Source organism: Impatiens glandulifera, chromosome 9 (genome assembly GCF_907164915.1).
Source record: "Impatiens glandulifera chromosome 9, dImpGla2.1, whole genome shotgun sequence".
Lineage (NCBI taxonomy): Eukaryota > Viridiplantae > Streptophyta > Magnoliopsida > Ericales > Balsaminaceae > Impatiens > Impatiens glandulifera.
This window is the reverse complement of record NC_061870.1, coordinates 2719920-2792008: the sequence shown is the minus strand read 5'-3', so window position 1 is coordinate 2792008 and position 72089 is coordinate 2719920. Positions and strand designations below refer to the sequence as shown.

Genomic DNA, 72089 nt, shown 5'->3' with positions numbered 1-72089 from the left:
GTTTTTGAAAGCAGCAAAGGCTAGAAAAATCCTAATGGCTTCAATCCTAGCTACAGGGGCAAATGACTCTTCAAAATCAATGCCTTCTTCCTGTAACCTTGAGCCACTAATTTGGCTTTGTTCCTTGTGACCAAACCGTCCTCATTGAGTTTATTTCTAAATACCCATCTTGTTCCTATGACCGATTGATCTCTCGGTCTAGGAACTAGGTACCAGACTTTACTACTCTCGAACTGGTTTAGCTCTTCTTGCATTCCCAAGATCCAATCCGGATCTGACAATGCTTCATCTATTCTTTTCGGCTCAATCTGGGATATAAACGCGGAATTAAAGTATTCCTCCAGAAGTTGACGCCTAGTTCGAACAGGTTCTGAAGGGTCACCTATAATTTGCTCAGGAGGATGTTTACTGTTTCTTCTGAGATTCAGTTCAGGGATGTCTACCAAATTACCGTTTTCTTGATCAAGACTAGACATGTCGGTAGGCTGAGCAGGATTTTCATACCGACCAACTTCCTCGGATTGAACCGAAGTGTCAGCTTCCTGTTGTGGAACAGCTTGATCTGGCTGGGTTTCAATACTACCCATTTGGTCATGGACAAACCGCCTGAAGACCGGAGTCTCATCTTCACTATCAGAATGGATATTATTATTTTCCAATCTGTTGTGTAGATCAAAGCATGATGCAGTGTTACTTTCAACCGACTCATCGAAAACAACGTGAATTGTTTCCTCCATGGTTGAGGTTCTATTATTATACACTCTATATGCCTTACTCACTGCTGAATAACCTAGCATGATCCCGGTATCGGTTTTTGCATCAAAAGCAGTGAGTTGGGTTTTACCATTTATATGTATATAACACTTACAACCGAAAATCTTGAGGTGCTTAATTTTGGGAACCCTGTTAAAATAAACCTCATACGGTGTTTTGTTGTGAAACTTGTTAATTAAAGACCGATTTTGTGTATAACATGCAGTGTTGATAGCTTCAGCCCAAAATTTCTGAGCAATGCCGGAATCGGCTATCATGGACCTTGCGGCTTCTTTGAGAGTCTGGTTTCTTCTCTCGGCCAGGCCATTTTGTTGAGGAGTCCTAGCACTAGACAACTCGTGTCTAATACCGGATTCATCAAGATATGCGGTCAAGGTACTATTGGTAAATTCGGTACCTCGATCACTTCGAATGCTATTAATGCGAGTTGATTTTTCATTTTGCAAGCGTTTAAGAAGTGTAATTAGGTTTGATGTGGTTTCTCGTTTAGATGGTAGAAATATTACCCATGTAAATCTAGAATAATCATCAATAACTACCATGGTGTAAAGCATGCCTCCTAGGCTAACAACCTGAATAGGTCCAAATAAGTCCATATGAAGAAGATCTAAGCATCGACTAGATTGGATATTTCCTTTAATCTTAAAGTTTGACCTAGTTTGTTTACCCATTTGACATGCTGAGCAGACCTTATCCTGATTAAATACTATATCAGGGATGCCTTCAACTAGCTTTTTACCGCGAATATAGTTTAAGGTTTTCATGTTCAGATGGTTTAATCTCTTATGCCATAATCAGGTTTGATCAGTCTTAGCTATCATGCATATAGGGTATTCTACTTTAGTTTTCCAGTCTACCTTGTAGATATTACCTATCCTATTTCCGGTTAGCAGTACAATACCTTGAGAGTTCTTAACTAAGCATGCATGTTTAAGAAATTCTACAGTATATCCAGCATCACACATCTGACTAATGCTAAGCAGGTTAAAACGTAGGTTTTCAACTAAGAGTACATTATCAATAGTTAGGTTACCATGGACAATCTTACCCTTGCCCACAGTTCTACCTTTTGAGTTGTCACCGAAGGTGATTAGATCACCGGTTACTGTTCTGATATCGGTTAGCAAATTGCTATTTCCGATCATGTGCCTGGAGCAACCGCTGTCCAAGAACCATTCAGAGTTTCCTAGCCGTTTCTTTGGATCCTGCAAAATATACATATTTACAACTGTTTGGTACCCACATTTACTTGGGTCCACATGCGATTAGTCCCTTGGGTATCCAAACCTTGACAAACCGGACGGTCTTCTTTGCTAGGGTTTTGACCGTCTTTTTGGCACTTGGTCTTGTGTATCTCGGTTTTTCTATAAAAGTCTTAAATGGTGGTGATCTTCGGTTCGGTGATCTTTGGTTTGACCTATGCGGTTCAGGAAAGGCTTTCATATGTTTGAGGATTTCGGCTTTTCTTTTCACAGGGTCAAGCCATTTCTCAGATTCTGTTGGACCAACATAGTCGTATTTTAGCTTTTCTTCCCTATAGTATGCGGTCAACTCTTCTTCAGCGGTCCAGGAGCTTTTAAGGAATCTTATAAGGGGAAGGTTACCTCTTGTAAGCCTTACTTTCTCTACGTATTTTCGGTCTTTGGAGCTATCCTCTGTGTATCCTAGGCCAAATTTGCAACGAGGATGTCTGTAATGACTACACATTTTCTTTACTATATCACTAGATCTCTTATATGCAGCCATCTTATATTGAAGTCGGGCATTTTCCTCCTCGGTTAGTTCTCTAGTCGGTTCACTAGATTGTTCGGTCTTAGGATCTAACTCGGTTTCTAAAGTAGGAGTGTCTTCAGGTTTTACAACCGGAGGTTCGGTTATAATGGGTACCTCTGGTTCTGTCGGAATGGGTATTATAGGATCGGTTCTAATGTTTATGTTCTTAGGCAACATGGCTAGTAGGTTCCTATATTCTTCTACCATGTCATTTAATGCATTGTATAGTTCATCTTTAGTAAATTCGTCGCAAGGAGAGTCAAATACCTGTTCCTCATTTGCCATGAGGCATGTAAGTTCATCATCACTGTCACTGTGAGCCCATAGACTTCCTCCATCATCGGCTATCAGTGCTTTCGGTACTTCACTTCCTTCACCGATTTGTTGATAATTGTTCCGGTTATCTTGGTTATCCGGTTTCCGAGTATCCCTCTTTGGTTTCCTGCATTCCCACTTAAAGTGACCCAAACAATTACAATTATAAAATCTTACATTGGATTTATCGCCGTAGTTGTAGTTTGTTGGTTGGCTCCTTTTCATGAACCTTCCAAACTTCTGTGCGAGCATAGCCATGGCATCCTCAGTAAACTGTTCGGCGGTTCTGATCGGTGCTGGAGCAGAAGCAGCCGGTTCTATGGGTGTGATCAATGCTCTGGTTGAGGTTGAGGCCGAGACCTCCTCTTCAGTTCTAGATCTCATTTCAAACTCATATGCCTTAAGATCTTCGAATACATCATGCAGCTTCATCTTGTTTAGGCAGTTTGATTCCCTCATTACCATTGTCTTTATGTCCCACGCACTTGGAAGAGATCTCAATGCTTTCATGATAACCTCTTTGTTGTCATACCTCTTTCCAAGTGTTGCTAGCTCATCTAACACACCAGTGAACCGGTCACTGTATTCCTTCATCGTTTCTCCTAGTTTCATCTTCATGCTTTCAAACTTCTGGGTGGCTACCATTATCTTGTTTTCCTTCGTTCTTTCATTTCCTTCAAATATCTGGATAACGGTGTCCCATGTCTCCTTTCCTGATTTGCAATATCTAATCTTGCAATATGTGTTTCTGTCCACGCTGTTGGAGATCCGGTTTCTTGCATGGTTGTCCAGGTTGTTTCTCCTTCTATCTTCAGCCGTCCATTCCTTTATGTCCTTATTAATAATTATCGGTCCTTCGGCCAGAATGGACTCCATCTCATCGTCCAAGGTGATTAAGTGTAGATACATCCGTGCCTTCCAGTTGGCAAAGTCATCACCTTCTAGCATTGAAGGCCTATCCTGAAACATGCTTGCTTGAGTGTTGAAACTAACTGCTCTGACACCAATTGTTAGGATCTAGGTAGCCGCTGGAGGACCGGGGGTTGGACCGGTTAGCAGTTCTCACTCGAAGGGTGGTGGTTAATCCGGTTAGAGATTAACACCGGGGTTTCAATACTACACAACCTGTCACAAACCCTTGAACTAGGTTCAAGCGCGGAAGAGATTTGCTTTCAGGTTGAAGCGGCACACTTGTATGATAGGCAGAATCGGTTTTATATGATGGAGGTTTGAGATTTGATGGGTCGGCTTCGGTAATCTGGAGATTCGGCTTGGATAGAGTTTAAGTTGGTTATAGCGGTACGGATCGGTTAGATAATGAAACCGGCAGACAGTAAATAACAAGACAGATTTTATGGATGTTCGGAGATAAAGCTCCTACGTCACCCCTTCCTCTCGAAACCGCGAGAAGGATATTCATTAAGGAATACAAGTACAATCCGATCGACACTTATTTCCTGCTCGATTACACTCTTACAATTTACACCGAAATTGTAAAACACACACTTTAACTTTAGCACTTAGGCTTTCTAGAACAGCACAGTCTTATCACTTGTAGAATAAATGCTCTTAGAATTTCTCACTTGTCTCACTGTATGTTGCTTGTCCCACTGTGTCGCGCATTTGTTCTTCTTCAACTGCCCCTTTTATAGGTGAAATATGCCAACGGTCATATTTCACTTCCTTGAATCTGATTGGCTGAGCAGAGGTGCAGAGGTTCAGTGATTCAGTGATTCAGAGCCTGCGGTCATCTTTTCAGACCTGGCGGTCAACCTTAGACCTGGCGGTCTGTCTCAGACCTGGCGGTCTGTTCTTCCGGTGTGTAAGACAAACCTGCTAGGTTTGTCTTTTACTCAATGTAGGCACTGTCTGGTAGACAGTTGTCTGTACTTGGAAGATCTCCTTTCTAACTTATCTTGAAGTGGAAAGATCATGTAGGACTGTTTTCTGCAGCCTGCAGACTTTCCTCAGACTTATATGAATATGGAAGTGTTCAGTCTGTTCCTTTGGTATCATTCTAGGTTTCGCGGAAAAGATTGACAGGAAAAGTACCAGCGGAACATGTCAGTTCCTAGGTGACCGGCTTGTCTCATGGCATAGCAAGAAACAGACATCGGTGGCCACATCCACTGCAGAAGCTGAATATCTGGCGGCCGGAAGCTGCTGTTCACAATTACTTTGGATCCAACAACAGCTGAAGGACTTCGTTGTAACAGCCGAAGAGTCTCCGATTTTCTGTGACAACACGAGTGCCATAGCAATAACTTACAATCCGGTTCTCCACTCTAGGACCAAGAATATTGACATAAGGCACCACTTCATTAGGGAACATGTCACGCTGAAGCATATCCGGCTGGAATACGTATCGACTGATCAACAAGTAGCCGATACCTTCACGAAGCCTCTACAGGAAGCTAAGTTCTCTCAATTCAGACTTACTCTCGGTTTAACCGATATTAGTCAGATCCTTCCTAAGGATGCTTAAAGGGAAACCGATTCAGACAGACAAAACCGGTAATTCTTCCTAAACTGCTGAACTTCGAATTTTCAGGGTACTTGTGGAAGAACCGCCCAGTTTATCAGATAGAATAAACCGACCGGTTACTTGGTGCATGCACCAAATAACCGCATCGGGATGAACAACTAATGACTGACCGGTTTGGAAGCAGGCTATCTTAGATTATTTGAATTTCAAACAGAAGTGGAATAATTATCAGTGTTTAAAGATATCTGTTCTGAAACATTACCCTTTCAAAGTAAACTGGTCGCACCTAAAAAGACGTGAAGATTTGATGATATCTTTCACAGTCCAGGTCTATGACCAACATCCTAGACTGCAAACCTGCCTATTTCATGCAATATCTTATATCCTGCAGTTAATAGATATCACCTCATTTAATACCTGGACAATAGGATAGCCCCCCAACTAGTATTTAAGTGAAGCAAACATTCACCAAAACACTCACAAGACAAAAGATCATCCTCTCACTAAGGCAAAAATGTCTCAGTTTCCCAACATTCTTCAGGTTAATTTTCAATCCTGCTCGAGCACAGAGCACTATGAGGTGTATAAGATGATCAAATCCCTAGAAGATACCGGTCTTCGGTACTTCCTGGACGACAAACACACCATCTATCCTGAATCAATACTAGAGTTTTTCTATCACGCCAGGGTATTCAGGGGGACCCCCCACTTTGAAACTCACATCCAATCTAAAGTAGGAGGTATCGTCTTTGATTTCACCGAAAGAGACTTTGCGCGGTGCTTTAGCCTACCAAAGCAAGGGTTGACAGATCTCGATGTTCCGGCCAACATAAAGGCCGAGATCTCCCTCACCCTCGCACGGTCTGACGAACCGGTTGAAGATCACGGTACAAAATCACACTTGAGAGCTGAATATCAGCTTCTCAACGATGTGATCGGTAGGAGTATTTTCGGGAGAGATGTCACCAATACCTACTGTACCTCAACCTTCAACATGATGGCGGCTATAGTCACCGGTACACCGGTGAACTAGTCCTGGGTGCTGTTTGACGTCCTCATCTGGATGGTTGGCATCCGATCAATCGGCTTCATCCCCCAACTAAGCTGCCTCCTTGTGGAGCTAGGTGTTCCGACCTGTCCCGGAGAAGGTCTGAACCAAGCCCAAGTGCTGACCAAAGAGATAACCGACTCTTTCTATGAGCGGTTTGAGAGGGCCTGGAGGAGAAGGAACCGTCGTAACAACCCTACCGGTGTCGTCAACTCCCACGCACATTAAGCCACTTCTTCCTGCACCCGGTCATTTTGCTGCACGTACCGTGTGTATCCTTATCCAACATCATCATGATCACTTTGGCTTTTCTTATGTCTTTCCTCGGTTTTATTTATGATTCCTTCGGTTTCTTTTGATCTTCATTATGTTAGCACATTAATGAAAAAGGAATTTTTATTTAATGAGGTAACTCCCAACTAACACAAGTAATCAATACCCAACTAACTTGGTTACCTTTCCACAAACATTTACCTCGAGAACCGCAAATAGTCAAAAAGCACACTCTTCCCAATGACCTTGGAAATATAAAGATTCTCTTCTCTAAAGAGACAAAAATGTCACTCAATGCAAACATTTTCCCTCCAAAACCGGTTCTATAAAAGGAGAGCTTTCCTCATGAAATCAACACACCTCAAATCATAAACTCTCTCTCTCTCTCTAATATCAAAGTTTAGAAACATGCCGAGCAGAACCCTAGGAAACTTTTTGAGCGTCGATTTCAACTCATGTATGGAAGAATGAGACGGAAATCATGCAAAGAAAACCATGTTTGAATCCTTTATTGATACCGGCCTTCGAACCTTCCTCGAAGAATCCGGTCCCATACTGATTGAGGATGTCAATGCATTCTTCAGAAGTGCCTGCATCAGGGGCGATTACATCGTCTCTACGGTAAGAGACCACACCTTCTGGCTTGATGAAGCCGAATTTGCCTCCCTACTCAATCTGCCCACGGAAGGGTTCTCTGATTTCCCAACTCTGGAGGGAATTGATGCATTCTATTATGCACTACTCTTCTCTGGAAACCTTGATCCAGTGGAAAACTATGGGTTAAAAACCCGCCTCGGTCGTAATGCTCAACTCCTTCTTGAGATTGTGACTCGGTCAATTCTTTGTCAGTCCCCAAATCAGCGGTACTCAAAGAATACCTACAACATGATGACCCACATCTTCAGCAAAACGACCATCAATTGGTCAGCGGTCATCTTTCAAAACCTGAAGAACATGGTGCTGACCAAGAAAGGTCTCGGCTATGCACCTCACATAAGTAAGCTGATTCTCAGGTACCGGCCAGAATTTGGACCGGGTACACCGGCATCCCCCTCAAACATCCTTGATGCGGATGCGGTGGAAGAGAAGTTCTCCAAGATGGTTTTTACTTCTTAAATGCCTATTTTTGCATCGAACTATCTTTCAGTTCTCTTTCTGTATTGTCTCTTGAATAAAATTTTATTTCAGTTTAAATGACCGGGTCTTCTTAATACCCTAAATATCTATCTAAGTAACCGGTTAACATCTTCAAATTATAACCGCGCCCTTATCCAGTCACATAGAAAACCCGCTTAAACTCAAAAGATTGCAAAACTCTACTAACCGGTTAAATTTAGAAACCGGCGCATCAATCGGTCTCAAAAGAGGGTTGCGTCATCAATGGCGAAAGCAAAACTTTTGGAGGGAAATTTCCCGCCCAAAACTCCCGCCCCCTGGTTTACCGCCCACGGATTGGCGCCTTTTCACTCCCGCCCATGGTTTGCCGCCTTTTCAACTTGGAGGGAAAACTCCCGCCCAATGTTGATGGGACGGTTGGGCTTCCAAACCGCACCTATAAAAGGGACTCTCGGCCATTCTTTTTCATTCTCACGCGAAACCAAGCTGCAGAAAACAGTCCTACAGGATCTTTCCACTTCAGGATAAGTTAGAAAGGGGATCTTCCAAGTACAGATAACTGTCTACCAGACAGTGCCTACATTGAGTAAAAGACAAACCTAGCAGGTTTGTCTTACACACCGGAAGAACAGACCGCCAGGTCTGAGACAGACCGCCAGGTCTAAGGTTGACCGCCAGGTCTGAAAAGATGACCGCATGCTCTGAATCACTGAATCACTGAACCTCTGCACCTCTGCTCAGCCAATCAGATTCAAGGAAGTGAAATATGACCGTTGGCATATTTCACCTATAAAAGGGGCAGTTGAAGAAGAATAAATGCGCGACACAGTGGGACAAGCAACATACAGTGAGACAAGTGAGAAATTCTAAGAGCATTTATTCTACAAGTGATAAGACTGTGCTGTTCTAGAAAGCCTAAGTGCTAAAGTTAAAGTGTGTGTTTTACAATTTCGGTATAAATTGTAAGAGTGTTATCGAGCAGGAAATAAGTCTCGATCGGATTGTACTTGTATTTCTTAGTGAATATCCTTCTCGCGGTTTCGAGAGGAAGGGGTGACGTAGGAGCTTTATCTCCGATCATCCATAAAATCTGTCTTGTTATTTACTGTCTGCCGGTTTCATTATCTAACCGATCCGTACCGCTATAACCAACTTAAACTCTATCCAAGCCGAATCTCAGATTACTGAAGCCGACCCATCAAATCTCAAACCTCCATCATATAAAACCGATTCTGCCTATCATACAAGTGTGCCGCTTCAACCTGAAAGCAAATCTCTTCCGCGCTTGAACCTAGTTCAAGAGTTTGTGACAGGTTGTGTAGTATTGAAACTCCGGTGTTAATCTCTAACCGGATTAACCACCACCCTTCGAGTGAGAACCGCTAACCGGTCCAACCCCCGGTCCTCCAGCGGCTACCTAGATCCTAACAATAATAATTTCCTCGTGCATTCTTTAAACCTAATTTCTTAGGCTTCGCTTACCTCATTTATATTATTTAACTCTAATTTATCACCAGGCAGCAGCACAACTCATAAATATTCTAAACCTAATCCATTTTTATTTTCTAACCTAATCAAATAATCTCTCTAACCTCCTTATCTCTATTCTTAAGATAATCTCAATTTGTTATCTCCTTCTTTCATCTTCATTCTCATATAAAAGAGTTTTCAGGTTTCAACTACATCTCTTCTCAATTCTCATACGAAAGAGTCTCTAGGCTTCAACTAAATATTTGAGTTTGATTTATTTAATCTCGTTATGTCTTAGTTTTTTCATTGTCAAAACTATTAAATCTTGATATATCTTAATAAGGTTTAACACATATTTTGAATTCAAGATCTATCTTTATCGTTCAACATCATAATTCAAATTTTGTTTTAAATTAGAATAATTCGAATTAAAGATTTAACAATAAAAGTAAAAAGAAAATTAAATTTGGTTCGAATTATTCGAAATTCGAATCGAATATCAAATTCAAATTCGGTTCGATTTTCGAATTAAGTAAAAAAAATTAATAATTCGAAGAAACCGAACTGAGAAATTCGAATAATTCAAAAACCGAACCGATGAACACCCTAACCATAATACTTGTGTTAATTTTATGCCAAGAAATAATTTAGTTGATCAATATTTTTGAGTGAAAAACTGTGTTTAAGTGATTAATAGTGTCTGAATATAGGTGGTAGGTTTTCAATAAAAATAAAATTTGGTAGACATTTTCATAAATGAATGTTCTTGTATACTATCATATTTAACAGCTCCAAGGATATAAAAATGAGTTATATGTTCCAATGAATTATCCTTTTTAATTCATTGATTTTTTTTTTAACAATTTCCTAGTTATTACATGAAAAATAACATGTCATATTAAATATCTATGCCATCGGTTTAATAATTTATTATTATTATTTTATTCAATCTTTATCCTAAGAGTTTCAACAAATTAATTATTAAGAGGAAAAATATCTTAAAATAAAATAAAAACAAGATGTAAACGACACAATCTTTGTCGTCTACACGTCTTCAAATCAAACAACCCGGACGCGTCACCTACGCACAGCGCCCGGCCCTGGGGTAAGGCAACCTATTCAGTTGCACAGGGCCCCATTTATAGGCCCCCAATTTTTAATATTTAACAATATTATATTATTATTTATTTTTTATTTTTTTTTCTCCTTTAATATTAAATATATATATTATGCAATCTATATATATATAACTTTTTTATCTCCTTTTTAATCTCTTATTTCTTTATTATAATATATTAATCATTTATATCTTAATTTATATTATTAAAATTTAAAAATATATATTTTTACTATTTTAGGGCCCTAAAATTTAAATTTGTATAGGGCCTCAAATTCTCATACTCTCTCAGGACCGGCCCAGTCTAAACATCCACGTCCAGCACATATAGATCACGCATTCATGCACGCTAACGCAGTGATTCATGTTTCCCAATGGCCAGCTCCGTGATCAGCGTCGACCCCTCCATCCAACGCTCTTGAGCTCGTCGCGCCAACCATCCAATGCTCCTAGTATTTTTGTTGAATCAAATTATGGTATATTGTTTGTTTACCATTTATTATATTAATATTTTTAATATATATTTTTAATATATTTTTTGATATATTTTTTATATATATAATTTTTATTTTTAAATATGTTTTTAATAAAAATGTATAATTATTATATTTATTTTAATTTGGTGGGACTACAAAATTTGAATTTGTATTGGGTCTCTCGGACCACTCCTGGACAACCATTGATCCATTAGAGTTTCTCTTAGTCCACATGTCTCCCACTAAGCTCAGTCTCTCCTACTTTAGTAATCCAACTTTACATTTTTAGATATTTATTTCCAAGTAAATGTGACTAAACGGAACATTCAAGATTTAAATTAGATAATTAAGACCAAATTTTCCAATGGAAGGACAAAGATAGATTTTGATAGAATCGGCGTAATCAATAGAGACGAGGTATGGCAATTGATAACGATTTCGGAAAAACAATTTGATAGAAATGCTGTTAAGGATTTAAATCACTTTCTATTCTACTCAACCTCTTGCAAACTCTTAAACGATTCAAGTGTGGAAATGTTTGCTTGAGTTTGAAGCTAAGAACCAAGAATGAAAAGATGACAGAAAGAAACAACACAGTAGTTTGTTTATGGAAGTTCGAAGTAAACTCTCCTACGTCACCCCTTTTTCAACCATCGGAAGGATTCACTAAGATTTCAACGAATCAAATACAATCACACGACTAGCTCACTGTTGAATAGAACACACTATGATCAACTTACAATATGAAGAATATCACTCAGCTAATACAATGCTTTGATTCTAACTCTCTCTTGATTAACAAAAAGCAAGAAAGCAGCTGACAGTTAAGATAGAATAATTTGAGTATCGATAGATCGATAATTCTTCTGTTGTCCTTGAGGATCTTTAAATAAAAGCAGGTACCAACGGTCGAATCTTCATAATGACACGTGGAGAGCTTCCATTGGAACGCCTCCATAGTACACAACAGACTCTAAGTACAAAGATCGTGGCCGTACCAATCTGGTAGTGCGCCAAATATTCTTCATGTATATTCCTGCAAAAACAAGTAGTGGGAAGAATATTTGCTTACGTGGCATTAATCAATTGGTTACAGCTGGCTGTCGTACTGATTTTCATAGGAAAGTGGAACATGAATAGTGTACAACTAGAGAACGTGGGTAGGCGGGTGCTAGCTTCAAGCAACTGCTTAAGCATGGCATTAGACGTATTTCACTTAGACGACCTTGTCTAATAAAATTAGACGTCCCCGTCTAATAACAAGATCCATTAAACCACCTGGTCTAATGGGATTAGACTTCACGTCTAATTATAGTTCACTTCAGACTAATCTGAAGGAGTTAGACTGCACGTCTAACTTTCACTAGTTAGACTGCACGTCTAACTTTCTCTTTCCATTAGACCTCACGTCTAATTAAATTTCACTTCAGACTAATCTGAAGGAGTTAGACTGCACGTCTAACTTTCACTAGTTAGACTGCACGTCTAGCTCAACTAGTTAAACTGCACGTCTAACTCCACTAGTTAGATTGCACGTCTAACTCCATGTGTTAGACTACATATCTAACTCAACTAGTTAGATTGCACGTCTATCTCCGTGTGTTAGACTACACGTCTAACTCAACTAGTTAGACTACACGTCTAACTTTCACTAGTTAGACTGCATGCCTAACTCCGTGTGTTAGACTGCACGTCTAACTCAACTAGTTAGACTGCACGTCTAACTCCGCTAGTTAGACTACACGTCTAACTCCGCTAGTTAGACTGTACGTTTAACTCCATGTGTTAGACTGCACGTCTAATTGTACATCTAATGCCAAATCGGTCTAATGAACCTCATTAAGACCAAGTCTAATATAATCATGTTTTTGATACACCTGCACCAAAAGCAATTAGACGCATAGATTGAGTTTAATATACATTCATCATCAAAATTCCAATAGTCAAACTACTTTAACACTTGGTCAAAATAATTTGACCCAACAATTTCCCCCTTTTTGATGATGATATTAAAACCGTTGCATAGATAACAAATTATGCATTCATCATATAGATAGGAAGTAAAACTTGTTTATCCATCTTACATAAACACTTTTCAAAAACCAATATTCAAAAACATAGTTAAAGGAACACAGTTCATAAGTTAACAGAGCAAGAGAAAGGAGATTATTGTTCTTCCCTTTTCACTTGAAGATCGATCGGGAAACGAGTTCCTTCATATCTCATCCCTTCACCTATCACCTCTTCTTCCTCTTACAGCCTCGCCCTGAGTGATAAGATTCGACTCTTTCTCAGCAGCTTTAGCATTCTCTTCAGCTTGAAATTTGCTTGTGATAGAATCAACGTACTCTAGTCTTTCAACATCTGTTCTTCTCATACTGCCTTGAATTTCAACCAGATGATTTTGAATCAAGTCCATTGCTTCCATAACCTCTCTTTGATTATCAAGATTGATCTGTCTTTCAAGGCTCATCATTTCAGATTGTCGACTGAAGAGTTTCTTTTCAAAATTTCCAAAATTCGTATTGGTGACTTCAACCTCGTAAGTGTTTTTCTTCAATGTTAGCTCCAACTCATTTTGGGTTTTAACCAGATCGGCAAAGTTCTTCTTGTCTTCCTTCTGGGCTTTCATAATTTTCGTCATATTGGATTGCATAACTGTCATATTCTTCTGAAGCGTTGTTAACAAGGTTGACATAAACTTCATGAGCTTTGTTCCGTCAGCTGAAGATACTTCATTAGATGAATTATCTTGCGAATCTGCTGCCATGGTCTGAATTGGACTGAAGTTGGTATGAACTTGTATGGACTGCTCAGGTTCATCCTCCTCTAATCCACCATCAGATTTATTTTGATCTTCTTCTTCCAACTCTTTCTCTGTTCTGTTAATCCTTTCGAAGAAGTTCCCTGAATTGTGAAGAGGATTAAGAATGTTCTCAAAAACATTTGCAGCATTGATATTGGGAAATAGTAGAGGCTTGAAAGTTTGAGCATTCTGATCTTGTTCCCCCTCAGATGAGGAACTACTCTCAGCTTCTTTTTCTTTTCAGGGTTCTCCCTCTGATCTGACAATCTCAGGTTGACTGACTTCAGCCTCTTTTTCTTGAGATCCCTTTGTTCTGACAGCAGGGGATTTTACCACTTCTTCTTCTTGAGTTACAAGAGCTTGAACCGGCTCTTCAACGTCATCTCTTTCTTACGATATAAGATCTTGAATGGACTCTTGATCAGCATTATTTTCAACAGCTTGAGCAGGCTCTTGAATCACTTCTTCTTCTTCTCTAGAAGGGTTCGACTGAATAGGTTCTTCGGCTTACTCAATAAAAGGTTGAGCTTTTAAACGATTCTCTTCTGCATACAAACTTCCAAGTTCGATCAAATGAGCAACAACTTGCACATCTGCATCATCAGATAAGTATATTTGTTCATCTTCATCTGAGGAACTTCCGAATGGGCTATCTCTTGAGCAACTTGCTCCATCAACGTACCGAGTAACCACTGAGCTATAGTTCTTCATAATCCCGTCCAACCTCTTCAAAGCCTTTGCTTCTGCTTCAGCACCTTTCTCAATGGGATTGAAGTTGGCTTTTTTTGCCTCGAGAATAGGAAAGAGAGCTCTTCCTCTCAAGTTTGCTTCCACCAGATCTGTTCTCTTAAGGGCTTTATACACCTCTGAAGTCTTAGCCCAATTCAAGACCTTTTTCTCATTTTTGACTAGCTCCCTCCATTGACTGATTATCCCTTTACCTTTGATGACTCTGGTGTACTTGATGGACATTCTGTTCAGTACCCAGGTATCAAAAATCTTTATCTTCTCAGCAGCAGTAGCTTTGGCCTGATCCATCATGAGGTCAACAATACACGTTGCCTCCGAAACTTCTTCATCAACATTTGAAACAATATCCTTTCCTTTTCCTATCACTTCTTTGGGCTTTGGAAAGGGTCGTGGTTCTCCAAAGACAATTCCAGCAGATTGTCTTGCATAACGCATGATTTCATGAGCGGTCAATGGTTTTACGAAAAGTCCTGGTGCGGGTTCTGCTGGAACAATCTTTCCACCCACCAAAGACTCCGTTGGAACAAGGTTTGGAACGTGAGGAAGTTCTAATAGCATAGACTTAACCTTTTCAGGTTCACCACCAGCAACAGAGGAAGGAACAGCGCTTTGCTCTGGTTCAGTACGTTCCGTAGCACCCGAGACTACAAGATCAGGTTGATGTTCAAAATTTCAGTGGTTGGATCAACTAGCTCAATAGTTGGCCCAACAGCAGGTTCCTTTTCAAGAATAAAAACAGATTTTTCTTGTTCCATCTCAGGAACCTTAAATTTGAGCACATCGGCCAGGGATTGGGAAGAAGTTACTTTCGATGACGCCTTCATCGATTTAGACGCACGGGGGGAACCTTTGACTTTTCTCCTTTCGAAATAGATGATCTTGATGATCTCCATAACTGACTGGCAGCCGGAGACAGGGGAGACATGGGAATTGTGGCAAGTTCGACTAGACCTTGCCTGACTCTGGAATCAACCATTCCAGAATCCTTCTTCGATGAGCTCTTAAGGCTGGTAGAGCTAGCCTCAGACTCGTTCCCAGTCTTGGTTTGTTTGGCTCCTGTAGACAGGACAGAAGCCGCTGGATGTTTTTATCGGGTAACAGACCTTCCTGCTGTCTGTTGACTCGAGGCTCCGGAAATAGACTCTTTGTTGTTATTCATTCTGACAAGGATGTTTGCGACTATAAAGACAGTGTACACCCTGGTCGGATTAATTGATTCAGAATCCTCCATCGGGACCCTCAAATGCTCCAATAGACGGCTTGATAGGACCGACTTTATCGATAGAGACGGGGGTCTGACTATGAATGAAGGCTTATGAAAAATGGTTTGAAAGAAATCCTGTTAGGGATTTAATTCGCTTTCTATTCTACGCAAACACTTCCAAACACTTGAAACAGATTCAAGGCGGAATTATTTACTTGGGTTTGAAGCACAAGATGAAAATATGAAAAGATGACAGAAATGAAAGAACACAGCAGTTTGTTTATGGATGTTCGGAGAACCTCTCCTACGTCACCCCTTCTTCCAACCACCGGAAGGATTCACTATAATATGATTCAAATCAAATACAGTTTATACACACTTAGTTCACTATTGAATAGAACACTTTCTGTTCAATTACAAGATGAAGAATATCACTCAGCTAAAGGTGTTTTTGATTCTAGCTCTCTCTTGATTCACACACAGTACAATCAGAAAGCAGCTTCACAATATAAATATTTAAAGACTTGAATTCTCTAAAGATCGGCAAATTCGTAAGGTTAGCAGTTTTCTTAAGGCTGTTCGTGAGGCGGATTGTCCGTTGTCCTTGAGATTTGTTAAATACTGAGCAGGAGCTAACGGTCGAATCTTTTAGAATGATACGTGGCACTCTTCCATTGGAAAGCCTCCATTGTACACAGCAGGTTTTGAGCACAATGATCGTGGTCGTACACCACTAGTAGTGCGTCGAATATTCCATCAGGGATGTACCTGCAAAACAAGTAATGTGAGGAAAATTCTCTTACGTGGCATTCGTTGGTTGGTTGCATATAGCTGTTGTACTGATCTTCACTAGAAGGTGGAGCAGGAGTAGGGTACATCTATAGCACGTGGGTAGGCGAATGCTAGCTTCAAGCATACTGCTTAAGCTGAGCATTAGACGTATTTTAGTTAGACTGATTGTGAAAATCAGTCTAATGAAATCAAACATCCCTTTTTTAATAACAGAGTCTATTAGACTGCCTGGTTTAATAGAATTAGACTTACGTCTATTTACTCTAACCATTAGACTGCACGTCTAACTCCACTGAGTTAGACTGCACGTCTAACTCCACTGAGTTAGACTGCACGTCTAACTCCACTGAGTTAGACTACACGTCTAATTCCGATTCTACCTCAGACTAATCTGAAGGAGTTAGACTCACGTCTAACTTTCACTTAATTAGACTACACGTCTAATTATCCAATAACCATTAGACTGCACGTCTAACTCCACTGAGTTAGACTGCACGTCTAATTTCGGTTCTACCTTAGACTTATCTGAAGGAATTAGACTCACATCTAACTTTCACTTAATTAGACTACACATCTAACTATCCAATAACTATTAGACTGCACGTCTAACTCCATTGAGTTAGACTGCACGTCTAATTCCGGTTCTACCTCAGACTTATCTGAAGGAGTTAGACTCACGTCTAACTTTCACTTAATTAGACTACACGTCTAATTGCAAATATATTAGACTTCACGTCTAATTACAAATATATTAGACTGCACGTCTAACTCCGCTGAGTTAGATTGCACGTCTAATTCCGTGTACATTAGACTTGCGTCTAATTGCAACTATATTAGACTGCACGTCTAACTCTGCTGAGTTAGACTACACGTCTAATTCTATACATTTATTAGATTGCACGTCTAACTCCGTTGAGTTAGACTGTACGTCTAATTCTATGCATTCATTAGACTACACGTCTAACTCCGTTGAGTTAGACTGTACATCTAATTCTATGCATCTAACGCCAAAATCGGTCTAATGACCCTCATTAGAGCCAAGTCTTATGAAATATGATTTCAATACACCTGCATCAAAACTCATAAGTCATTTCATCATCAAAATCTCAATGGTTAAATTATTTCAACACTTAGTCAAAATAATTTGACCCAACACGGCTTATTTGGGCAACAAAGTTAATGCTCTCCTTGTTCTCCTGGTTAATTGAAAAGTAGAGATTCTGGAACAGCGTTAAGGCCTAGTTGACATGAATCCCCTTTGAGATGGCAGACATATAGTCAAACCGATCTTGACTGTAGAGATTGAATGAACCCGCCTTCCCTTGAAGTGCTTTCGCCACCACATCATTCAGTAAAATGAACTGTGGTTTGAGAGCCTTCTTACTTCCATTGAGTCGAATCGCCAAGCCGTCAGCAGAAAAGACCGACTTCATTTCCTCCGTCACCGCCGCTGATAGATGTCAATTGAACGTATGCCCTTCTGATGGAAGTTCAAAGAACTTCGCATATACCGTCTCGTTGAATGAGATTTTTATTCCATTTACAGTTTCCACAATAGAATCATCCACCATTGTTGCAGACTTGAATAACTCCCTCACTTCCTTCTCGTGGAAGATGAAAGGCCCTCCCAGATACTTTCCTAGACCGGAATACTCGAGGGATCTGAACATTTCGACCACCTCTTGTTGATCGAACGTGTAAACGGAAGGAAAATCCACCTGCAAAGTACAGTGACCGAGCGTGATTCTTTTGTTTCCCATTTTTCAGAAGAATACGAGCAGACACACAAAGAACAAGAGTTTTTGAGAGAGAAAAACAACGAAATCTAGGGTTCTTAGAGATCTTGAGTGAAAGAAACTTTAAATCTCATGCAAAGCTATCCTTATATAGACTATCAAAAGTCATATAGGATAACCGTCGTTTTACCTAGGGGTATGGCCCATCAATTAATTTTTGACGTCCTTTCCAAAGAGTCATCATTATATTGAGGGTATATTAGTCAATCTTTCTTAACATTGAAAGACATGTGTCTTCATGTTATTTGGAGATGACTGTTTTTATTTTTGAGCAGGAAAAAGTAGATATCTTCTCACGTGGGACAATTGTCCTTGATCGGTCTAATACACACGTAGTTAGACTTTATCTTACGTCACCCATCTATGACAACTAAACTTCTATTAGACGCATGGGTCTATTAGACGCAAGCGTCTAATCACGTGTCATAAATATGCGCCTAATGTTTATAAGACGTGTACGTCTAATTACGCATGAAAAACACGTATTAGACGTGTGTTTGATTAGACGTGAGCATTCACTTGCTCTTGACGTAAAAACGTCTAACGTCTATTAGACGTGTACGTCTAACCGCGCAGGTTTTAACCAAAACATGTAGACTTAGATGCATAGATTGTGAGCAAAAATACGTTTAAGTACATGCCTTTTCCTTTAGACGACCTCGTCTAATAGACTAATTAAGGTCTTTCGTCTGAGAGTATCTTTATTTTCAAAACAATTTCTCCCTCTAATTTTGTGCATATACAAAATTAATAAACAAATGTTTTTGAGATTCTTCGGACCAACCGAATTTTAATACAAAAACGCAAGAAAACAATTAGTCATCTGAAATGGCAGGTGCCATTGTTGATCTTCTGAGATGTATAATCAAAAGAGTATTCTCCTTGCTTCCTTCCTGTAGCCCTCCTACATCACCTACATATGAAACTATTTACAAACTCTGGTACCCATCTTCAATTGGGTCCTCGATCAATTAGTCCCTTAGGAATCCATATCTGAGATATTCTAATGGATTTCCCATTTTGTGTTGTGATTAATACGTATGATTTTGACTTAGCAGACGACTTCCTACTAGCCACTGATCCCTTAACTTTTGAAGAATACTTTCTTTTAAAACTCCTTGACTTTGAGTCAGGTTTTAGGTTGCCAGACCTGTTAGTTGCTTCTAACTTATTTTTTAGCCAGCTAACAGTCGGCGAAACATAAATTATTTCATTCTTGAAAGCTACTTCTTCATGAATGGAATCAAATTCAATATCAGTCAAACTTCCTTTAACAAAGCTTATTGGCTTAAGCTTGTCATTAGATGAGTTTGACTTTTTGCATGATAGGTTTGAGTCATTGCCATTAAATTCTAGACCAAATCTAGATCCAGCAGGTTTTAACATGCTGATTTAATATTTGATAGCTTCTCCAGACATTGTCCATGCACTGATAACATAGTTTAACCTCTTGTTTTCATTAGAAATAGTTTGAATCTGTTCTTTGAGCAACTCATTCTCATATGAGATCTCTGCGACTTTCTTTTCAAAAACGTTTGATTCAAAAGTTTGAGGTAAAACTGGTTGAGATACTTCATGTGATGATTTTGTTTCATTTAGGGATTCTACTAGCTTTCTATACTCTATGACCATGTCATTTAGTGCAGCTACCAGTTGTTCCCTTGAAAATTTTTCAGAAGAGAAGTCAAATACCTCAGTTTCTTGAGCCTCTTCTTTATCTTCTCTTGCCATGAAGCAAGCCACTTCTTCGTCATCACTATCACTGGATGAGAAGTAAGAGTCATAGATGCTTTGTTTGTTCTTCCTATCTCCTTCCATAAGAGCCTTCAGCTCCTTTTCATCATCCTTCTTATCTTCACGCTTAGGCTTCCGGCATTCCGATTGGTAATGACCTGCAATACCACAATTATAACATTTAACATTAGCCTTTGATTTCTTATTATCATTTGAATTTGAAGAGCTTGAATTAGGGTTGCTCTTCTTCATGAAGTCGTCAAACTTCTTCACGAAGAGAGACATGACATCGCTGCTCAGTTGCTGCGCCGCCATCTTCACATCAGTAGCAGCAGGTGGCTCTTCAGCATTCACCAGCGCTTTGGCAATGATAATGGACGTGGATTGATCTTCTTCAATCCTACAGTTCAGCTCGAACTCATAGGCCTTAAGATCAGCAAATAGGTCAAAGAGAGAGATCTTGTTGAGATCTTTGAATTCACTCATAGTCATCGTCTTTATGTCTCATTCCCTTGGAAGAGCACACGTGACCTTAATAGCAAGCTCCATGTTGATATAAGTCTTGCCAAGGATAGATAAGGAAGAGATAATCTGACTGAATCTGGTGTCGAACTCGTTCATTGTTTCACCAGGACGCATCTTGAAACTGTCAAACTGTTGAGTGACAACCATGATCTTGTTTTCCTTGGTTTGCTCGTTGCCCTCACACAGTTGGGTGAGTATGTCCCAGACCTCTTTAGCAGTATCGCACTCGATAATATAGTTGAACATGCTGTCATCGAGAGATTTGTACAGAACATCAAAAGACATGTTGTTGAGGTTGTTCTTCCTCTTTTCGTTACTGGTCCATTCGGATTTCTCCTTGTCAATCTTGATAGGACCATCTATGATGACACTCCACATGTCGTCATGGAGAGAAGAGAGATGAGCACGGACTCTCTTCTTCCATACGATATAGTTTTCCCTAGAGAAAGTGGGAATAACGGTAGCACTGGAATCTTTGGTTATGGTAGACATTCTTGGAAAGGCTTGAGAACAGAAACAGAGCTCTAATACCAATTGATAGGATTAGCGTAATCAATAAAGACGGGGTCTAACGATTGATAACGACTTCGGAAAAACGATTTGATAGAAATCCTGTTAGGGATTTAAATCACTTTCTATTCTGCGCAACCTCTTGCAAACTCTTGAACGATTCAAGTGCGGAAATGTATGCTTGAGTTTTAAGCTTCACTAGGTAGTGTTCGTTTCACTCATTTGAGCGTTGTAAATATCTAGGTGAAGCTTGTTTCACCGGGTAACGCTTGTTTTATTTTTTATTCTTTTGCAGACTTACATGAAAAAATAAATGTTTTTACATGAACGTATAAATGTTTTTACATAAATGTGTTAGTGGTTTTAATGAACATATTTATATATTTAATATATAATTATATAAAATATAAAATAATTTAAATAATGTTTTTTAAATATCTTACAAATAAATTTTAAAATATTTTGTTTTATAAATTCATTTAAATATATTGCAAAAAAAAATTGAATATTTTGTTTTACAAATTCATTTAAATATATTTACAAAATAATTTAAATATCTTTCAAAAAATAACTAAAAATATGTTGTTATGTGTATATATTTAATATATAATTATATAAAATTTTAAATAATTTATCAAAGTATATTTCAATACATTACAAACAAATTTATGCATATTGAATATATAAATATATACATTATGAAATAATTTGTACAAATTCATTTGAATATATCACAATCATAAAATATAATTATAATCAATAATAAAAATTAAATTAAATATCTCAAATCACATAATTTATGATTATTATTTTAAACAGATCTTGAAATAAAATTATATTAATTCATAATTATTATTTTATATATATCAGAAATAAAATTATATGAATTATTATTTAATCATTTAAATACATCATAAATAAATTTATAAACATAATTTATAAATCGGAGTCAAATGAAGTTCGTTTCACTCAATAGTGAATATATGTCAATCAGTTTTACATGGACAACCTCATTTAAAATAGTGTAGACCATCTTTTCAATGGGTCATGTAAAATGGAGTGAAGCGAAAGAAGCTTCACTCCTTTCCGCTTCTTATGAACCCGGAAAAAAAATACAGGTTCTGGGTTCTCTCCCTTCCTTTTAACCAAATTTTAATTTATTAATATAATAATGCTGTTGAGTTTTGATTAGTCCGGAACAGAGGAACACTCCATTCTGTAGCAGAAAATCTGATCTGCTTTTCATTGAACATGTTTTTAACATTTTGTAGTTGAAATATAAAAAAATTGTTATCGATTTTCTTGTTCATATAATAATTTAAATATTATGAAAGAAACAGACTCCAATATTAAGAATAAACTAAGATTTTGTCTTTAATAAAATACTTTTTTTTTCTGACGATAATGAGAGAATTTAGTTTTCTCTTTACGAAAAATCGAATCGGATTCAAAGGTACAAACATGTGAGTGATTTACAGAACCCCTTTTACTTGAAGACAAGAGTCACATTGATAGAACTCTTCTCGCGTTTAGATAGAGATAATGGAACGTTGATGATTTTTTAATACTTACCGGAAATAAAAACATTCCGGAAAAGAAAACCCTCTTTAAATTTTTAAAATTTTGTTTTTTTGTTTCTTTAAAATTTTTAAATTTTGTTTTTTTTTTGAGAAAGATAAAACTTTTTATATATATATTTTTTCTCTCTCTAGCATACTTCCAATTGCCTTGTATCTTGGAGGGAGTCCATGCCTAAATCTCTTATTTTCAAAACTAGAAATGTAGGTGATTGACTAAAAAGTAATTAAGAAATGTGTTTGAATTAAATAAAAGTAATAATTTTTGAACTTTCACGAGTTTACCCAAAAGAGAAGGAAGAGGAGAAGTCTGACGGATGAAAGCGGCACCTAATCGGCTGTTAACACACACACACTCTCTCTCTCTATTCTTCTGATTTTCCAACTTTAGCCTGTCACTGTCCTAGATCCATTCCACACATAAAGTAGACACATATATATATTTTGATTCGTCCACCCACCCACCTGCACTCTGCCGAAACTCCGATCAGATCTCTATCCCTTTGGTTAGATCTACAATGGCCACTATGGAGAGTTTGATTGGTTTGGTCAACAGAATCCAGCGAGCTTGCACTGTTTTGGGCGATCATGGAGGAGAGGGAATGTCTCTTTGGGAAGCTCTCCCTACTGTTGCCGTCGTTGGAGGACAGGTCCCTAACTCTCTCTTTTTTACTTCTTCATTCTGCCCTATTTCTATATCCAGATTTTATGATTCATCTTCTTCACATCACTTTTATTCCATCATTATCAGAGTTCTGGAAAATCTTCTGTTCTGGAAAGTGTCGTTGGAAGAGATTTTCTTCCTCGTGGATCTGGTATAATATTCTTGCTACTTCAGATTTATCTCCTCATTTCATCTATTCTTTTGATTGATTTTCTAAATTAATCGCGAGAAAGAAAAAGATTTAAGATTCTTTAGTTCAGATTTATCTCCTCATTAGTTGATGACATTGTTTTTAATTTCTATCAACTCTCAGGCATTGTTACTAGAAGACCATTGGTATTGCAACTCCATAAGACAGAAGGTGGAGTTGAATATGCAGAGTTTCTCCATGCACCAAAGAGGCGATATACCGATTTTGGTAAGTTGAAGTCATCTTCTGGTCAATGCCATGATTCTTTTACATCATCACAAAGATATTTGCTTATGATGTTCTATCCTAAGTTATTTTATTTTACTTCCAGATTACAATCCCTCATTAACAGCCTTTATTTTCGTTCCATTCTTGCAGCTGCTGTGCGCAAGGAGATTGCGGATGAAACAGACCGCATTACCGGCAAGAGCAAACAAATTTCTAATAAACCAATCCAACTAAGCATTTACTCTCCCAATGGTATGTGCTTTCCATTTTTATCATGTTTTGTCTTGGATTCGTATAGTAACATAAGTATACAAGTGTGATGGGCTAATTTATTCAATGTAATGTCGGAGGATCAATATGTTGCACCATCTTCAACTCACAGGATTATTTTGTCTGAATTTCGTTTTACAGTTGTGAACTTAACACTTATAGATCTTCCCGGGCTGACCAAGGTTGCTGTTGGTGCGTCCTTACCATTTCCTGTTTTGTAAATTATTTTTTGTTTCATTTTGCTCTTTCTAACTGTCTTCTGTTTCTCAATCACTTATTTAGAAGGACAGCAAGAAAGTATTGTCCAGGATATTGAGAACATGGTTCGAACTTATGTTGAAAAGGTTAGAGAGCTACATCTTTCTGAACAGAAAGAACTTTGTTGGTTAATGTTCTTTAAATTGTCTAGTTACACGATTTGTATCCTTGTTTCATTTTGAACTACTTTGTTTGAATCAAATTGATAAGAAAAGTTTCAAAAGTCAATAGTGGTGACAAGTGCCACTTAATATTTTTTAATATTAATATTTAGAGGAAGTTTGCTCATATTAGGACAAGAGTTCACTTTGACAGAGATGCGAAACACTTGTCTCCATTCTTAGGGAAACATGCCATGCCTATTCTTATCTTTTGAAGAACTGTATAAAATTAGGCAATCCTTAGAAGTCTCCAAACATAATTCTATAGAAGAATCAAATGATAAATCCAAACTAGAAATGTGTCAACCCCCTTCCAAACAATCTTGACATGGGTTTGACACAGTTTCAAGTAAAACTAGGAAAATAATTTCAGCATATTGATGACTCCATCCGTCATCTGTGCGATAAAAGACAGAACTGCATCCTAAACACGCAACCAAGCAGTTCCGTCACATTGCTCCGTCCAGGTCCAAACAACAGACATTGGAAAAAATCCCCTTTGAAGTGAAAACTCCATCCAAGAGCAAATAATCTCCACCCTCACATCCAATTACAAACTGCCTAGCCAAACCAGTAGCCCGTCTAGTGTGTCAAAAATGATATCATCCAATCTCAGTCAAAATGTAGTGAACTCGTGGAAAAAGTATCCTCCCCAATGCGGGAGCTGAGAAGGGCTTGCAAGAGTATTATATTCATCTTTGACAATTATATTGTGGTACGATTTATTTAAAGATTTTTATTTTTCAGCCCAATTGCATTATCCTGGCCATTTCTCCTGCTAATCAAGATATTGCCACTTCTGATGCTATAAAACTTGCAAGAGAAGTTGATCCTACAGGTATGGATGCAATAGAAAACATATATTGTCTATGGATTTATATCCATTAGGCGAACATTGGCCGAAAAGAAGATAAATTGATCAGTCTTATTGTAGGGGAAAGAACATTTGGAGTGCTCACAAAACTTGATCTGATGGATAAAGGAACCAATGCCGTAGATGTAAGAAATAATTTATTTATGTAATATTATTTGGCTACAATGGGATAATTAATTATTGATTTTCATCTTCTCTTCCAACACTGAAGGTCCTCGAAGGAAGATCTTACAGACTTCAGCATCCTTGGGTCGGAATTGTTAACCGTTCACAAGCCGATATAAATAAGAATGTTGATATGATTGATGCACGAAGAAAGGAGAAAGAGTATTTTGAAACTAGCCCGGAATATGGACATTTGGCAAACAAAATGGGTTCAGAATATTTGGCAAAACTTCTATCCCAGGTGCCCCTCCCATTATTATAATTTAACCATATTAGCTTCATAGTTTCCTTTTACCCTATTATAAGTTTACTTTCCATATTTTCTTGTGTGGCAGCATCTGGAAGCTGTTATCAGACAGCGTATACCAAGTATTATCTCTTTAATAAATAAGACAATTGATGAGCTTAATGCAGAATTGGATCGTATTGGCAGGCCAGTTGGTGCAGATGGAGGGGTAATTTTTTTTAAACTCGTCACATTTACACTCTTGCTATGGGGAAAACAGAGTTCTTTTTAATCATTTACGTAGTGACTAATTTGTGCACGCAGGCCCAGCTGTATACTATTTTGGAAATGTGCCGTGCATTTGATCGAGTGTTTAAGGAACACCTGGACGGAGGGTATGTTATCGTTATCAATAATATTCTCTTTTTTTTTATTTGTATTTGTTCATTAAGTAAGGGTATTTTAGTATTTTGATGAGGGAGTTATTTAAACTTCATCAAACAAGGCCCAAGTGATCTGATTGATAATAATGAAGTAACATGGATCATAATGGGGGACCGGAATTCCAACATTTAAAGATTCATCTTATTTGCACCTGTTTTTGCCAACAAGTAAGAAATTAGGAATGAAGATGAGAAGATCTAGATTGGATATTAACAAAGAGAGTGATCGGGAGAGACTCAGATAATAAAGGGAGACTTAAGATTGATAGGGAGGAGACACTATTCATTTCATAAAATAATGAATGAGCAGTGGTAGCCTCATCTCAAACTTATACATAACTTTAATGGAATATAATAAAATAGGCAGCTGGTCCTGAAGATGTTATGCATCTGTTACAAGAGATATAATTCCATACACGCAAGCATGGAGTAATTCTATGCATTTCGTGAATCACTAGTTAAATTTAATCAACAGATGTCTACATGTAAATTAATTATATATATAAATAATAATAATATATAAAATATATATATTTTTAAATATACTCTTAAGATTTTAAGTACACTCTTGATTTTACGAATTTATAAATTCTGAATGATTTTAAATATACTCTCGATTTTAACTGTTTTACATGAGAGGATCTGATTGGAATAAATGTCAAATAGAATTTAGTATTTTGAAAAATATTCTACGGCCTTGTTTGATGAAGTGTATCCATATAATCCCTTATCCCAACATAAAAAATTTAATCAATGAAATTATTTACTAAAACACCCTTATTTTATTTTTATTATATTTTAGATATTAAATAATAACTTTTTCTTTGAACAATACTATTTCTTGTAAAAATATCAGTTTATTTCAAGAAAACTCTACGTGAAACAAGCTTTAGTTTTGTCTACTCACCAAAATACTGGATGATCTCTAGCAATTTTCCACTGGATTTTGAGCTATTAAAAATTAATAGTGCTTATTTTCTAATTTGTGTTTGCACTTTCTAAGATACCATGTTTTCCTTAGTCGACCAGGTGGGGATCGGATCTACGGTGTATTTGACAATCAATTACCAGCAGCAATGAAAAAACTCCCATTGGATCGTCATCTTTCTATGAATAACGTCAGGAAAGTTATTATGGAAGCAGATGGATATCAACCACATCTGATTGCCCCAGAACAAGGTTACAGGAGGCTTATTGATGGATCACTTGGATACTTCAAAGGCCCAGCTGAAGCTTCGGTTGATGCTGTAATTTTCTAGTCACTCTGTATTCTAATCCTTTCTATCTGCCCTTGCATATCAATTTTCGTGTCATTTCTTTCCAGGTGCACTTTGTTCTAAAAGAGCTTGTGAGGAAGTCCATAGCGGAAACACAAGTAAGAATATGTTATAGTCAAGTCATTTGTTACATATGAATTGATTTTTAAATTAGTATTAGACGGACACAATCAAACTGCTGTAGCAGTTAATATCTTTTCACTTTGTCAATAAATAAGTGTTGTTGAATGCTGAATTGGGAATACTAAATTTTAAAATTCGAAAGAGTTAAATCTCTAAAAATAAATGTTGGAATAAACTATATGAAAATATGTAAGTTGTAAGACTTGGTATGTAAATATTTGATAAAATGTTAACAAATGTAGAGAAACGACTTAAATATTATTTAACCCTAACTTGATTAATTTTGAGATATTAAAGTTGTCTTTTAAGATCCCTTACTATGTTAATGAGTTAAGTAATTTATAACTTACCAAATTAATTCAGATTTTCCACTTTTATTGGTTTAGTTTGAGTTCAATCTAGACAGAAGTTATTTTAGATAACACCTATTAAATAGTTTTAATTCAAATAAGCACTTCAACATTTAGAGTGAGCCTGTATTTGATATTATAACTTCACTTAATGTCTTATTTGGTTAAGTTGTATTATCAAACACAACTTAGATTATCAAACATTGACTAAGAGAAAGGTCAACCAGAAATCTGATTAAGTAATAAATAATAAGAATAAGAGTTGATCAACTAAATAATACCTTGATTCTACTGTTTATTGTAGAAGAACTAGAGTATTAGATAAGAAAGAATAAGAGCCACAATAATAGACGATCCTACAATTGCAGATGAGACAGGGTTAGAATAATAGAGATGATGATAGATGAATCTTAAGAAATAAGATAGAGAACCTTCAATATATTCAAGTTAATTATCAATAATCGAATCCCAAGCTAAATAAGGGTAATGAATCCGAGGAGCCTGTCCATAAACGATCTCGTATGGAGAAGTCAATGCTGTCGAGTGAAAATCGGTGTTATACCACCACTCGGCGGGAGCCAACTCGCCCATGATTTGGGTTTTTGACCCGTCATGCAATGCAAATAATTTTCAAGGCTTTTGTTGACCACCTCAATCTGAACATCTGTTTGTGGATGATACGCAGTAGACATAGCTTGTTGTATCCCTTGTAATCGACACAGTTCTTTCCAAAACGTCTTATCACAATCGCTTATTATAGTTAGTGGCATACCTTGAAACTTGAAAATATTATCCAAGAATAACTGAGCTACTAAGTTAGCTGAAAAAGGATGCCCTAAGCTCACAAAATGAGTCATTTTTGACAGTCTGTCCACAACACCCAAAATAACATAATGTCTTTGTGACTTCAATAATCCATCAATGAAATCAATCAAAATATTTCTCCAAATTGTCTTGGGAATGTTCAATGGTTGGAGAAGGCCTTTAGTTAGGTCTTTGATGTTTACATTTCTGTTGTTGTTGACATCTAAACAAGTTCTGACAAATTCTCCAACATCTTTTTCCATACCCCTGCAATAATATGCTTTTCTGAGTTTCTGATACGTCACCATCACCCTTGAGTGACCTCCCACTGCTGAGCATGGTAAACATAATATATTTCCGTAGCTCTTTGTCATAACCCACTGCAAGTCTTCTATCTTTTCTCATTTTTCCATTAGCCCATGAATACCCTTGATCACTGTTAGAGTCCTTTTGAAGCTTACCCATGATTTATTTCAGATTTACATCAAAAGCTTAATCAAAATCAATGAAAATTCTGATGTAACCAAGCAAGTGCCCTCTGTATCTAGTCGTGAAAGTGCATCAGCAACCACATTTTCTATACCCTTCTTATTCTGAAGTGAGAACTCAAAGTCCACTAACTTGAATAGCTACTTCTATTATATCAAATGCTTAAGAGCTTCACGATCTAATTTAATAACAAAAGGCTTGAATTGTAGATAACTCTTCCACTTCTTGATAGCATGTAAAACAACCAACATCTCTCGTCCATAAGTGGACAAAGCCTGAAGTTTATGACCCAATCCTTTATTTAAAAAACACAATCGGGTGACCCTTTTGAATTAAAACTGCACCAATTCCAGTATGACTTGCATCTGTCTCCACAAAAAACCCTTCCGCGAAATTGGGCAATGCTAATACCGAAGGTTTCATCATAGAATCTGTAAGCTTGTCAAATGCGATAGTGGACTCTTCATTCCAAATAAACTTTTACTTCTTCAATAAATTTCGAAAATAGCAAGGCAATGGATCTATAATTCCGAATGAATCTGAGATAATATCCCCAAAAGACCCCGAAATTGTTTGAGATTAGTAGGCCTCGACCATGCTTTGATTACATCTATTTTCGATATATCAACTACTACCCCTCTTTTAGATATTACGTAGAACTCATAGAACAAAAGAACTAAAGCTGAATGCTTTGATATTTTATTATGCATAAGAAATAAGACTTAAATAGCCAAATAGTTAAGACAAAGTTTTCTAAAGACAGTCTTCTAAAAGACGTGCTATAGTGCTAACTAAATATACGGAAATATAAACTAAATAATAGATTAACTAATTGACTTCTACAATCTAGGAGATTATTAAAATACTAATGACTAATTCAAACTCTAAATGCTAAAGACTAATTCAAACTTTAAATGCTAAAGACTAATTCAAACTCTAACAATGCCTCCCCTAAAACTGAATGTGACAACACTTAGTTTATTCTTCTTTCACACACTCCAAGCTTCTCCCTTGGACCCTCCAAACTTAATGGTTTTGTTAATATGTCTGCAACCTGCTCGTTTGTTCCACAATGAACAAGCTTAACAACACCATCCTTAGTTAGATCTCTCAAGAAATAAAACCTGACATCGATATGCTTGCTCAGAACCCTGAAGATTGGGATTCTTTGACAATTTAATGGCTGAACTGTTATCATGTATAATTGTCGTGCTCCTTGATTGTTTTAACCCAAGCTCCTCATCCATACACATTGACAAGCTCAATAAGCTGCTGCAACAAACTCATCTGTTGTTGATAACATTACCACAGACTGCTTTTTCGATGCCCAAGCTACAGCTCCACCACTTAAAAAAAACACATAATCACTTGTGCTCTTTCTATCATCAATATCACCAGCGTAATCACTGTCTGTGTAGACAATTAAATTCCCGACAACACCTCTTTTGTAAAACACACCAAATCCCAAAGTACCTTTTAAGTATCGCAGAACTCTTTTCGCTACTTGCATATGTTGTTCAGTTGGATTATTATTATTTACCACACCAAATCTAGATTGTAGAAGTCAATTAGTTAATATATTATTTACTTTATATTTCCGTATATTTAGTTAGCACTAGCGCACGTCTTTTAGAAGACTTTGTCTTAACTATTGGCTATTTAAGTCTTATTTCTTATGCATAATAAAATATCGAAGCATTCAACTTTAGTTCTTTTGTTCTCTGAGTTCTACAAATTCTAGTATCAGAGCTAAAATCAAAAGAAAAGAGAAACACGGGTGAGTGAAATGAGAGAATCAAGCAATTTTTCTAACACCAAACATTCTGAAATTTGACGGAGATTATGATCATTGGAGTCTTCTCATGGAGAATCTCTTAAAATCAAAGGAATACATCGTGGTAGTGAGAGATGGAGTCACTGAGCCAGCAGATGAGGAAACTTTGGCAGAAGCACAGAAGAAGGCTCTTAACGAGGCGAGATGGAAGGATTTAAAAGCGAAGAACTATCTCTTTATTGCGATTGATAAATCCATTCTCTAAACAATCACGCTAAAGGAGACTTCCAAACAATTGTGGGACTCAATGAAAACCAAATACCAAGGAAACACATGAGTGAAGCGTGCTCACTTACAAACGTTGAGAAGAACCTTTGAGCTACTGGAGATGAAGACCGGAGAATACATCAACAATTATTTTTCAAGGGTAATGGTGGTGGTCAATGATATGAGAAATTGCGGGGATGATATGCAGGACGTCAAAATCGTGGAGAAGATTTTGCGCACCTTAACCGAAAACTTCAATTACATTGTGTGTTCAATTGAGGAGTATGTTTTTGAGAATGTTTTTGAGAATGTTTGACCTAATCTAATGACATCGACACACTCACTGTCGATGCTATGTAGAGTTCGTTACTGGTGCATGAATCAAAGATGAAGAAACCAAATGTCGTTGGAGAAGAGCAAGCACTGAAGGTTTCTCGTGAAGGAGGAAGAGGATGAGGTAGAGGAAGAATGAGTCGAGGAAGACCGATACAAATTTTCTTAAATAGGATTTGAAAATTCTTTTCTTCAGCCTTTGAAGCGTGGAAGGGGCATCTGTTAGTCCAAAAAGCATTACTACAAACTCGTTATGACCATCCTCTTCTTCCATACAAACTTGTCTTTGATGATATCTTCGTAAAAATCTGACTATCATGCAATTCATCTATCAATTATACTACTAAAGGAAAATGAAATTTGTCTTTGATGGTTTCTTCGTAGTCTCAAATTGTAAATACAAAGTTTCCACGTTTGATCATTCTTTTGAACGAGTACCACTGGCAAAGAAAAATGATTATAACTCTTCTTTGTAGCTCCACTTTCCAGCATTTGATCGATTTTCTTCTCCATTTCGTTCTTCTGTAAAGTGGGATAAAGCTGTAAGCTCACAATCCCAGCTCCTTCTTCAAGTAAATTCTATGATCACAATCTCTCTTTGGAAGTAAATAAGAAGGTTTCTAACTATCTGATTCGTCTTCTTCTTCAGTTCCAAGCTGATTCTCTCTATCACCAAACAAAGCTAATCGGAATTGAATTCCTGATACCTTGCAACTGACTCATAAATTTTGCTTGCTGCTTCACTTCCGATTATAATCCTAGAATATCACAGGCGTGAAGACAACTGCTTTAATACCAGTGATATAATATTAGTTAGAACAAGAGCAAAACCTAGCTCGTTCAGCCAATTAATACCTTGCTTCTTCCTAGAATAACTAGAGTATGAATAGTAGCGGCAATAGTAGATGATCCTACAATTGCAGATAAGATAGGGTTAGAATTGTAGTGGTGATGATATAATTATAACTTATAAGATATGAGATAGAGAGATACCTTCAATAGATTCATATTAATTCTCAATAATGGCATAATTTAATTTCTTTTCCTGCTCTTATTATCCTTTTATTAGGCCCTCAACCGGCTTATGTACCGTAAGCCAAATAATATAAAAGGACTAAATGACTTAATGGTTCCGCATCTAATTTATTCTTCTACTTCTACTGACATGTCTATAATGCTCTATCAGCTTATTCTAGGGTTAGTTAGTTAGTTAACCAAACCTTTATGTTTCCCTCACTAAAATCTTTTACTCTTAAATCTTTGGATGAAAATAAGTATCATAATCGTTACTAGTCCTGTGGTCTAACACTTAATTAGTATTAACTAAGAAATGAAAGGGACACTAAAAGCTAAGATGAATTGTTTTTGGACTAGATAAATGGAAATTATAGATATTTACACTTATAATTCTTCGAGATGCCCTTGGGAAACACAAACCTTTAGAGTTTCGAAACATAATTAACTTATATATACTTTTTCGTATAAATATTATTTTCTAAATTGTTCAGATTATTTCTAGACATGATCCAAATTATAGTGTAAATTTTTGGGTTCATTTTGTATGACATTATTTTTTAGATTGTGAATTTGTGATATAGATTATAAATTTATAATGTGACTTTTGCTGTAATTTGGTATATAGAATTTTTATTTTTGTAAATGATGGTCCATAAAATTTATATTATTGTTCTGGTAATTTTTAACAAACATAGAAGTCAATTTTTGGATGAAAATTCGTACCAGTACAAAATACCAAAATAGCCCACGAATGAAGGACTCAAAAGTCTTGTTTTTGAAATGTTTACATTGTGATATCAAGTCCGTCTGTTTTTTTCTCTTGCACTGAAAATCATTTGGCAATAATTATAATTATTATTCAGGAGTTGAAACGATTCCCATCACTTCAGTCCGACATAGCATCTGCATCAAACGAATCTTTGGAAAAATTTCGTGATGAAAGCCGTAAAACAATCCTACGGCTGGTAGAGATGGAGTCCACTTATCTAACAGTAGAATTCTTCAGGAAAATTCAACTTGAACCCGAAAAAACTCCAAATGGTCCAAACCCTTCCGGCCCAAATCAAAATCAAAATCAAAATCCTGACCGCTTTACGGACAACCATTTGAGAAGGATTGGTATGTCATTTATGTTATCTTTTTATATATATATATGATCCATTATACTTTTAATAATATACATATATATATAATTTTCTTTTTCCCTATCTTCAGGATCAAATGTTACAGCTTATGTAAATATGGTTTGCGAATCATTAAAGAATAGTATCCCCAAGGCCATTGTTACATGTCAAGTTCTACAGGCCAAGAGAAACCTGCTCAATCGATTTTACGCCCAAATTGGGCGTCGGGAGGTATAACCATCCATCACCGAAAATAATAGTCCCATTTGAAAACACTTGGCTGTTTCTGAATATAATATTTTTAAATGTGACCTGATCTAAACAAAAAAAAGTGTTACAAAATGGAATAGTTAAACGTAGAAACATTGTAGTTTTAATAATAATAACAAGTTGGGGTTGATGCAGAAGGAGCAGCTTAGTAAGATGTTGGATGAGGATCCAGCATTAATGGAGAGAAGACAACAAATAGGGAAGAGGCTTGAACTGTACAAGTCTGCTAGAGACGAGATAGATTCAGTTGCTTGGAAATAATAATATGTCTGGAGAAGAAGAAAGGTGACATTCAAATCCCAACAACACTTAGCACAAATTTCTTTTTTCATTTTTTTAACACAACAATCCCACATCATTATCGCCCATTTGGGCTAGATATTTAAGGGGGAAAGTAAGCAAGATATTATACAAAGCTGAAATCTATTTGCATATTCATTTGTTGAAATCTATTTTCAGGTTCATGTGTGTTGTATTCTCAAATACTTTCTTTACTGTATCTTTTTTGTACTGCTTTTGACATGATCTTTGACTTTTGGTTAAAGAATTTTTCATTTGAATGATTGAGATGCACGATTGGAAATGTGTATTTGCTTTCTCTCCTATCACAAGCTTTATAGACAAAGTTTGTCGTGTTGGTTTAGGCCTAAAATTAAGAATCCATTTCAGATTATCCAATTCTGCAAGAGCTTCTTTTGATCTCTGGGTATTTGAGGGTTTTACTAGTGTTTTTTCAAAAATTATGGTTTGATAAATAGGAAAGGTGAGCTCATTTGGATTTTTAGTTGGTTTAATTATTAAAAATATATTTTTTATTTAAAATTTAAATTTAATAAAAATAAAATAGAATATATTGATCATTTAGTAGATAGTTAGAATATATTGATCATTTAAACAAAAATGGATAACATATATGAAAATTTAAAGAAAAAAAAAACGCATCATATTGAAAATTTGATCAAATAATCCTAAAAAATAGGGTCATTCTCAAAACTAACCTTTGTAATATTAATTTGTAAATAAAATTTTTAATTTTTTTTGTGACTATTTTACCCTTATTATATATTTTTCTCCGTTAACTTCTTTTCTCCTCATTTCTCAGTTTTCTTTCTTTCTTCTATGAGTGTTCATCGGTTCGGTTTTCGGGTTATTCGAGTTTTCGATTCGGATTCTTCGAATTTTTAATTTTTTTAAGCAAATTCGAAAACCGAACCAATTTGAATAAATTCGAATTCGGTTTATTTAAATTTGGTGAATTCGAATTCGGTTCGAATTTGGTAGGATATTCGGTTTAGACCAAATATACATCAACTACCCATAAGATAATTTTTTTTAAAAGAGTTAACAAAATAAATAAGTTGTTAAAGAGATCTTATCTACTTAAATTATAAAAAATATAAATCATGCAAACTTAGCTTAGTGACTAATACCAATATATATTCGACAATTGAACGAAAAAAGTAAAACAGTGTTGACGACGATAATATGTGGTGGTTGAGAGGTGTGAACAACTAGAGAAGAAGAAAATGAATGAGAGATTATGGATTTAATGTAGGGATCTAGTAGGAGGCCCATGATAATTTATTATATAATATGTAATAAGTTATATAATATATAATAAAAATGAATTTGGTTTTCGGTTTGGTTTTTGAATTGAAACCTAAACTCGAAAACCAAACCGAAAACCGTATTTGAATTTGAATCGGTTTAAAATTCGATTCGAAAACCGAAAATGTAATTCGAATTCGGTGAATTCAAATTCGGTCGGATATTCGGTTCAGACCAAATATTGAACACCCCTACTCTCTTCCTCTCGCGACCGTTTCTCTCCCTCCCGACCCACTCCCCGACTCCCCCAACATTTACCATAGGATGCGCAACGCCGAATGCTTACCCCTCGAGTCCGACTACCCGACGATCACCAAGCCGAACGTTTCCCCCTCGAGCCCGACTCTCCGACGATTACCAAGCCCCGGACGCTTCCCCGCGAGTCGGTCTCTCCGACGTTCGCCCATCGCATTCAGGTTAGTTCGACTACTCCTCCCTCTCTTGCATGTTGAGTATGAAAGGTTTTAGGGTTTTAGGTTTTATGTTTTAGGCTTTAGGTTTTAGTGAGTTCTATAGTTTTGGTTTGAAATGCTGTAAGATCTGAGAAATGTATATTTTTTGCATATTCTGAATGGTCTGTGAACATTTTCCTATGGGTACGCAAAATGCAATTTGTGTGGTACGCAAATGCAAAAGTTATCTCCTTTGATCAAATGCGTGGTACGCAATTCATTTTGTGTGGGCACGAATTTGCGTGTATGCAAATGCAAAAGTTATCTCTATCTTCTTTGATTAAATGCGTGGTACGCAAATGCAATTTGCGTGGTACGCAAATGCAACTTGCGTGGTACGCAAATGCAACTTGCGTGGTACGCAAATGCAACTTGCCTGGTTTGCGTCTAACATTGTGTATATGACATTAATCAACTCAACTGTTTATTTGCAAATGGCACCAATCAAAACCATTATTAATAATTTTATTGGCTGTGTTTCATGGAAATCCACCGGAACCAGCTTAGCAAGGATAAAGGAGAGGTTTACTGACCATGATCTTTTAGATAGGGCTTTGCAGAATCAATTCCAGTATCTATTCAAAGCCCCAACATTATTTTTCCAGGAACCATACTCCATCAGATGCTCATCAGGAAAATCAGCTCAAATTCGAAGGAGATAAGGTTCTTGGTCAATGGTGAGGAAATATGTTGGGGCATGAAGGATTATGCCTTGGTGACAGGCCTCAACTTTGGCAGATTTTCTTTGGTGGAAAACATGGAGGTAGAAGAATGTCCACCCCTTGTCCGCAAACATTTTAAGGGTAAAATGGATGTTAGAGTGAAAGAGGTTGAAGCCATTTTCGTTGAATGCTCTGATAAGGAGGATTCATGGAAGATGAGGCTCATATTCCTCATTTACCAGTATCTGTTCGCAGCTGATAATAGGAAGAAGGTAAGTTTCAAAATCTTTCGCATGGTGGAGGACATGAAGATGTTCCTCCAATTTCCATGGGGAAAGGTGTCCTTCAGAGAAACCCTGAAGGGTATTGACAAATATATGAAACACCTCCGGGGGGTTATATCTCGCCAAGAAGAAAACCTGGAAGAAGAAAAGCGTTTGTGATGTCGCTTATACTTTACATGAGTTCACACTAGCCTTCCAAGTATGGACATATGAGCTTATCAATACATTTGTCCCCAAATTTGCGGAAAGGACACGACAAGATCCTACAAGCCCAAGGATATTGCTCTATACATCCTACGAAAGTTATTCCCTACAGGAGGTATTCACTGCCCTCCAAAAGTGCAATGTTCTCAACAAAATTGATGAGTCTGAGGAGAAGAGGAAATACTTTGGGGAGTACTTTGAAGATATGCGAGACAACATTTATGATGAATTCTTTGAATTGGATGGGAAGAAGAGAAAGAATGAAGAAGATGAAACTATTAGTCCCCAGCTCCCCAAACCGCCGCCAAGAAGAGGAGACTTATTAGCCCCCAACTCCCCAACCCTGAATTTATCGATGAAACTAGCCAAGACAGCTCTCAATAAGTTCCTTCTACGATGACTCCTCAAACTAATCAAGACAATTCTACATCTAGTGCACCCAATCGAGTGTCTCAAGCCCATACTGATGCTAAACTTGATGAGCTAACAAAAGATGTAAAGGAGAATAAAACTGAAATTAATCTCATCAAGAAGAATTAACATTTTATAATAACATTATTGAGAGAAATAAATGAACAAAAGAATGGTGATTTAATGGAGGAGTTTAAGGAGGCTGATATTGCACTTGAGTTTAAGGAGAAGTAGAAGAAGAGGCATGAGAGGAAGGAGATGAAGAAGAGGAAGGTGGATGAGGAGATGAATAAGAGTAAGGTGGATGAGGAGATAAGAAGAAGAAGGAGGAGAGGAAGGAGAGGCTGATGGAGTTGGCCAAAAGGAGGAAGGCGGCTGAGTTGGCCACTAAGTTGGCCAAGAATGAGTTGGCCAAGAAGAGGAGGCAGAGATGGCAACCAAGAAGGTAGATTTGAGCACCACGCACCATGCCACGCACCACGCACTGCACCACGTCCCACGCACTGCCCCACGCTAAATCTAAATGTATATTAATCTCATTTTTGATTGTGCAGGAAGAGGAGGAGGAAAAGATGACCATAAAGGTAGATTTGCGCACCACGCCCCACACACCACGCTAAATGTATATTAATCTGATTTTTTTGATTTTGTAGGACGAGGAGGACGAGGAGAAGGAAAAGGAAGAGGCGGAGGAGGAAGAGGAGGAAGAAGAGATGGCCAAAAAGGGAGATTTGCGCCCTAAGCCCCACGCAAATCAATTTTGCCTTCCTCGCATATTGCATTTTCATGGCCCAGAGGAGAAGAATGAGGAGGAGGAGGAGAATAATTAGGAGAAGAATAAGGAGGAGGAGAAGACTGAGGAGGAGAATATTGAGGAGGAGGAGAAGACTAAGGAGAAGAAGACTAAGGAGGAGAATATTGAGTAGGATAATACTGTTGAGAATAAGGAGGAGGAGAATGAGAAGACTGAGGAGGAGGAGGAGAATATTGAGGAGGAGGAGGAGAATGTGAAATAAATGACTCCATCAAAATTTATTGGAAAATAATTTCGGAGAAAGAAAAAGTCGAAACTATTGGGGGACTACATCGACCCTGGTGGGAAAGGGTTTAAACTCAATGATCCGGTTATGATTAATCTTCTTTTACATTATGACGAGGAAAAGATGAAGGAGTTGAAGAAATGGTTGAAGAGTAAGGATGAAGACTTCAAGGATTTGATTACTTGCGAAGCAGATCGTTCTTTATTTAACAGATTGCTCACGCCACAAAAATTGTTAAACGCCTGTGTAAGTATTTTTGTTCATTATTAGTCTTTGGACTTGTGCCCCACGCAAGGTTCATTTTGCGTGGGTCTTTGGACTTGCGCCCCACGCAAGGTGCATTTTGCGTGGGTCTTTGGACTTGTTCATGCTTAATCAATAATTTTTTTCGCAGGAGATAGATGTCATATGTTACCTAATGAGATAGGGTTGCGGAGTTCCTTAAGACATATCCAAATAAATTCTCAATAGCTGACTGTCATCTCTCTCAAAAGTTCGAGAATCACTATGATATCTTTGTCGCGAATCTTGCAGGCTTCAACTTCGACATAACATTCATGGAATATTTAATTGGTGATGCTAAAATATATTTGACTTCTTGGAATACTGTTGATATCATATATGTCCCTATGAACCTGAAGCTGAATCACCGGGTTCTGTGCCAAATTCATCTACAAGATTGGTGCATATACGTATATGACTGCGAACATAAAATTTTCCCAAAGGATGAATATGACGACTTCATGAAACCAATGTGTCAAATGATTCCATACATGCTTGAACAAGGATTCACCTATATCGAAAAGGCCAAGATTCCGCGGTTCAACTTGGAGAAGATGCCATATTCTATAATACCACACCCAATAGTCTCAAAGACAACCAAAACTGGGGACTGTGTTGTTTTTACTGTTATGCATATGGAGTACCTTATTGCCTCATTGGATGTATCAAATATGGTCACCAAACAAATGAATTTTTGGAGAAAGAAATGTGTAGTAAGGTTATTCCATCAAATCGTAGACCCCTAATCTAAATTGAAAAGATATACATTTTTATTATGAATTAATATACATTTTGTTATGAAATATTTGTGTATAAAACTGAGAAGCGTTTCAATCAATATTGTTCAAAAATAAAATCAAGAAGCATTCCAATCAATATCTTAGCTAAGAAGTATTTGTGTATAAAATAGGCCCACGCCCACACCCCACGCCCAAGCCCACGCCCAAGCCCCACGCCCCACTCCCAAGTCCAAGACCAAACCCACGCCCACGCCCACGCCCATGCCCTAGCTCCACGCCTAGAGTTTAGCACAAGTTTAGTGTTATAGTCTTGCACATACATGAAGTCAATACCTAACAAATATTAAACCAGCACATAAAAATGCATGACAAGGAACTAAGAAAATATTATGCCAATATTTTCAGTAATAGATCATTGTTCATGAAAAACAAGGAACTAAGGCCCAAAATGCCAGTCCCCATAAATCCCACAAAAGAGAACAATTACAGAATACAATTTAATCCAAACAATACAATTTAATCAAAAGAAATGTTCTCTAGAGAATGTGCCAAAGGTTGTGCACTAAACTTTGAAGGTTCTAGAGAATGTGACACAAGTTGTCTTGTAGTAGATGGTGCAAACATCACTACTGAGCATGTTGCCCTATTATGGCCTCGACCGCCACATGAGCTACACCGTCTTTATTCCTTACGAGGCTCACATTGTGATGGCCTACGCTTTGTTATTGTCCGACCCTTCTTAACCTTGACAAAGGGTTTTAGACAAACTTGTTTCTTGATATTTTCTTGAATATCGAGTTAATATTTTCAGCAATAGATCATTGTTCATGAAAAACAAGGAACTAAGGACCAAAATGTCAGTTCACATAAATCCCACAAAAGAGAACGACTACAAAATACAATTTAATCCAAACAATACAATTTAAGCAAAAGAAATGTTGTCTAGAGAATGTGCCAAAGGTTGTGCACTAAATTGTGAAGGTTGTTATGTGACACATGTTGTCTTGCAGTAGATGGTGCAGGAATCACTATTGAGCATGTTGCCCTGTTATGGCCTCGACTGCCACATGAGCTGCACTATCTCTGTTCCTTATGAGGCTCATCTTGTGATGGCCTACGCTTTGTTGTTGTCCGACCCTTCTTAACCTTGACAGTGGGTTTTAAGCAAACTCGTTCCTTGATATTTTCTGGAATATCCCAAGAACCTTCATTGCAAACTGGATAACATATCTCCGCATATGTCATGCACCACACTTCAATTGTGTAAAACCTGGAAATGATATTTAAGTCATATAAATTAAATCTTAGAATTAAACATGCAATCATTCTCTAACCTTGAGCAGTACACATAGGGAAAATATTTCCGGGAATAAGAAGAAACCATGGCATGTGTACAAGTAAGACCATATATATTAAATACCCTACAAGTACAAGTTCGAGTTTGGAAGTCAACTTGAAAATCATGTTCACCGTCGTTCACATGAAACTTGAATTAGTTAAGCAGATTAATGTTGTAGAATCTGGCCTTCTCGACTTGTTCACGTAAGAACTTTCATAATATGGAGATAAACATTTTGTGTGGTTGGAAGCTTTTACTCTTCTATTATGAAACCAATCTTGCAGTGTGATTCATAAATACTGAACTAATATTGTTATGAGATATTTCCTAGCATTCCTGCTCTGACTATTAAAGCTCTCAGTGTAATTGTTTTTATTGGACTGTATCGCAAACTAGTGAAAAAGGCACAACTCCATCTCTCCAGACCTATTTGTTCTAGATATGCAGAAATTTGAGGGTCCTTAGGATTGATCTTGTCAAAATATTGATGGAATTGTGAAACTATGTATGCGCGTGAAGTCATATCAAACTCAACGTGGTAGTTATCGATTTTAAATTTGGCCATAATATTTATTTTGATGTGGTATGTACATGCACCGTGATGTGCTTCTAGAAAAACCGCGGATAAGGCATTGACAATACTTGGGTGTTTATCAGATACGAAGACGAGATCCGAGACTACTCTAATTGCCACTCTTAGTTAATGCATGAAATATATCCAAGATTTATTATTCTCCGAATCAACAAGGCCAAAAGCAATGGGATATAGTTGTTCATTCTCATCCAATGCAATCGCAACCAATAGTTGACCTCCAACCTTGTGCTTAAGAAAACTGGCATCAACGCACAATATAGGACGACAATAGTTTCTGAAACCCCTAATTGAGAAACCTAGGGACATGAACATATACCTAAAGTGGCCATGCTCATCCGTCTAGATGTCAGTTATGGTACCTGGGTTATTCTTCGCCAACATGAACATGTATGATGGCAATTTTCTATAGGATTCCTCCATAGTTCCTCGCACCGACATTAAGAACTTTTTCCTGGACCTTCGAGCCTTATTATAGGTTAGCTTAAACCCATAGCTTATATGCATGTCTTCCATTATTTTCTTAGGCATGTGGTCATGGTGATGGTCCATGTACTTACGTTTGATGCACTCCGCAATTACCGATGATGGTTCTTTCCTCACATTCTCTTGCCTTGTCAAAATTGAGCATGGATGTTCTTTTACTAATTTTCGGATCTCAAACATCTCCTAGAATTTTCCTTTCACAGCACGCAATCTCCATTTGTAGTTCTCATTCACACATTTCATAAACCAAAGATCTTTTGTTGACTTTTCCACTGTGAATTCAAAATGATTAGTCATCGCATGTCTATGCACCCTCAATTTAAGTTCTTTTTTTGTTTTCAAAAAATGTACCCACTTCCAATCCGCTTTCAAGGTTAATTGAGCTTGTGTTTCAACCTCGATTGGTTCAAATGAATCAAGCAACTCAATATGACTGTATATTTTACTCATATGGGAAGTGATGGGTTGTTGGGGTGTAAAAGAAGGAGGGGTACTAGCAACCAATTCACTCGTACGCAAACATGGGACTTATTTTTCTTCATCTATATGGTGTATGTCATTTTGACTTTGTAAGACATTCTGCTCAAATATAGGGAACTCATAAACTTCCTCTCCTGGTATTTTACTTTCATGAGTTGGGTATGAAGGTAGTGACTTCTCTACTAAAGAGACACATAGAGGAGTGCGAATTTGGTGGGGTGAAGTCGAAATTTCTTTTACATAGAACATCACATCTCTATCATATCAGATAACATCATGAGGAGCAATTTTCAAAACCAAATTATACTTGACTTTGAACACTAAATCATATCTCAATTTGTCCACACGAATAGCATCATAGACAATGTCAGTTAATTCGTCATATGTAGTATTTAGGGATAGAGTCACACCTACGCATAAACTTGAGACAAAAGAACTAACACCATCATCATCTTTCCACTCTCCATCATTGAGGACAAAACAACTAACAAATAAAGTGGGATTTGCAATTGATACAAATTGAAATGTTAGTGCAATAAACAAAACCATATTATCGTGGTGTGGTGCGTGGTATTATTGAGGGACGCAAACACAAATTGCGTGGGTCGTGGGACGCCGACGCAAATTGCGTGGGTCGTGGGACACCTACGCAATCTTGCGTGGGTCGTGGGACGCCAACGCAAATTGCATGGGTCGTGGGACACCAACACAAATTGCGTGGGTCGTGGGATGCCAACTCAAATTGTGTGGGGCGCAATTTGCGTGGTGCAAACATACCCATTTTGATACAGAATTGCAAACATACGAAACGTATTGAGTGTTCAGCTAAATGGGAATGAAAGAAATTAACATACCCATTTTGAAGGCGATGATGTTGGTCGGTCAGGTCTACAGTTGCATGCGTCCGTGGTCCGACGATATTGTTGGGTCTCGTCATCTTGCGGCGTTGCTTGGGGAATTTGGGAGATGAGAATGGGAGGGAGAGCGGGGACAACGGGGCGTTGCGGGGCGTTGCGGGGCGTTGCAGGTGGATCGCGGGGTTGGAGAAGAGAGAGAGGAAAAGAGAGAAAATGAGGGGAAATGAATAAAAATAAATAGTAACGGGGTCAAATTTTTTTTTAAAAAAGTTATATTTGTAAATTGATATTATGAAAGTTAGTTTTGAGATCAAATTCCCCCATCAAATTAGCTTTTGAGTGCAAGAAGAAGAGAAGTTCTATTCTTGACAAGAAAAACAATGGAATTGGATGAAATTTCATAGGTGGGTGTCTCAAACCTAAAATATTAGAATCTTAATATTTTAATTCTTAATGATTATATTTTTTATGATCTTTTATTTGGATCAAGATTACCAAAAGTAATTAAAGAAATTATTATGCTTATTAATTATTACATTAAAATTCTGTATAGCTAAATCTTTAATTTTTTATTTTTTATTTTATTAGATAGATTACAATATCTTCAATAATTTTTTAAAAATAAATTAATGGAAAATAGATAGGATTGAATATAATTTTATTTATAAATCAATTAAATTATATTTTAAAATAAGAACATTGATAACAAGCTATTATTTGGGGGAAATTTGACGAAATTAATAATGGGTCATATTAAAAAAATGATCCACACCTAATAATGTTTTTTAAAAATGGCCTTTTTGGCCTGCGAAATGTTCATCTTGTCCTTAATGTCGTTATATACCCTTCAATGTCGAAAATAATCCACATTCATTCAATTCATCTCTCTTTCTTCTCACTCCCGCTCCCTTTAAAACCATAAACTCTCTAACACAACATTAATAGTCACCACGACACTCCCTCTCCTTAAACCCTAATCCCCATCCCCACAACACTCCCTACCCCTACAATTCACTGTTCAACATCAACAGTCAGCAACCAGTAGTGGTTGAAGTAGACCCACGACTCTCTGGAGGTTGAAGAAGAACCCATGACTCTTCGACGGTTGAAGAAGAATCATCGCATTCTCAAATAGGTATGTTAATTTGCATTTAATGTTATAGTTAGTTGATTTGATAATTTCTTAGTTAGTGACCTGATTTTGTGAACATAACGAAGACAAATTTTGTGTATTGCAATTTCCTCACGCCTATTGCAATGTTTCTCACGCGTATTGTCATCATATATATTGTAATGTTTCTCATGCGTATTGCAATGTTTCTCACGCGTATTGTAATGTTCCTCACGCGTATTGCAATAATCCTCACGTGTATTTCAATGTTCCTCACGCGTATTGTAATAATCCTCACCAAGAACCTCAACTCTCTTCCCTTTTGATGTTGATATAGTTTATGCAGCTGGGATGATCATGCGGAACTTCCACCACAAGCATGATTATAGGTATATACAACAAATGACTGATTAAGCGATGAAAGTCCTTTGAATAGGATAAATAAAATCATAACAGGTTAAATCTAAAATAAATTGCATTACAATAATGTTTTCCACATTATTGAGAAAAATATTTCTAACACATTCTTCAATTGCCAGATATCTAGCTACACGCTGCAACAAAAGGTGTTAAAAAAATGAAGCTCAAAATACAATAAGAGCAATATGAAAAGGAAACAATAATTGACAAAGTTTTTGATATATAAATAATACATATATACAAATTGGTGTTTCAGCAATATTTTGGGCACTCAATGCTTCTAAAACAATGACAAGAATAAAATCGGTGCTATAAAATAATTTTATTTTACATTCGTAAGAGATGAAATCAAAAAACAAGATGAACAGTCTCTTTAAGATCTAGTTAACCCGAATATGCAAAAATATTGCAAAAACCCGACGAATAGTTTCTATCAAAGAAATCGCAAATTTCCAATAGAAAGTCGCTACACACTTTAAGGGATCCAAGGTTGCATTAGCATCATTAGAAAGTAATCGATCAGAAGCAGATAGAGAGAGTGAAAGAGAGTGATTATTTCTAAGGTGGGTAGATTTACAATGAATGATAAATGAAGGAAAAACCTGACATATGATTTCTAACAGAGAAATCACAAATTTCCAACATCAAGTCGCTACACACTTCAAGATATCCAAGGTTGCATTAGCATCATCCCAAAGAGCACAAATAACCTTCGACGTCACCCAATAATGCCATTTTCGCGAGAAGATTGTAGCGTAGAAGATTCGTGCTAGGGTTTCAAAAATCGATGAGATAGAAAATGAATAATGAGAGTGCATCAAAAAAATTTATATTTATTTAAATTTTTACTTCAGTGAACCTAGCTTCAGTTTTAATAACAATGTAACTAAAAGTGAAGCAAACGCAAATGAATGATTTATTAATGTAAATACCTAATGAAATTTTCTTCACTAGGTATCGCTTGTTTCACTCATATTAGCGTTGTAAATACTTAGTGAAACAAGTTTCATCAGGTAGCGCTTGTGTTAGATAAATTCAGACCGATTCGAATAAACCTAACTTAAACAAACTTTCCATGCAGGAACAAGGAACCGGACCGGATAAACAAGAGAACCAACTGAAGAAATCTAACCGGTCAAGTTACCAAACCGATCAAGAGTATTCGGAACGTGACCGCACAAAGGAAGGATCAGCCAAAGCTCAAAACCGGAACCATCAAACAGCCGATCATCCACAAGACAAGAATAACCGGAAGAAGTCCGGTTACTTCACCACCAAAAGACATTCGGCCAAGTCAAGCGGCCGACCAGTACAAGAAGACAATTCGGGTATCTGTTGAGAATGATACCAAAGGAACAGACTGAATACTTCCATATCCATGCAAGTCTGAGAAAAGACTGTAGGCTGCAGAAAACAGTACTACCGGATCCTTCTACTTCAGGATAAGCCAGAAAGGAAATCTTCAAAGTACAGACAACTGTCCAAACAGACAGTGCCTACATTGAGTAAAAGACAAACCCAGCAGGTCTGTCTTACAAACCGGAAGAACAGACCGGCAGGTCTGAGACGACCGCAGGTCTGAACGTCTGAGACACTGAATCACTGCACTTCTGATCAGCCAATCAGATTCAAGGCTTTGAAATATGACCGTTGGCATATTTCACCTATAAAAGGAGGTAGCTGAAGAAGAGTAAATGCAGTGACTTGAGCGGGACAAACATTGGGATAACGAAAGCTAAGAGCATTTACTACAAGTGATAACAGTGTGCTACTCTAGAAAGCCTAAGTGTTGAAAGTTAAAGTGTGTTCTACAATTTCGGTGTAAATTGTAAGAGTGTTATCGAGCAGAGAATAAGTCTCGATCGGTTTGTATTTGTATTCCTTAGTGAATATTCTTCTCGCGGTTTCGAGAGGAAGGGGTGACGTAGGAGTTTTATCTCCGAACATCCATAAAATCTGTTGTGTTATTTACTTTTTGCAGGCTTCATTACATAACCGACTAACTTAACCATACCGAACATCCAGATTACCGAAACCGACCCACCATCTCCAAATCTTCATCATCCGAAACCGACCGTGCCTATCATACAAGCATACCGCTTCAACCTGAAAACAAACCTCTTCCGCGCTTGAACCTAGTTCAAGGGTTTGTGACAGGTTGTGTAGTATTGAAACCCCGGTGTTAATCTCTAACCGGATTAACCACCACCCTACGAGTGAGAACCGCTAACCGGTCCAACCCCGGTCCACCAGCGGCGACCTAGATCCTAACAATTGGTATCAGAGCAGTTAGTTTCAATACTCAAGCAAACATGTATCAGGATAGGCCTCCAATGCTAGAAGGTGATGACTTTGCCAACTGGAAGGCACGCATGCACCTGCACCTAGTCACCTTGGATGATGAAATGGAATCCATTCTAACCGACGGACCGATATTCATTGATAAAGATAGAAAAGAATGGACGACTGAAGATAGGAGAAGGAACAATCTGGACAACCATGCAAGAAACCGGATCTCCAATAGCGTAGACAGAAACACTTATTGCAAGATCAGAGATTGCAAGACCGCGAAGGAAACATGGAACACGGTCATCCAGATCTTTGAAGGAAATGAAAGAACAAGGGAGAAAAAAATAATGATGGCCACACAGAAGTTCGAAAGCATCAAAATGAAACCAGGAGAAACTATGAAGGAATACAGTGACCGGTTCACTGGTGTGCTAGATGAACTAGCAACTCTGGGCAAGAAGTATGAGAGCAAAGAGGTAGTTATGAAGGCTTTGAGATCTCTTCCAAGTACCTGGGATATAAAGACAATGGTAATGAGGGAATCAAAGAGCCTACGTAAGATGAAGCTATACGATGTATTCGAAGATCTAAAGACATACGAATTCGAAATGAAATCTAGAACCGAAGAGGAAGTCTCGGCCTCAACATCAACCAGAGCATTAATCACATCTACAGAACCGGTTGTATCTGCTCCTGTACCCACACCTGCACCGATACCGGTTCCTGCACCCGCACCTATCAGAACAGCCGAACAGTTTACTGAGGACGCCATGGCCATGCTCGCACAAAAGTTTGGGAGGTTCATGAAAAGGAGCCAACCGACAAACAACTACTATGGTGACAAATCCAATATAAGATGCTATAACTGTAACTGTATGGGACACTTTAAGTGGGAATGCAGGAAACCAAGGAGGGACACCCAGAAACCGGACTATCAAAATGACAGAAACAGTTATCAACAAACCGGTGAAGGAAGTGAGGTACCGAAAGCACTAATAGCCGACGATGGAGGAAGTCTATGGGCTCGCAGTGACAGTGACGATGAACTCACGTGCCTCATGGCCAATGAGGAACATGTATTTGACTCTCCCTATGATGAATTTACTAAAGACGAGCTATATGAAGCATTAAATGACATGGTAGAAGAATATAAGAACCTATTGACCATGCTACCTAAACACCTCAACATCAAGACCGATCCCATAGTACCTATCCCAATAGAACCAGAGGTACCCATCATAACCGAACCGGAAGTCATACAACCTGATGATACCCACACCCTAGAAACCGAGTTAGATTATAAGATCGAACAACCTAGTGAACTAACCGAGGAAGAAAATGCCCGTTTTCAATATACGATGGCCGCCTATAAGAGATCTAGCGATATAGTAAAGGATATGAATAAACACTATAGGCATCCTCGTTGTAAGCGTGGTCTAGGATACACAGGGAATAGCTCCAAAGACCAAAAACCCATAGAGAAAGCAAGGCTTACAAAAGGAAACCTCCCCTTTATAAAATTTCTTAAGAGCACCTGGACAGCCGAAGAAGAGGAAACCGCATATTATAGGGAAGAGAAGCTAAAATACAATTATGTTGGCCCAACCGATTCATGGCTTGACCTTGAGAAAAGAAGAGCCGAAATCCTCAAATATAAGAAAGACTTCCCTGAACCGCGTAGGTCAAACTACAGATCACCGAACCAAAGACGACCACCATTTAGGACATTTGATGGAAAACCGAAATACACCAGACCAAGTGTCAAAAGGACAGTTAAAACCCTAGCAAAGAAAACCGTCCGGTTTATCAAGGTTTGGATACCTAAGGGACTAATCGCATGTGGACCCAAGTAAATGTGGGTACCAAACAGTTGTAAATATGTACATTTTGCAGGATCCAAAGAAACGACTAGGAAACTCCGAATGGTTCTTGGACAGCGGTTGCTCCAGGCACATGACCGGAAATAGCAATTTGCTAATCGACATCAGATCAGTAACCGGTGCTCTAATTACCTTCGGTGACAACTCAAAAGGTAAAACTGTGGGCAAGGGTAAGATTGTCCATGGTAATCTAACTATTGATAATGTACTCTTAGTTGAAAACCTACGTTTTAATCTACTTAGTATTAGTCAGATGTGTGATGCCGGATACACGGTAGAATTTCTTAAACATGCATGCTTAGTTAAGGATTCTCAAGGTATTGTATTACTAACCGGAAATAGGATATGTAACATTTATAAGGTAGACTGGAAAACAAGAGTAGAACATCCTATATGCATGATAGCTAAGACTGATCAAACCTGGCTATGGCATAAGAGACTAAACCATCTAAACATGAAAACCTTAAACTACATTCGCGGTAAAAAGCTAGTTGAAGGTATTCCTGATATAGTGTTTAACCAGGATAAGGTCTGTTCAGCATGCCAGATGGGTAAACAAACTAGGTCATCTTTTAAGAGTAATGGAAATATTCAATCCAGCCGATGCCTAGATCTTCTTCACATGGATTTATTTGGACCGATTCAGGTCATTAGCCTAGGCGGTATGCTTTACACCATGGTAGTTATTGATGATTATTCTAGATATACATGGGTGATATTTCTACCATCTAAACGTGAAACTGTATCAAACCTGATCACACTTCTTAAGCGGTTGCAAAATGAAAAATCAACTCGTATCAACAGCATTCGAAGTGATCGAGGTACCGAATTTACTAATAGTACATTAACTGCATATCTTGATGAATCCGGCATTAGACACGAGTTGTCTAGTGCTAGGACTCCTCAACAAAATGGCCTGGCCGAGAGAAGAAACCGGACTCTCAAGGAAGCCGCACGGTCTATGATAGCCGACTCCGGCATTGCTCAGAAATTTTGGGCTGAGGCTATCAACACTGCATGCCATACACAAAACCGGTCTTTGATTAACAGATTTCACAACAAAACACCGTATGAGGTTTATTTTAACAGAGTTCCTAAACTCAAGTACCTCAGAATTTTCGGTTGTAAATGTTATATTCATATAAATGGTAAAACCCAACTCACCGCTTTTGATGCAAAGACCGATACCGGCATCATGCTTGGATACTCGGCAGTGAGTAAAGCATATAGAGTATATAACAATAGAACTGCAACCATGGAGGAAACAATTCACGTTGTTTTCGATGAATCGGTTGAAAGCAATACTGCTTCATGCTTTGATCTACACAACAGACTAGAAAATAACGATATTCATTCTGATAGTGAAGATGAGACTCCGGTCTTCAGGCGGTTTGTCCATGACCAAATGGGTAACATTGATACCCAGCCGGATCAAGCTGTTTCACAACAGGAAGCTGACACTTCGGTCCAATCCGAGGGAGTCGGTCGGTCTGACAATCTCGGTCAACCTACCGACATGTCTAGCCTTGGTCAAGTTACCGGTAATTTGGTAGACAACCCTGAACTGAATCTCAGAAGAAACAGTAAACATCCTCCTGAGCAAATTATAGGTGACCCTTCAGAACCTGTTCGAACTAGGAGTCAACTTCTGGAAGGATATTTTAACTCTGCTTTTATATCCCAGATTGAACCGAAAAGAATAGATGAAGCATTGTCAGATCCGGATTGGATCTTGGGAATGCAAGAAGAGCTAAACCAGTTCGAGAGTAGTAAAGTCTGGTACTTAGTTCCCAGACCGAAAGATCAATCGGTCATAGGAACAAGATGGGTATTCAGAAACAAACTCAATGAGGACGGTTTGGTCACGAGGAACAAAGCCAGATTAGTGGCTCAAGGTTACAAACAGGAAGAAGGCATTGACTTTGAAGAGTCATTTGCTCCTGTATCCAGAATTGAAGCCATTAGGATTTTTCTAGCTTTTGCGGCTTTCAAAAACTTTAAGGTTTTTCAAATGGATGTTAAAAGTGCATTTCTGAACGGTGACCTACGTGAAGAAGTGTACGTTGAACAACCACCCGGTTTCAAAAATGCTGCATTTCCAAACCATGTATACCGGCTAAATAAAGCTTTATACGGTCTAAAGCAAGCAACTAGAGCCTGGTATGATACGCTAACCGCATTTCTATTAGAGCATGATTTCACCATCGGTTCGGTGGATAAAACTTTGTTTAAGTTTGAGAAGAAGGAACATATCCTACTTGTTCAAATTTATGTAGATGATATTATTTTCGGTTCCACCGATCCAAAGCTTTGTGACAAGTTCTCAAAAATGATGACTGACAAATTTGAAATGAGTATGATGGGAGAATTAAGTTTCTTCCTAGGTCTTCAGGTTAAACAACTCAAGGAAGGAACATTCATCAGTCAACCTAAATATACCAAGGAGCTGCTAAAGAAATTCGGTATGGACACATGCTCCTCGGCGGCCACTCCAATGAGCTCATCCATTAAACTGGACAGAGATGATGAAGGCCAATTAGTAGATCAGATTGCATACCGGGGCATGATCGGTTCCCTATTGTATCTAACAGCGAGTAGACCGGACATCCTGTTTGCAGTTGGTGTGTGTGGGAGATTTCAAGCAAATCCAAAGCAATCCCACTACACAGCCGCAAAGAGGATACTGAAGTATCTAAAGTGCACTCCTGATGTCGGTCTGTGGTACCCAAAAGACTCATCCTTTAATCTAACAAGCTACTCAGACGCAGATTATGCAGGGTGCAAGATCGACAGGAAAAGCACCAGTGGAACATGTCAGTTCTTAGGTGACCGACTGGTGTCATGGCACAGCAAGAAACAGACATCGGTGGCTACATCAACCGCGGAGGCTGAATACCTGGCGGCCGGAAGCTGCTGCTCTCAACTCCTCTGGATACAACAGCAGCTGAAGGACTTCGGTATCATAGCCGAAGAGTCCCCGATTTTCTGTGACAACACAAGTGCCATAGCGATCACCTACAACCCGGTTCTCCACTCCAGAACCAAGCACATCGACATAAGGCATCATTTCATTCGGGAGCATGTCACGCTGAAGCATATCCGGCTGGAATACGTACCGACCGATCAACAAGTAGCCGATATCTTCACGAAGCCGCTGCAGGAAGCTAAGTTTTCTCAATTTAGACTTACTCTCGGCTTAACCGATATTAGCCAAATCCTTACAAAGGATACTTAAAGGGAAATCGGTTCAGACAGACAAACCGGTAATTCTTCCTAAGATGTTGAACTTTAAATCTTCGGGGTGTTTGTGGAAGAACCGCCCAGTCTATCAGATAGAGTAAACCGACCGGCTACTTGGTGCATGCACCATGTAACCGCATCGGGATGAACAACTGATACCTGACCGGTTCGGAAGAAGACTACCCCAGATTATTTGAATTTCATACAGAAGAGGAATAGTTATCAAAGGTTAAAGGTCTCTGTTCTGCATCATTGCCTTTTCAGAATAAACCTAGTCGCGCCTAAAAAGACGTGAAGATCTTTTGATATCTTTCACAGTCCAGGCCTATGACCGACACCTAGACCTGCAAAACTGCCTATTTTATGCAAAGATTCTTATCCTGCGGTTAATACATATCATCTCATTTAATGCCCGGATAATAGGTTAGCCCCAACACCAGTATTTAAAGGAAGCACTCACTCACCAAAACACTCACAAAAACAAAACACTCTCTCTATCACTAAGGCAAAAATGTCTCAGTTCACAAATATCCTTCAGGTTGATTTTGAGTCGTGCTCCAACACCGATCATTACGACATCTATAAAATGATAAAATCCTTGGAGGATACCGGCCTCCAATAATTCCTTGATGATAAACTCACCATTTATCCTGGATCTGTTCTGGAGTTTTTCCAAAATGCCAGAGTGTTCAGAGGAACACCACATTTTGACACCCACATTCAATCTAAAGTGGGGGGTATTCTCTTTGACTTCACCGAGCAAGACTTTGCTCGGTGCTTCGGTTTGCCCAAACAAGGGCTAACAGATCTTAACCCCCCGGCCAACTTAAAGGCCGAGGTCTCACACAACCTAGCCCGGTCGAATGAGCCGGTGGATGACCACGGAAGCAAGGCCCACTTGAGAGCTGAATATCAGCTACTCAACGACGTGTTAGGAAGGGGCATCTTGGGAAAAGATGTCACTAACACTTACTGCGTGGCGGTTTTCAACATGATGGCGGCCATTGTCACCGGTGCGCCGGTGAACTGGTCCAGAGTGCTGTTTGACGTCCTTATTTGGATAATCGGCACCCGGTTAGTGGCCCTCATTCCCCAAGTAAGCCGACTTCTTGAAGAGCTTGGCGTCCCGACCTGTCTCGGCGAAGGTCTAAACCATGCTCAGGTGCTCACAAGGGAAGCAACTGATTCATTCTATGAACAGTTTGAGAGAGAATGGAGGAGGGGGAACTTCAATCTCCCTCAAGATTTCAATCCCCGCGCCCGCTAGGTCACTCCTTCCTGCATCCGGTCGTTTTGCAGCATGTACCGGATGCATCCTTAACCAACTCAAATCTGATCATATCGGCTTCATCCATGTCTACTTCGGTTCTATTTGTGTTTTTCATTTCTGTATGCCATGTTTCGGCTTTATCTCTACCATTTTCGGTCTCTATCTAATCAATATCGTTATGTGTTAAATGCAATTAATGAGATAATCCCAAATTAATGAGATAACTCCCAACCACCCGAACATTTAATATCCAACCGAACCGGTTACTTCTCAACTAACACTTACCTTGGGTTTTGCAATTTGCTCCTTCCCCATGCATCTTGAAAAGGGAAAGATTCTCTTCCTTAATAAAACAAAACTGACCATCAATGCTCAGAATTTCCCTCCACAACCGATCCTATATAAGGAGCTATCCTCCTCTCATTCTATCACACCCAAAAGTACAAAATCTCTTGTATTTCTCTCTCTCAATACCATAATCATGCCGAGTCGAACTTTGGGAAACTTTCTAAGCGTCGATTTCGACTCATGTCTGCAGAATGGGACTATGACCATCCAAAGAAAAACATGTTTGAATGTCTTATTGATACCGGACTTCAAACCTTTCTCGAAGAATCCGGTCCTGTACTGATTGAGGATGTCAAGGCATTCTTCAGAAGTGCCTGCATCAGGGGCGACTACATTGTCTCTACGGTAAGGGACCACACCTTCTGGCTTGATGAAGCCGAATTTGCCAACCTCCTCAATCTGCCCAAAGAAGGGTTCTCTGATTTCCCGACCATGGAGGGACTTGATGCATTCTACTATGGATTACTCTGCTCTGCAACCCTTGATCCAGTGGAAACCTATGGGTTAAAAACCCGCCTCTGTCGTAGTGCTCAGCTCCTTCTCGAGATTGTCACTCGGTCCATTCTGTGTCAATCCCCAAATCAGCGGTATTCACATAACACCTACAACATCATGACCCACATCTTCCACAAAACGACCATCAATTGGTCAGCGGTCCTCTTTCAAAACTTGAAGAACATGGTGCTGACCAAGAAAGGTCTCGGTTATGCACCTCACATTAGCAAGTTGATTCTCAAGTACCGGCCAGAGTTTGGACCGGGTTCACCGGCATCCCCCTCCAACATTCTTGATGCAAATGCGGTGGAAGAGAAGTTTTCCAGAATGGTGCTTACTTTTTAAGTGCCTATCTTTCGTATCATCCTATCGGTTTCCTTACTGTACTGTCTCTTGAATAAAATATCGTCTTAGTTTCAATGACCGCTTCTCTTTATTCTTTGCGCATTTATCTAAGTAACCGAAAATAACCTCGTTCTTATCCGGTATCATAAAATCTGATTAAAACTGTTAATCAAAATGTCTCGTCAGACTTAGAAGCCGCTCAATCATTCGGTCTTAAAGAAAAGAAGGCGTCATCCATGACATAGGCAAAGGGTTTTGGAGGGAAATCTCCCGCCCAAAGTTGCCGCCCACCTTTTCACACTTAACCGCCCATAGTTTGGCGCACTTTCATCTTGGAGGGAAAATTCCCGCCCATTCATGATGGGACGGTTGGGTTTCCAAACCGTGACTATAAAAGGGGGCCTTCGGTCATTTCTTTCATTCTCACGCGAACTCACTTTCTCTCTCTAAGCTTCCTAAACTCTCTGAAGCCGTTTTCTCTCATTCTCAAAATCTTCAACATGGGTCGTGATTCGGCGTTGTTCAAACTCTACTCTCAAGTGGATTTCGAGGAAATCCGGCAGAATGGGACGACCGAAGCGAAGGATGTTATTGACCGGCTGATTAAAACCGGTCTGGGATATTTCCTAGACGGTCCTCACGTAATTTATAAGGAAGCGGTCGAAGAATTCTTCAACACCGCAATCATCTCCTACGACAGGATCATCGCAACGGTTTGCGGTTCCCAAATCGAGATCACCGAAGCATTGGTGGCCGAGAGCTTGCGTCTCCCAACTACCGGCCAGGATGCAACGGCGGATATAGACGATGACACTTTTGAGACGGCTTGCCACTTCTTATCGGCAACCAATGAGCCGATCACTACATCCGGAAGTAAACAAATGCTGAAGCCGGAATATATCCCAGCGTGTGACGTTTTTGCCAGGGCGATACTGGCAAGGGGAGGAAACTTCAGCAACCTCACCAAAGACAAAATCAAGATGATAATCGGTCTGTTGGAAGGAAAAGAGGTGAACTGGGCAAGATCAGTGTTCGGAAACCTCTTGGACATGGTGAGACCGGATTCAACCCGGTCGTGGGGATATGCCGTGCCCCTCGGTAAGATCTTCCTCCACCTGAATATCAACGTTGGTCCCGGTGTTGCGTTAACAAAACGGTGCCTCATTAGATCGAGGCAATTCCTTACAAGAACGCAGTCGGCCTCCAGTTCCACAGGTGGCCGAAAGAAGAAAGCCGCAAAGAAAGATGCCTCAGCAAAAGCAAAGACCGGAGGAAAGAGGAAGGAAAAGATAACCTTCGTGGACCCACCACAACAAACAGAAGATGAGGAGTGGGCCCCTGAGGAAACCGAAACGGAGAGGACCGAAGATAGAACGGTCAATGACGACGATCATTCGGCTCGGAGTCCGAACGATGCCGAACAAAGCGCTAATCCTGAGACCACCGAGGGTGAAGACGGGGTTGATGAAGGAGCCAATGATGAAGGCCACAACAAGGAAGAGACCGACGAGGCCGAGGCCGAAAGATTAGCCCAGAAAATCTTTCAGGGCATAAACAAGCGAGACGAGGACGTTATAGACCTCTATTTGGAATGGCATGAGCACCGCTTCAACACAAAATATAAAGACATCCTACCGACCTTCCCGCAACAGAATTGCATCGACAGATTGGAGGAGGTAGAGGACATGATCTTACGCCTCACAAAATCCAACACAATTCAGGAGGTACAATGCCGAACTTGTCTCCTGATACCGAGAAGCCATCTTCGGAAACTAAGAAGGCGCATCAGGAAAATTAAGGAAGAATATGCCGAAGGGGGATCGGTGTGTACCGTAGCGCCGCGAGTATTAACAAAGCTCGAAAAAGGCAAATTGGAAATACGTCAAGAAATAGAGCGGCTGGAAGCAATATGCAACCAAAAGCAAGTACCGGTCTATACTGCTCCGGTAATCGAAGAATTTCTAGTTAACTGTCAAACACCTTCAAGGGAAGTTGAGGAACCGATATCGGAAGCTGAGGAACCGATACCGACATTGGGAGTTGAGGTCCCAAACTTAGAAGTTGAGGCACCAATATTAGAAGATGTCGAGGTACCGATCTTGGAAATTGCGGTAACAATCTCGGAGGATGCGGCAACATTAGAACTTCCAAATGAGAATGCTGCACCGATAGACTCCAGTGAAAGAGCCGATCCAGATCCTACCGAGCAATCAACACATCCTCCACCACCGGAAGTCACCGCTTCAGTCCCTCCTGAAGAATGGATTGATGACCGACTTCAAAAGTTTGAAGCATTAGTTTCGGAGCGGGTTGAGGACCGACTTCAGCAGCTTGACGCATCCTTATCAGAGCGGATCGATGACCGCGTTCAAGAACACGAGGTGTCCAAGTTTCAACCGTTCAAGGATAGATGCGACAACATATTTGATTCGGCCCTGAAGTTCACAGACGTGACAAAACAGCTTATGGATCAACATCAAGCACGCCTAGCAGAACTCAGCACCGGTCTGTGGGAAGAGGCCAGTGAGCGCGAAAAATGTGTTCAGAGAACCGCAACTCTAGAGGATGTGACCTCCAACCTGAAGAAGGATTTCGAACGGGTCGACACAACAATCGACCGGGTCTCGGTACTGGAAAAGAAAAACGAAGATCTCGTGACCGAGGTAAAGGCCCTTACCGAACAGGTGGCCGAAATTCTAAAGGCTAAGGAGAACGCAGATGCCGCGGCTATAGAGGCTGATGCTCTAGTGGCTAAAAGGGTCCAGGATGCGCTGGACGCCGAAGCTAGCAAAAATAAAGGGGCGCCGCGATCGTCTCAATTGACAGAACCAGATTTGGAAGCCGAAAGAATAAGAAGAGCCGAGGCCTTATACCCAGGGTATGCCGAGAAAGTGGCAAGTCAGGCTGCGGAGGATGCCGCACGGTTGGAAAGGGAGGCACGAAGGCTGAAGGGCTATGCAACGGAAAAAGAGAAAAAGAAGAAAGCGGCCGCCTCCGCTTCAGAACCGAAAAAGAGAAAGAGGGTGGCTCCTAAGAAAGTTCGGATAGTCGAGATGCTCAATGAAATCTCTGAACCGATTACTACGGGTACTTCGCAGCAAGCCGACCTAGTCGAAGACGAAGTCGAGGAACAACTGCAGTCCCGGTCTAAAAGACAACGATCCTCCCAACAGACCAGGCAACCGCAACCGACGAAAAAGAAGAGTGCCTATGACTTCACAGACTCTGAATAGGGACTATCCTTCCTCTTCTTAGTGCCTATGACTTCACAGACTCTGAATAGGGACTATCCTTCCTCTTCTTATTTGCCTCAGTTTTTATGCTTTGTCTTTTCCGGTCATCTATAAATATATATAAAGTTATTTTTGAATCCGGCCTTATTTTGCATTTCTGCTTGATTTTGATAATTTTAAATAAAATAATCAAAAAGGGAGAAATTGTTAGATAAAAGATAAAGACTCTTCCAAAACTTCTCTCTCAAAATTTTTCGAAAAATTCTCTAAGTCTTTCTCAAAAACCGGCCAAACAAACAAAACAACCGGCCTACGGTTGCAAACTTACATGATTTTGATAATTTTAAATAAAATAATCAAAAAGGGAGAAATTGTTAGATAAATTCAGACCGGTTCGAATAAACCTAACTTAAACAAACTTTCCATGCAGGAACAAGGAACCGGACCGGATAAACAAGAGAACCAACTGAAGAAATCTAACCGGTCAAGTTACCAAACCGATCAAGAGTATTCGGAACGTGACCGCACAAAGGAAGGATCGGCCAAAGCTCAAAACCGGAACCATCAAACAGCCGATCATCCACAAGACAAGAATAACCGGAAGAAGTCCGGTTACTTCACCACCAAAAGACATTCGGCCAAGTCAAGCGGCCGACCAGTACAAGAAGACAATTCGGGTATCTGTTGAGAATGATACCAAAGGAACAGACTGAATACTTCCATATCCATGCAAGTCTGAGAAAAGACTGTAGGCTGCAGAAAACAGTACTACCGGATCCTTCTACTTCAGGATAAGCCAGAAAGGAAATCTTCAAAGTACAGACAACTGTCCAAACAGACAGTGCCTACATTGAGTAAAAGACAAACCCAGCAAGTCTGTCTTACAAACCGGAAGAACAGACCGGCAGGTCTGAGACGACCGCAGGTCTGAACGTCTGAGACACTGAGACACTGAATCACTGCACTTCTGATCAGCCAATCAGATTCAAGGCTTTGAAATATAACCGTTGGCATATTTCACCTATAAAAGGAGGTAGCTGAAGAAGAGTAAATGCAGTGACTTGAGCGGGACAAACATTGGGATAACGAAAGCTAAGAGCATTTACTACAAGTGATAACAGTGTGCTACTCTAGAAAGCCTAAGTGTTGAAAGTTAAAGTGTGTTCTACAATTTCGGTGTAAATTGTAAGAGTGTTATCGAGCAGAGAATAAGTCTCGATCGGCTTGTATTTGTATTCCTTAGTGAATATTCTTCTCGCGGTTTCGAGAGGAAGGGGTGACGTAGGAGTTTTATCTCCGAACATCCATAAAATCTGTTGTGTTATTTACTTTCTGCAGGCTTCATTACATAACCGACTAACTTAACCATACCGAACATCCAGATTACCGAAACCAACCCACCATCTCCAAATCTTCATCATCCGAAACCGACCGTGCCTATCATACAAGCATACCGCTTCAACCTGAAAACAAACCTCTTCCGCGCTTGAACCTAGTTCAAGGGTTTGTGACAGGTTGTGTAGTATTGAAACCCCGGTGTTAATCTCTAACCGGATTAACCACCACCCTACGAGTGAGAACCGCTAACCGGTCCAACCCCCGGTCCACCAGCGGCGACCTAGATCCTAACAGCTTGTTTCACTCATTTGAGCGTTGAAAATATCTAGTGTAGCCAACCTCATCAGGTAACATTTGTTTCACTCTTTTGAGCGTTGTAAATACCTAGTGAAGCAAACCTTACCATGTAAACCTTGTTTTATTTTTTTTATTCTCTTGTAGTTATATGAATGCATAAATGCTTTTACATGAATGTATAAATGCTTTTACATGAATGTGTTAGTGATTTTACATGAACATTTATATATATTTAATATATAATTATATAAATTGTTAAATTAAATTACTAATTATATGTGTATAAATAAAAACTGAGTTATGTTAAACCTTGTGCAGATTCAAGAAAATCGGAAAGAAAAGTTATCTGGTAGTTGATCAAATTCAGTATTTGATTAAACATCGGTTTTTGTAAAAAGGCGTTTCCAGTTCTTATCTCCAATTCAGCATTTTTCTAATCCGATATTATATGAGATCGGTTTTATAAAGGAGCGCGTCCGGTATTATATGAGATCGATTTTATAAAGGAGCGCGCCCGATATTATATGAGATTGGCTTTATATAGATGCACTTCCGGTTTTACATAACTTTGGTATTTTATCAAGACGCGTCTGGTAGTTTATCCAAATCAATTTCTAGATAAACATCTTCGATTTTATATCCACTTCGGTTTTATATAAAGACGCATCCGGTAGTTTGTGAGCTTCCGTTTTTTATCTCAAATCAATATTTTATAGAAATGTATGATAATTTATCTAGATCAGTTTATGGATAAGCACTTCTGCTTTTATCTAACCCTCGGTTCTATATCCAAGCCTTCTGGTATTTGACCAATTCAGTATTATATTAGGACGCTTCTGATATTTTACCATATCGGTACTATACAAACGTTCCCAGTTATTGATCAAATGTGGCATCTAATCAAGCATTCTTTATGGATAGTCTGACACAACAGTAGAACCAGACCTAAAAGAATGTCACATACCAAGACAATTCAAATCCTCTAATTATACGTTCCTCGTATACCATATTCTATTAATAAATATTTGGCTTACTATCATCCAGGACAGACAAGATCAAAAGATGATATTCTCTGATGTACTATTCTAGAACTTAGCCAATCAAATTAGGACAGGTGTCCTCTGAAGCAAATATGTGTGTTACAGTTTGCCTACTTAAGGAGTAAGAAACTGGAAGACAATTTGCTCGTTCGCGTGTAATATATATATATATATATATATATATTATATAATATATATTTCTTTATCATATATTATCTAAAAAATTATCTATATTAATATTAATTCAAGATATAAAAAAAATTGGTTATAAATGAACCTAACTTCATAATGTTTATATTTATTTTATTTATATATAAATATAAACAATTTTATTTATTTTTATAAATGCACGTACCTTTATAATTTTATATTTATTTGTTACATTATATATATATATATATATATATATATATATTATATTAGTTTTTATCATTAATTTTATATAAATACATTTTATCTTTTATCATACATTTTTTCTCTCATCATATATATATAATATTTTTTTTATGAGTATATATAATTTTTATGTTAATATAAAAATATTAACTAATTGGTAATAAATATTAAATATAAAATATATATGCATACACAAAATAATAAAATTATTTCAACAATCATAAATGGTCTAGCGGTTTAAGTATTCACATTTCATGCGAAAGACCAGGGTTCGATGACCAAAACATGCAAATTTATATTTTCATGAATATAATATATGCGGCGCAACTTTTAAACAAATCATAAGCATCTGAAAGTGTGAGGTCGGAATTAGTGGTTGATTTGACGAACATTTAAATGTCGGAGGTCACGAGATGGAGGTCGGGTGGTCGGTGGTTTGTCGAGTATGATATTGGAATTAGTGGTTTGTATGACGAGCATTTGAAATTGTGAGGTCATGAGATGGAGGTCGTGTGGTCGGTGGTTTGTCGAGTATTGTATCGGAATTAGTGGTTAGTATGTCGAGCATTTGAAATTGTGAGGTCACGGGATGGAGGTCGGGTGGTGGGTGGTTTGTCGAGTGTGAGGTCGGAATTAGTGGTTGGTTTGGCAAGCATTTGAAAGTGTGAGGTCACAAGATGTTGGTCGGGTGGAGAGTGGTTTGTCGAGTGTGAGGTTGAAATTAATGGTTGATTTGAAGAGAATTTGAAAGTGTGAGGTCACGAGATGAAGGTCAGGTGGTGGGTAGTTTGTCGAGTTTGACAATAGAATTAGTGGTTGGTTTGGCGAGCATTTGAAATTGTGAGGTCACGAGGTGGTGGGTGGTTTGTCGAGTGTGAGGTTGGAATTAATGGTTGGTTTGAAGAGCATTTGAAAGTGTGAGGTCACGAGGTGGAGGTCGGGTGGTGGGAGGTTTGTCTAGTATGACATCGGAATTAGTGGTTTGTTTGAAGAGAATTTGAAAGTGTTAGGTCACAAGATGGAGGTCGGGTGGTGGGTAGTTTGTCGAGTATGAGGTTGGAATTAATGGTTGGTTTGACGAGCATTTGAAAGTATGAGGTCCCGATATAAATGTCGGGTGGTGGTTAACTAATTGGTAATAAATATTAAATACAAAATATATATGCATACACAAAATAATAAAATTATTTTAACAATCATAAGTGGTCTAACGGTTTAAGTGTTCACATTTCATGCGGGAGACCAGGTTTCGAATCCCAAAACATGTAAATTTATATTTTCAAGGATGTATTGTTGACTATATTATATGGTGACGCAACTTTTAAACAAATGATAAGTATCTGAAAGTGTGAGATCGGAATTAGTGGTTGGTTTAGCGAGTGTGATTTCGGAATTAGTGGTTGGTATGACGAGCATTTAAAAGTGTGATGTTACGAGATTGAGGTCGGGTAGTGGGTGGTTTTTCGAGTGTGGTGGGTGGTTTTTCGAGTGTGAGGTCGAAATTAGTGGTTAGTGTGGCGAGCATTTGAATGTGTGAGGTCATGAGATGGAGGTCGGGTGGTGGGTGGTTTGTCAAGTGTTGAAATTAATGGTTGGTTTGACGATCATTTGAAAGTGTGAGGTCACGATATGAATGTCGAATGGTGGTTAATGGTTGGTTTGACGTTGGATAAGAGGTTTGCGATCAATTGGGGGATTGTTTGTTGATTTGTTGAAGTGGGAGTAAAAGAGAGGTTGACTAAGATTGATGAGTGGTTTGTCGAGGTATAGAGGCATATGAAAAAGTGTGAGTCACAAGATTAGGTTCAGTGGGTGGTTTGCCGAGGGGATAGAGAGACATATGAAAAAGTGTGAGTCACAAGATGAGGATCAATTGGAGGGTTAGTGGATGAAGGTCAGGTTGTGGGTGGTTTGTCGAGTGTGAGTTTGAAATTAATGGTTGGTTTTACGAGCATTTGAAAGTGTGAGGTCATGAGGTGAATGTCGGGTGGTGGTTAGTGGTTGGTTTTGCGTTAGATAAGAGATGTGTGATCAAATGGGGGATTTGTTGTTAATTTGTTGAAGTGGAAGTAAAAGAAAGGTTGACTAAGATTGGTGAGTGGTTTGTCAAGGGATGAAGTCATATTAAAAAGTGTGAGTCACAAGATTAGGGTCAATGGGTGGTTTGCCGAGGGAATAAAGAGTCATGTGAAAAAGTGTGAATCACAAGATGATGGTCAATTGGAGGATTAATGGTTGAGTTTGACGAGATATAAGAGGTGTGTTATCAATTGAGGTCGACTAAGATTGGTGGGTAGTTTGCCAAAGGGATAAAAAAATGCATATAAAAAAGTGTGAGTCACAAGATGAGGGTCAATTGAGGGGTTAAGTGGGTGCCGAAGGGATAAAATATATGTTAATATTAAGTTTAAGATGAAAATTATTTTTTTCTAAAATATTTATAAATAAATTATTTTTTATATATATTTTTATCCGTGCAAATGCACGGAAGTGTGAGTCAAAGCCAAAGATCGTGTCAAAAGGCGTAGTTGAATACTTAAGTATTATGAGAATTGAGAATGGTTAAGATTAATAATACATCATTAAAATATAATTTAATATATATATATATATGTGTTTTTTTTTTTTAAAAAAAATAAATTAAAAAATATTTTTAACTAAATATTTTAAGTTGTAAAGCTATATAGAAATTATTTTTGATTTATTTATTATTATAATAAACAAAATAAGACATTATATACTTCAAATAATATTTTGGAATTGAGGAAAATTTTTAAAAGAAAATTATCAATAAATATTTTATATATTAATAATTTAAAAGACTGAAATAAAAGAAAAAAAAATATTTGTTAAAAATAAAAGTTTAAAAAAATAATAATAAAAATATTTAAATTAAAAATAAATTTACTTAAATATGTTAAATTTTTACTTTATTAAGAAATGTATTTGAGAATTAATTTTTATCACCACATATTTTATTTATTAATTTAATTATTTATATATATTAATTTTAAATAATTTTTAATAATTTATTATTATAAAAAGACATTGTTTGTATGATAATTTTTATTGACACATATTATTTTATTTAATTATTTTACTAATTTAATTGTTTTTCACATAATTTAATTTTCTACGAAATATAATAAAAGGATATATATTTATTTTATTTTACTGTGGTTTGTTGTGTTATCATTAAAACACTTATTTTTTTAAATTCTAATAATTGAATAACTAAATAAGCCTCAACTAAATTTTATTTGAAATGTGAAAGTAGGGCTGTGCAAAAAATCCGGAAAACCGGTAACCCAACCGAACCGATAGTTAACCGGTTTCATTTTAACGGTTTATTGGTTAACCGGTTCTAGCGGTTCTAGTTAATCGTTTTTTTACCGGTTAAACGGTTCGGTTTTCGGTTTCCTTATTTTTCTAACGGTTTAACCGGTAAACTGGTAATAATTTAATTATATATTTTTATATTTTATAATTTGTATTAGTTATTTTATAAATAATTTTTATAGAATAATTTTTAAAAACATTATAATATATATAAAATTTTACAAAAATAAATTGAAATAATTTCATTAAAATATGTAAAATTGTTTTTAGGAATTATAAATTAACAAAATCAAAATAGTTAAACAAATTAAAATTTGATGTCTTCAAAGTTCAACCTTCACTTTATGTTTTAACTTTCTATCCAACAGGTCCAATACGGAAACACCTAAAATCAAAGTTATAAATTATAATTTACCGATTTTACTTCCCGTTCTATCGGTTGAGAAGGGGATTCTATCATATTTGTTTATACTTGGTTGATCAAAGACTAATCGACATAATGAATTTGATTTTTCTCAAGGAACATATAAAACCTAACAGAATAGTTATAAAATACATTATATTGTTACAATAAAATTATATATTATAACATATTCCTAAATATATTAATAAAATATATTATTATAATATAATATATTTATATTATATTATAATAATAATAATAATATAATATAATATAATAGAGACCAAAAAGATGGATAATAATAAATATAATTAGGAAAGGGCAAACTATAATTTAAAAAAATATATTTTATAAATTTATTACTTAATTTAAAAAAATTAAATTATCGGTTCCTAGTTAAATCCGGTTAACCGGACAGAACCGACCAAAACCGGTAGAACAAGAACCGATAAAACCGATACCATTAACGGCCGGTTAACCGGTTTGTAAAATAAAAGCCAAAGCCGGTATTAACCGGAACCGTTTAACTGGTTAACCAGTTAACCGGCCGGTTGAACACCTCTATGTGAAAAAGAAAAATTAGAGAGGTTACATTGTATTGTCAAATCAACCAACGTTTCCGGATTAAAAAAATGATAAAACTGATATTATGAATCCAGATACCCTAAAAAAAAATCACAAGCGGGATGAAATAACCCGGAGTTTACCATAACCTTGTTGGAAGTTGTACATTCTGATTCTGAAATGCTTACAGACATTATAAAAAAAAAAAAGTAAATAATGGACAAGGTAATATTGACTATAATTATATTTCGCAGACGTTATGGAAAAAATATGGTGAATATTATCTTCGTAGATTTTAAAAAACATGTGGGACATGCTTAAAAAATTATGGACGGTTTATGTCGTCCGGGTGCAGCTGGGATGATGAATATAAAATAATACTTTATATAGACGATTGATAGAATAATATGATTGTGAAATCTAGTCACTCTGTTGTCTTTATTTGCACAATTTTAATATTATATAACTGAAATTCTTTTATATTTATCTGTTATAGCGCACTAAATATGTAATTTATATGTTTCGACTTACTAAACTTGAAACTAATGATATCAATATTCAGGACAAGGACAATAATGCAGGACAAAGAAATTTTCTCAATCTTCATTGTGCACAAATTGAAGAATAATACACTAGAAGAGAACATTGGAAGTTGATAGATTAATGAGAGAGACAGTAAATGAAAGTGAAATAATGAAAAAACTTAAAAGGAAGGTTTTCAATCACAGACTAGAATTGGAAAAAATTGCAACAATAATAAACTTTATTTAATTATTTTCAGTTCGAGTGGGCTTCTTGGAATGCTAAATAGATTGTATTTCATATCAATACAAAAACATTATAAAGTATCAAGGAATATATAATTATTGATGATTAAATCAGACTTTAAAAATTAACGTGAAAGTCATTGTTGGCTACTGGTCCTAGAATTGTTGGCTTTCGGTCTTCGCGTCGTTGGCTTGGCTGCTGGTCCTAACATGGTTGGTTGTCGGTCCTAGCATTGTTGGTTGTCGGTCTTAGCATTTTTGGCTCTCGGTCCTAACATTGTTGGCTCTCGGTCCTCGCATTGTTGACTACCAGTCCTAGCATTATTGGTTATCGTTCCTAGTATCGTTGGCTCTCGACCCTCGCATTATTGGTTGTCAGTCCTAGCATTGTTGGTGTCGGTTCTATCATCGTTGGCTTTCGGTCCTCGCATTGTTGGTTGTCGGTCCTCGCATTGTTGGTTATCGATCCTAGCATCGTTGGCTCTCGGTCCTAGCAACCTTAGCTCTCGTCCCTCACATTGTTTGTTGTCGGTCCTCACATTGTTGGTTGTTGGTCCTAGCATCTTTGGCTCTCGACCCTCGCATTGTTGGTTGTCGGTCCTCGTATTGTTGGATGACGGTCCTAGCATCATTGTCTCTCATTCCTAGCACTATTGGCTACTGGTCCTAGCATCGTTGGCTCTCAACCCTCGCATTGTTGGCTTCCAGTCCTCGCATTATTGGTTGTCGATCCTAGCATCGTTGGCTATTGGTCCTAACATCGTTAGTTATCGGTCCTTGCATCATTGACTATCGGTCCTCATATCATTGGCTCTCGGTCCTTGCATATGTTGGCTATCGATCTTTGCATATGTTGGCTCTCGGTCTTTGCATTGTTGGCTATTGATCCTTGCATTGGCTATCAATCCTCGCATCGTTGGCTCTCGGTCCTCGTATATGTTGGCTCTCGGTCCTCGCATTGTTGGCTCACATACCTCGCATTATTAGATGTCGGTCCTCACATTGTTGGTTGTAGGTCCTAGCATCGTTGGCTCTCGACCCTCGCATTATTGGTTGTCGGTCCTCTCAAACATGTGACATTCGTACATTGTCTTTGGACAACATTTCTCTTGGTCTTGTGACATTGAAACTCAAACTTTGGTAACTTTATTGGTCAAAAATTAAGCCATGACTAGTCTTTCTCGGTAGAAAATCAAGACGTCTTAGCCACAAGTTTTTTTGTACTTGGTAAAATTTAAAAAAAAATGTACAAATTTAGGCTCGTGGATCCAGTTCCTCTTTAAGAAGGGAGGGATGGACGAATTTGAGCGACGAAGGGCTGAATCTCAATGAATTGTGGCAATAAGGTCACTCTACCGCTTACAATACCATGTGTATATTTAAGTCGTCTATAAAGGATTCTACTCGTCACTTGATAAGAATTGTACTTCAAAGCGGCCTTCCGAGTGCATCCACCCGAAAGGCTTAGCCATTGACACGTGCTTTTGAGGATCATATATCCCTATTGTTGGTCGGCAAACGAGTGGCGAGCGTGTACACCGCTTCTAGCCCAAATTCTGACTTAGAGGCGTTCAGTCATAATCCAACGCACGGTAGTTTCGCGCCACTGGTTTTTCAACCAAGCACGATGACCAATTGTACGATCAACGATTCTACTCATACTATGTTGAATTACTATTGTGATACTGTCATAAATAGGGTAAAACTAACCTATCTCACGACGATCTAAACCCAACTCACGTTCCCTATTGGTGGGTGAACAATCCAACACTTGGTGAATTTTGCTTCACAATGATAAGAAGAGCCGTAGAGATGTATTGAACCATTTCCGGTCCTACCCAACTTTCATAAATTTTTTCCCAAACTACCCCACCTTTCCATTCATTTTCCCAAACTACCCACATTCCCTCTCTACATTTTTAATTAACTCATTAATTAACTCACTCTCTCTCCTAACCCAATAGTTAACCCCTCTCTCTCTCAACCCATTAAATAACCATCATTTTCTTAACTAACATGTATCCCATGCATTTGAACGAGTAATAATATAAAAAACGTGAAAAAAATATTACGGTAAAATTTTTATGGGCGGGTCAACCCACAATCCGACCCAAGTATCCATTTACTCTCACATATATCCAAATTAACCACAACTCTCGACCTGGCAATCCGGACACTTTAAAAATTAAGCATCATTATATATATATAGATTAGTTAGTTAAAAAGTTGAACTTATATTGTTAAAATATCATGCGTTTATCAAATTTTGAGTTGAATTTAAAATATAAAGTGTTATTAGCCTAGTTGGTTAAAAGGTTTTACTTGTTTTATTAAGTTGTAAGTTCGAACCATACCTATAGCATTTTTAATTTTATTTTTAACCGTTTTAAATTTATGAGCGGGTCAACCCACAATCCGACCCAAGTATCCATTTACTCTCACATATATCCAAATTAACCACAACTCTCGACCCGGCAATCCGGACACTTTAAAAATTAAGCATCATTATATATAGAGAGATTATTAATTAAACATCATTTCTCTATAAACTATTAATTTATTTAATTAATCTCTTCTATCTCAATCAATTAATTGAAATATATTATATAAATATTAAATAAAATAACACATATATTTTATTTTTATTTAAATTTATAAATATAATATATATAGTTAAAATTAATAAATATAATATATAATTAAAACTAAACTAAATAATTTAAATAAACATTATAAACTAAAATAAAATATTATACACTAAAATAAAATACATTACATAAATTTTAAAATAAAATATTATACAATAAATAGTAATAAATTACATAAACGTTAAAATAAAATGCATATTTTATCTTTGCAATTCAATTTTATTTCTACAACATTTTTCTTATCTTTTTATTGGCTTGTCATCTAACTCAAAAGTTTGAGTTAGATAAATCATATTAACTTTTATAGTGGTTTTTCAATTCAATATTATATTTATAGTGATTTGTTAATTAAACTTTTGATATAATTAATATAAATTTTTAAATTAATTTTTCAATTCAATTTTTTAATCTTATATTTGTAGTTAATTGTCAATCCAACTTTTGACAGTCTTATATTTATTATATTAACTTTTAAATTTAGTATGTTTAGTTTTAATTATATATTATATTTATTAATTTTAACTATATATATTATATTTATAAATTTAAATAAAAATAAAATATATGTGTTATTTTATTTAGTATTTATATAATATATTTGAATTAGTTAATTGAGATAGAAGAGATTAATTAAATAAATTAATAGTTTATAGAGAAAGGATGTTAATTAATTAAGAAAGAGATGTTATTTAATGGGTTTAGAGAGTGAAGGGGTTAATTATTGGGTTAGGGGAGGGAGTGAGTTAATTAATAGGTTAATTAAGAATGTAGAGAGAGAATGTGGGTAGTTTGGGAAAATGAATGAAAATGTGGGTAATTTAGGAAAAAGTTTTTGAATGTTGGGTAGGACTGGGTAGGACCGAAAATGGTTCGAGATGTACTTGTGTTCGATAAGGCTTGAGGAAAAAAATAAAAAATGGCAAAAACAAAAACAATATAAAAGTTTAGTATGCTTGAGTCGTATTGCCGTAAAGTTTAGTATGTAATATATATATATATAAACCAAAAAAACAATATACCACGTAAATAAAAAGATACAAGTTAACAATATTTGAAATAACTAAATAAACATCACTCGTCTAAGTTGTTTTAGAGGCAAAAATATTGATCAAATCTGTTAGACTAAAGTTTTAATTAACTTAGGATAATTAACATAATCGATTTTACAAGTTATAAATGATTTCACTTGGTTTTGATAATTTAGTTTAAATAATCATAAAGGGAGAAATTGTTAGATAATAATTTATGAAATGATTTTGATAATGAATGGATAAAACTAAGTTTTAATTATATATAAGTTAAATATATATGTATATATATATATATAATTGTTAAGTTATATCAATTATATTAATATATATAAAGATAACAACAAAGTGTTGTAGTACAGTTGTAAGTACTCTCGCCTTTCACATTGGTGACCCGGATTCGAATCTCACCAAGTGCAAATAATAATTGGAGATTTATTATTTCAGGAAACCGTCCGGCTGGATGTCTGAAAAGCGCGTCCGGTTCGACTGGATGCAAGTTCGGTTGTCTCTATAGTGCATTCGGCTGGATGTCTAGAAATACCGAAGTTGAGCCAAAAACCGTAAGCGCCTCTAAAATACCGAAGTTGAGCAAATACCAGAAGCGCCTTTAAAATACTGAAGTTGAGCAAAAAAACAAAGCTTTCTTCCAGCTGAAGTAAAGCCAACTGATCTCAACAAATGAATGATTTCTACGTATGCGCTATTATTCAAATTGCATGTCCATTATCCAGTACACCACGATCTCAGGATTATTCTCTGATGTACTATCCCTGCACACATCCAACGGAAGGAGGACAATTGTCCATTGAAGAAGATCCGACTGTTGCTGTGATTTAGGTATAAAAGTAGATCAAAGGAAAACAAAAGAATACTTAACTCTCTAGGTTCTCCTGAAAATTAAAAACTCCCTCTCTACAAGTAGTTTTCAAAAGATTATTGTCTTAGCACTTTTGTGAGAGATTGTTTATATCAAAAATCATTGTATCACTTTTCTATATTGTGAGTTCTTTATAAGTTGATAGAGTGTCTATCAACAAGTATTGTGTGTGCTAGGAGTTCAGAAATAGGTAGTGTATAAGACCTGGTTTCTAACTAGATTTGTGTAGAGGTGTTATTCAAATCAAAGTCTTCTAGTGGAATCCTTCTCGAGGTCAAGAAGAATGGGTGATGTAGGAGAGTTCGCTCTGAACATCCATAAACAAACTTTATGTCTTGTGTTATTTACATTCTGAATTTTTCAACCCTTTATTTGCCACTTCAAGTCTAAACAAACAGTTCTGCACTTGACTCTATTCAAGAGTTTGTGAAGACTTGCGAAGAATAGAAACATATATTATCCTCTAATATAGTTAATATAGAAGTAAAGGTTTTCGCGGTTAACAATACTTGGTCAACCCCCTGCTATTGTTGACTCCTTTCTTAATAAGTGGTATCAGAGTGAGGGTTTTTATTCTCAAGCAATTAGATATCATTATGTCTTTCTCCAATAAACTCCCATTGTTCTGTAAAGAAGATTATGATGATTGGAAAATTCGTATACAAGCACATCTGACTGCTCAGGATGACGATATGTGGTTCGTGATTACTAATGGCCCGATAAAGATTGAGAAGCCAAGATGTAACTGGACAACCGAAGATAAGAGAATGGCCAATCTACACAACGTGGCCAAAGACATTCTGTACAAAACTTTTGACAAGAACATGTTTAGCAAAATCAAAGCATGTTCTATTGCCAAGGAGATATGGGAGAAGATTACTCAACTTTGTGAGGGCAACGAACAAATCAAAGAGAATAAGCTCATGGTTTCCACTCAAAAGTTCGATAGCATCAAGATGCACCAGGGGAGTCGATGAACGAGTTTGACGAACGCTTCACCAGCATTGTCATTGAACTTTCCACTTTGGGAAAGGTCTATGGCAACAAAAAAGTCATCGTTAAGGCGTTGAAGGCTCTTCCCAATGCCTGGGACATCAAGTCAATGGTGATGAGGGAGTCCAGAAACCTCCACAAGATCGAGCTGCACGATCTTTTCGTTGATCTAAAAGTCTACGAGTTTGAGATGAACTCGATAAATGAGGAGGAGCCATCAACTTTCATCATCACTAAAGCCTTAGTGATTGCTGAAGAGCCTTCTTCATCAACATCTGCAAAGACTGCTGAAGAGATCAACGAAGATGCGATGTCTTTATTTGTCAAGAAGTTTGGTAAATCTATGAGGAAGAATCAATCTAACTCATCTTTCAATAATAACGTTAATGATTCTAAGGCTAACATATAGTGTTTTAATTGTGATACTCTAGGTCACTACATGTCCGAATGCCAAAAGCCAAGGAGAGACGACAAGAAGCC

At 37.6% G+C, this 72089-nt stretch overlaps 1 protein-coding gene across 1 annotated transcript; it reads left to right on the top strand.

The window, feature by feature from the left end:
• The first annotated feature begins 22835 nt into the window (after window positions 1-22835).
• Window positions 22836-34421, top strand: LOC124914098 (phragmoplastin DRP1C-like). Its single transcript, XM_047454577.1, has 16 exons — window positions 22836-23191; window positions 23293-23356; window positions 23519-23623; window positions 23774-23875; window positions 24035-24085; window positions 24176-24237; window positions 25060-25150; window positions 25247-25311; window positions 25398-25592; window positions 25687-25806; window positions 25902-25972; window positions 27042-27267; window positions 27345-27395; window positions 33318-33573; window positions 33670-33809; window positions 33984-34421. The coding sequence occupies exons 1-16, from the start codon at window positions 23060-23062 to the stop codon at window positions 34107-34109; spliced, it is 1857 nt and encodes a 618-aa protein (XP_047310533.1). The 5' UTR covers window positions 22836-23059; the 3' UTR covers window positions 34110-34421.
• Window positions 34422-72089: the final 37668 nt, after the last annotated feature.

Bases quoted from the DNA above. Each gene is read 5' to 3' on its own strand.
- LOC124914098 (XM_047454577.1), top strand. From the start codon at position 23,060: ATGGCCACTATGGAGAGTTTGATTGGTTTGGTCAACAGAATCCAGCGA. The intron at 27,268-27,344 runs GTAATTTTCTAG...ATTTCTTTCCAG, and splicing joins CTGAAGCTTCGGTTGATGCT to GTGCACTTTGTTCTAAAAGA. The intron at 33,574-33,669 runs GTATGTCATTTA...CCCTATCTTCAG, and splicing joins CAACCATTTGAGAAGGATTG to GATCAAATGTTACAGCTTAT.